The sequence below is a fragment of the Nothobranchius furzeri genome, chromosome 7 (assembly GCF_043380555.1).
Source record: "Nothobranchius furzeri strain GRZ-AD chromosome 7, NfurGRZ-RIMD1, whole genome shotgun sequence".
Lineage (NCBI taxonomy): Eukaryota > Metazoa > Chordata > Actinopteri > Cyprinodontiformes > Nothobranchiidae > Nothobranchius > Nothobranchius furzeri.
Genome location: NC_091747.1, coordinates 39,192,680 through 39,264,768, shown reverse-complemented (window position 1 = coordinate 39,264,768; position 72,089 = coordinate 39,192,680). Strand labels below are relative to the sequence as shown.

At 43.6% G+C, this 72,089-nt stretch overlaps 1 protein-coding gene across 1 annotated transcript; it reads right to left on the bottom strand.

The window, feature by feature from the left end:
• Nucleotides 1-47,461: 47,461 nt before the first annotated feature.
• On the bottom strand, nt 47,462-53,332 carry klf6a (Kruppel like factor 6a). Its single transcript, XM_015954887.3, has 4 exons — nt 52,955-53,332; nt 51,203-51,785; nt 50,319-50,442; nt 47,462-49,991 (listed from the first exon to the last, which is right to left on the bottom strand). Exons 1-4 carry the CDS (start codon nt 53,054-53,056, stop codon nt 49,940-49,942), a joined length of 861 nt encoding a protein of 286 aa, XP_015810373.1. The 5' UTR covers nt 53,057-53,332; the 3' UTR covers nt 47,462-49,939.
• Between the last annotated feature and the right edge of the window lie 18,757 nt (nt 53,333-72,089).

The following is a 72,089-nucleotide window of genomic DNA, read 5'->3' as shown; positions in this document are numbered from 1 at the left end:
CTGAAAACAACATAGGTTGCAAAACAAAAGCAACCACTGTAATTCTCCTACTACTCATCATAAGCATACCAAAAGTTATACTCCCAAACTAAACCAACTTTTCCCCGCATCACAACAAATAAACAACTATTCTTCACCCAGCTGAAAATTGAGGGCTAAATAGAGCATCAAACACACAACGAGATATTTTATCTAATAATAAACTGCCAACAAAAACAAGGAAATAAAACAGCGCACTGGTCCTTTCGCGACAGGTATTCATTATTAAAATTTCTATGCTATATAATCAGACTGTGGCTGTTGGAAGTCCAGGTATTACCTGAGAAGTTCTGAAGGTCCAAGCCAGATCACGGTGATGCACTATGTTCCCCCTCCATAGACCGAAAGAGGTTGGTTGACATGGAAATGGACCGCAACCACTGTCTCTCCCCATCCGGGATGGTGACACGCAGCTTTGCAGGGAGGAGAAGAGACGGGCGGAGTTCTTTGCTGTAGAGTTCAGCCATAACTTTCTTATACTCAGACCGCTTTTTCAGGACGTCAGCGCTGTAATCCTCATAGAAACGAAGCTTGTGCTCCCGGTAATCCACCGTGCCGTGCTTCCGTGCCTCCCTCAAAAGCAAGTCCTTAATTTGAAAATGATGAAAACGAATAATCACCGGGCGCGGACGCCCCGCTGGACAGGGTTTTGGGGCAAGGCTGTGGTGGGCTCTATCCAGCTCAGGCGGAGATGATAGGATCTGATCACCAAATACCTCCACAAGAAGCCTGGAAAAAACACTGTTGGCTGCGGACCTTCCAAGACTCGGGTAAGCCAACCACTCGTAGATTCAGCCTCCTGCTTCTCACCTCAAGGTCAGAAAGTTTAGACTTCAGCATTGCGTTGTCTTCCTGTAGAGTTGCACACGCCATTTCGAGTTGCTCTAAGGGTTGGCTAACTTCCTCGGCATTTGATCCAAGGTCCTTGATGCGTTCCCCGTGTCCCGAGACATCGGTTAGAATTTTGTCCAGTTTGATGTCCAAATTATGAAACGAGGATTTGAAGTCAGCACCAATCGTCATTCAGAGTTTATCAAGTATCTCTGAGACTTGTGCTGCTGTCAATGGCATGCTAGCTCCATTATCTGCATTAGCCCCTCCCGAGGAGCTTTCTGCTACTGAGTCCTTTTGGCTGCCTTTAGTCGATTTAGACATGACTTCCGAGCTTGTGATGTTATTATTGATGCTAACGCCCAAGTTCCAATGGGGTTATAGATTGAGGTGAGGTGAAGAGAGAAATAAAAACAGATATTCTTGAAGGGAGCCAGCAAACTGCACACCTACGCCATCGCTTGCCAACCGGAAGTCCTTGGTATTTGAATGACAATGACAATTTATGAGAAAATAATAAAGGTCATTAGTAAAAGAGCTTTGCTCTGGGTTGACATGATGAACAAGAAGCTGAGCTGGAAGGCAAAGTTCTTCATTTATTAATTCATCACCATTCCATTCCTCCTGAGATTTGGATTGAGACCAAAAGAAAGAGTTTCTGGATCCAAGTGGCTTAAATAAGCGCCCTCCATTGGTCCTCCTTGAATTGTAAAGGGTCATTTTAGGTAGTTCAAGGATCTGACAACGTTTCTGGTTGCAGGAGATGATAATGCCTCAAAGTGACTTTACCTTGGGAAAGCAGAATGGATGGATGGATGGATGGATGGATGGATGGATGGACAGATGAATGGATGGATGGATGCTGGTTGAGGAATACAAATACCTTGGAGTTCACCTGGACAACAGACTGGACTGGAGAAGAACAGCCAAGCTGTTTACAAGAAGGGACAAAGCAGACTGCACTTCTTGAGAATGCTTAGGTCCTTCAGTGTCTGTTGCAAGATGCTGCAGATCTTCTACAAGTCTGTTGTTGAGAGTGTAATCTCTTCAGCCATCGTCTGTTGGGGTAGTAGCATCAGAAGCAGGGAGCTGAAAAGGCTCAACAGCCTAATAAATAAAGCTGGTTCTGTTCTGGGGACGACTGTGGAACCACTGGAGGGGACAATGCAAAGAAGGGTTAGGGTTAGGTAACACATTAGTCCTCCTCACTATGAACGGTCCCACATAAAAAATAAGACAAACAACAAAATCTACTAGGAATTAGATGACTCTGTCAAAACCCAACCACTAAAGGCTTGTTTATACTTCTCCATCCGCATTGTTGTGGAGACACGCAACGCCACAATCTATTGTTCCAAGGGCTTCCAAAAGGCTCATAAGGATGGACGGAGTATAGCCCACTTTTCTAAACATCGGTTGAACGCGATGGAGACTGCAAGCCCGTGATTATTCAGGATGCTGTTTCCTTTAACTTCGTCAACAACACCACCATTCCACCTTGAAAAAATAAAACGAGAACCGAACATGTCTAGAGGCAGACATGAAGCAGATTGAGGAACGTCTCAAGGAAAAAGTTGGAAGGTTATAAACGTTTATACACTTGTGACTGAAGGAGTACAACCATCATGCAGCAAACTTCACACTCTTGTCAGGAAATGACAAGAAATGTGAGTTTAGAGGTGGTGACTGGGTGAAGAGGTGGAGGTAAATGTGTCCATGTTTAAAAGTCTCTAATTAGTAAACACACTAGAGATGTGACTACACTGATGGCAGGACACCCCAGAAAAGCGCTACGCCATCTGCTGTCCTGGAGGAGAATTGCTACAAAACACAGATGGAGAAAAATAAATGGAAAACATCTCTGACAATATGCGTGCATGTGAGTATAAACTAGCCTTAATCCATATCAAAACTAGGTGTACGGATCCACGTACTTTGATTATTAAAAATTCAGATAAAAGACCCAGTCCCTGCTGCCACCATGTTGGACGTCAGTCTGAAAGACCTACCTACTCACTTTCACATTATTGTGTGGTTTTTTTTACAAGTGAAATAGCTAACAAGGATATTTGACCCACATGAACCAACAATCAGCATCTAAAAACAAACATATAAAGTTTTCTTTATTAATATTTCTTTTTTTGGCTGTACTGCAGCCAGTCACTAGGAGGCGATCTAGCTTTCACTGGCGTCATCATCTGCATCACTTCTGGTTTTAATGGTGACAATGTTAAACAGAGGCCTTTTTGCAGATAACTAGGGATGTCCGATATTATCAGTCTACCATTAATGTTGGCCAATTTTGGCATTAAAATGGAGAATATCGTTATTGGTTTTCAGTCTTTTAAAGACCCAGTTTTTACATACCAAACACACAAATAATACATGAAACTCTTCTGCTACTTCTCCCCTCTCTGAAAATGAATTTGGCAGATCTGAGGTAAGGTTTTTGAGATATTTTAAATTTTTTGGCACAACTTTTGAAGTAGAGATTTGTCCTTACAGCACATAGCTACGCGCAGCTACACAGCTAACAGACGATTAAAACAAAATCAGTCTTCACGCAAGGTTTGTTTTTCTTATCAGACGATCTTTATAAATGTTTTATCACCGTAACTGCAATATATAGAATAAGAAAAAATACAAATACACGTGTCTTAGCTTAGGAAGAAGCTGCTCATTATGGCACTTTTCTTATGACTAACTTAAATTAAAGTTGTTGACGTCTTGCATAGAAAACAATCAAAATGTAAGAATGCATGATAGGGATGCTAGTAAAATTAATTGTTTAAATGCTTTATGAAAGGGGGACAGCATATATCGGATATTGGTACAAGAAAAGCCGAAATCGAAGTGGAAACTCTACGATCTGGGTCTATCCACCCATCCTTGTTCAGATTATTATCTGCATAGTTCACAAAAAAATGTCCCTTTTGAAATTTAGATACAAAAATGCTGCATGATCTTATCAGATCTTAAAACTATCAAAATATTGAAAAATTCCCCCGCGGCTGTTCAGGACTTCGTGTGCTGAGGTCTTTGTGGTCCAGAGGCAGAATCCCATCCCCAGGGTCCCTTCTGAGGCAGCAGCTTTTCATGGTATAGTTAATGTTTTAAAGCATGCACAGATTTTTTTTTTGCATGTTGCTGCAGTACTCAGTCAATACTCTAGTGAAAACCCTTCCTCCTCCTCCTCCTCCTCCGCATCCTCATCCTCCTCATCCTCCTTGCACTGCTTGTCCTCAGATAACTGCCTGCAGCAGACAATGTCCTGTCGGCACCTGGCACCCAGGGGAAAGAAGCTCTGCTATTCCCCATCTCACACACACACACACACACACACACGCGCGCGCGCGCGTGCGTGTGCGCGTGTGTGTGGCTAAAACATAGCTCCATGTAGCTACAAAATGTACCATACATGCATTCATGTGTATGCTTGATTTTTGCTGAATTATTATTGAGAGCCTGAGCTGGTGTTGTCTGTCAGTCTCCCCCGTGGTCCCAGTCTGGCTGCCTTTATTGAAGCAGCAGACAGTGTGGGTACACACACACACACAACCTCAGAGCAGCCGTGATCCCAGGCTGATAGAGACAGACACAGACTTGGTGAAGTTGAGAGAACAGCCCGAGGTTGTCTGCAGACCACGGGGAATACGCCCCCGAGTCACAAAAATACTGGAATAGAAGCCAAAATGCTGCACCCCCCTCATGCTAATGCTGCGTTCAGCTCAGCATATCTGTCTGTCTGACTCCTTCTGTCACTCATTCTTTCAACTGTTAATCTTTTATTGGCTCCAAACATTTAGGCTTTGCATTTCTTCGCCAGCCTGTTTTGTTTCTAGTGTTTTGTCACTCACACCCTTTTATTCAACTATTCCATCAGTCTCACATAAGGAAAACCTATGCATCAGCAGTGTAATTTTGTAATCAGCACAGTGAGGAATACAAATCAGATGGGAAGCAGGCCCGTAATGCATGTAATCCATCAGCAGCAGCACGTTACAGACAAATGATAAACATGCATTTTTGAGGTGATTAATTGTCTGATTAACAGATTGATCCTTTTGCGTGCTCACAGCTCTGGAGTTTCTTTCTCTTCTGCTAGAGCGCGTCGGTGGACAAACAGGCGGACGTTGAACTCATATTTCCTGTTTATTGTGTACAATCCTTTCAAATATGCTGGCGGCCTAAGAATATGTAAGGCAGGACTGATAGATTTTTGCGTTCACCACAGTGCTGTGGGCATTAAAACGTTTCATTTTGCTTAAAGAATTTCCTCCTTTTATTGCTCTGTGCTGAGAGTTTTAATGGGACCACAGAACTCCTTGTTTTCCTCCCTTCCGTAGCACACGATGTACAAGGCTGGTTGAATTGAGAAACATCTGGTAAAATTGATGATATATCATCTGCCTAATGCAGCAATAGTTAAGCAGCTTTGACGTTTGTGTTAATATAACTCTTCTATTTAAAAATCCCAGCAGAACGGGTGTGAGCACGCCGCTGTTTTCAGACCTTCTAACTTTAAAATCATTGATTCATAGGTATTGATTACCAATCCTATCACCTCCTGCAGATATATGATGGTCATTTTGTGCAGCGGGGCAGAGAGAATAATCATACTGATTGCTCCTTTGCTCTGAGAGGTGTTTATTCTTTCCTGTGCACAACCAGCAGCAGGGCCAACAGGAGCCAGAGCGATTGACATCGTTTTCCCAGCAGTGGAAGTATTGGTCTCGTGCTGCCTGGCCTGGCCGTGGCTATCGCGCTGAAAGATTGATGAGGCTCTTCAGGTAGATACAAAGCTAAGTGTCTTGTTTATTAATGTGCTGTGATTGGATCCATTAGCTGCCTGTGTAAACTAATCGCCTCATAATGTGTGTTGTCATTTCAGCCTAACTGTTCATAATGTATTCCTCCCCCGTCTTTGCAAATGCAGTTATTTTCTAATAGACTCATAGAAATAATGTTGTGTCAGGAGTTAAGGATTTTTCCTCTCATTCGCTCCATTGAACAGTAAGCATGTTTCGCATTCACATTGATTACAGAACTCACTGTTTGCTCCAGCCTGCTGTAACACGAAGCCCTAAATAGACAATGAGATCGGGCACATTTGAAGAAATCGAGTTGTGATATTTCCACCTGGTCCAGAGCCGATCTGCGTTTAACCTGAAAGTGATTTGGGTCAAATCTCAGCTGCATCAAGCTGCTTGACCGAAGACAACATTTCCCTTTCTGGGTGACTTTTAGACACATTAGCACAGCAGCAACAGCAGGGATGAAGATCGTCGGCTCATAGTGGAAGATCTAATAGTATTTCAAACGGGTGGGAGTATTAAAAAAAGAGCTCCTGAAAGAATCATATTAGCATCCTAACTACGCTGGCTGACATCGAGCTTGCTATCCTCTGGGATCAATTTCTTCAAAGCGTAATGTATCTCCTATATTCTGCATCAACAGATGCAAAGTTGGTGATCTCAAGGTGCGCTGCCAGACTTTGAAGTGCAAGTCAGAGATGGAAAACTCCCAGCCCGGGCTTCTCCCCGCTGAGATCCTCTGACCTCAAGTGAACAGAGTGAATTGAGCAGATTGAAAAGAACTGTAGTCGGGCACGCTGCGATTCAATGTGCACACAGGAAATACACCTGGTGGAACTACCTGGCAGAATCAATGTGTGAAGCACGAGTTTCGAAAAGAAACACGGTTGTGTGACTTGGTTTATCTTTCCCCCTTTCCTTCGTGCATTTACTACAAATACCTCCCATTTCATTATGCCTCTAATCTGCATGATGATTTCCCTGCACACTCCTCCTTCCCCACCTTTGTGGCACGTAGAAATCTGAATACACAAATTACAAAACTACAGTCAACCTATTTTCAGTCTTTCCTTGTTGATCCCCGTATCATGTAGGAAGTGACAGGTGTGCTTTGTTTTTCTGCAGCACATTCACCAGACAGTCAAGGCAGGCCTCTTCTATAAATAAAACCGTGGCCCAGTCTGTCTTGCAGCAGGCGGGTGCCAGACGCACGGTGACTCCACTTCACAACCAACAGCTCAACAAATAGAACACAACCAGCGAACAATAGAAAAGAATTGTGTCACTCTGCTTTTCTTTGCGACACCTGTCCAGCTCACTGCATGGCTGCATTGCTGCATAGCTGCAAAGCTGCATGGCTGCATAGCTGCATGGCTGCAAAGCTGCATGGCTGCATAGCTGCATAGCTGCAAAGCTGCATGGCTGCATGGCTGCATAGCTGCAAAGCTGCATGGCTGCATAGCTGCGCGGGAGTTGGATCCATGGACATGTTTGCACACTGGGTACCTCTGAGATTACTGTGTTCTTAAGGAAAAGGTAGGTGGTCGAGGTAACAACTGAACAGTAAACAAGCTGGTTGGAGCTAAAGCCACACATTAGGCCTGTTAATGAGGATGAAGACATCAGGTGTGTTGTCTCATTAGTGCGTTTGAAAGTGTGTGTCCACACAACAAAATGCTTTTAGGTGATGTAAAGGGCAGCAGATCTTAAAACACAAACAGCCCTAGCACCACACACATACACACGCACAAAGAAACACAGAGTGCATTTACACATTTCCTCTGCTCTTTCTATTGTCCCTATTCTAAACACACCTGCAGTTCCTTCCTTCCAGTTAGAAGGTTCCCACAAACCCAGTCGAACCGCCTGAAAGCCAGAACCACAAAGATGTGATTACTCACCCGCTTCCCAGGTTATACAGAAAAGAAATAAGGGTGGCTGGGGGCAGGACAGCATGGACAGTCTCTCAGCTTTTTAAAGGAGACTCCGGATTAACCTGATACATGAGCTAATGCTGCATTCAGCACTGGTCCGACCCACCACCACTCTCTTTACAAAGTGGGGGTGTTCAATCCGGAAAAAGAAAATCCAAGGTTTTGTTGTTAGGTTTGTGGTTTCTTTCATTCAACAGAATGGAGCAGGACAGTTTAATAAAGATTAAGTGAGATTTCTTTCTTTATTTGTAAAAGCTAAACAACACAAATGTATTTGTTCCCAATTTCTGAAATCTACAAGAAGAAAGACGCATTCACAACCCATCAATGGGATGGAACAGGAACATTCTGATCAAGATTCCTTGGCACTGACATCAGTATTTCAGATTAAACATCTGCAAACACCAAATCTTCCTCTGATACTTGCATTGTTTTCCTTGTATTTCATATTTACATGCATGAAGATGTTTTAGACAGATGCCAGAGGTTGTCTTGTTACTCTTGCTAACAGATGCTATCATAGCCCCTTTTTTAAACTTTGTTATAAACAGTGTTTTAACATTCTTTATTATTGTGAATATTTGTTTGACATGAAGGAAACAGCCTCAAACACGCAGGAGACGAGATTCTGCAAACTTTCTCCAGAGAGAACCGTCACAGCTCAGTCAGGCACCGTCTTCACACATTTAAAAAACACAAATGCAGGTCAATCTCATGTTTTACAACACCCAGATTATAAATGGGAGGTCAGAGCTTCTGGCTTCTCTATGTGAATATGTCCTTGATTTTTTAGAGGTGCTTGTCTCTATTTGCCTATTTGAGGTTGCCTGTGACTTCCCTATAAGATTGACTATGGGAGGAACCCTCACACACCCATCATGTGCTCCTTGCATTAACACAGAGGGCAGTGTGTGGCAAATCTAAACAGTGTGATTGATGGGGGGATTTTTTCCCCTATGCTAGAGAGAAAATGGGTAACATGTAGGTAAAACTCTACAGGAACAACTGTCACAATAAAAGTGTGCAGTAAAACCGAGATTCATGGGGAAACCTCATAAAAGCAGGAGACACATGTGAAAAATGCATGCAGCTCTGATAAACACGGGCCAAGAACAGTAGCATTCTCTTCAATGAGACTTCCAGGGATGAAGGCAAAATTCTGATGTGGAAAACTTGTATTAAAAAAAATCTAACAAGCATTTATTCTCTGGAAAAATACATCTGTCAGATCTATGAGCTACCTATCTATCCATCCATCCATCCATCCATCCATCCATCCATCCATTTTTCCATCCGTCCATCCATCCACCCACCCACCGATCCATCCATCTATTTTTTATCTATTTATCCACCCACCCACCCACCCATCCATCCATCCATCCATCCATCCATCCATCTACTTATTTATCTATCCACCCACCCATCCATCCATCTATTTTTTATCTATTTATCCACCCACCCACCCACGCACCCATGCACCCACCCATCCATCCATCCATCCATCCATCTATCCATCCATCTACTTATTTATCTATCCACCCACCAATCCATCCATCTATTTTTTATCTATTTATCCACCCACCCACCCACCCATCCATCCATCCATCCATCTACTTATTTATATATCCACCCACCCATCCATCCATCTATTTTTTATCTATTTATCCACCCACGCACCCACGCACCCATCCATCCATCCATCCATCCATCCATCTACTTATTAATCTCTCCATCCATCCATCCATCCATCCATCCATCCATCCATCCATCCATCCATCCATTTTTCTGCCCCAGATCCATGTTTGAGTTGAGGATGTATAAGATTCAGGAGAGAAACCCAGACGTTTTCTCCCCCCTGACCCTCTACAGCTCCTCCTCGAGTTTCCCAAGGTGTTCCCCGGCCAAAAAGGATTTATAATAACCTTCGGCAGCTTCGGGATTTTTCTCAGCATTTCTTGCCAAGAGGATTCTGCTCCTCCTAGGGGATAATACCAGGAGGCATACTGAACAGATGTCCCAACCATCTCTTTGGCTTGTTTTGAAGCTTCTCGCTCTATTTCCAAGGCTTAGCCTAGCCACTGTATGAAGGAAATCTATTTCTATGTGTTCTTCTTTCATCAGTCATGATCTAATCTTGTGAACAAATGTAAGTGTTAGAAACCTTGGTACATTGGTTTCTGTTTCACAGAGATACAAAAATGTTTCCACGTGAGGCAGATTCATGCCCAACATGGAAGGAGATCCATATCCACAGCCTTGAACTTAAAGGACTTGACTCTCTTTACAGCACCTTTATGCTGGGTTTTACATTCAGGCCTCGAGGACACAAATGGATCCAACCCATCCAAAAAAAGGCAGAAGTGAGACCCTAATGTTCCCAGATCAGAACCCATTAAAACACCAACATCCATGCATAGTGTACCCTCAACTCTGACCTAACCTTGATCAATAGCACTCACACACACACACACACACACACACACAGACAAATACACACACACACACACACACACACACACACATGTACAAATGCACACACACACGCACACACACATGTGAGGATCTGTCATTGACTTCCATTCATTTTTGTGACACCACTATGCCTAACCCTACCACAACCCAACCGTAATCAATGGTGTTCTATTCCTAACCCTTATCTAAATTATTTATATATATATATATATATATATATATATATATATATATATATATATATATATTAGATGCATTTGTTTCAGGAACTTGCAGAATGCCACAGTAGAGAAGAGCTGATCACGAAAGGATTCGTAGTGTTATGTCCTGATGTTTGGACATCTCTCCTCTGATTGGCTAACAGCAACTCAACTATAATGCTAACTCTGCTTCCTCTGCTATGTTGATGTTTGTCTCTGCAAATAACACAAGCCTGAAAGAGTTCTGCTGTGGGGTGGAGGTGCTGATGCTAACGGTTAGCTTCTACTAGCACAGATGTTCTCTGCTGTTTCCTGGATGCTAAATCAACAACAAACCTTCCTTGTCGCAGGCCAGTAGATGAGTCCATGAATGTTAAGTGACAGTCTGACGTCACGTTGTCAGGCTTTTCAAATCACAGTCTAGTTTCTACCAGAAGCTAATGCAGGAGACAAGTGTAGGAGACTATTTTCATGTTCAGCCTGCATGAAAAACTCACAGTGACCGATTATAATCAGACAAAATCATTGGAAAAGAAGTTTACATTGAACCACACCTTTAATTAAAACAACACAGTCAACTATTAATTATCCATCCACACATGCATGAGGAGATCATGCTAACTCAGCACAGGTGAGTTGACCTGGCAGCCTTTTTGCCTTAAAGCAACAGTGCTACCAACTGTATCACCATGCAGCCCTCCAATTAATAACCACATTCATAGAATCTACCTCTGTTGGTATGTTTCCTTCTAACGCTGCTCTGGTTCATGAAACGTGCGTGAAACCAACTCCACATCAGCATGTGACTCTTTGTAATCGTCCTTGAGGCCGCGATGCCACTTACGGTACTTGAAAAGAGAAAGCTTTCTCAAGAGGATGCAGATGAGGGAGAAACAGTTTCAATGCCTCTGAACTTAAGAGTTCCTACTTTTCAGAAATGACCTTCATTGACTTTATTTTCACCTCGCCTGAAGTGCCTTGGGATTTGATTGCAGAAGAAATAAAATGACTTTGTGCCGCCTGGTTGTCAATACATTTCAAACAAAAAAAGGAAAACAAAAACAAGAAAACAGAGTAGGGAGGAAAGTGGTGGTGATTAGTGATAATTTCCTGCAATAGGGTCAGGTTGGGGGGCTTTTAGGGAGTATTTACTGGTTGTGCACAGATGACTTTCTCCTGAAAAGATCTGAAGAGTACTTGTGAAGTCAAAGAGGCTGTTTGAGAGGTACCCAGCTTTTGGTGTTAACCAGATTGCCAGAGATTAACCACCTAAAGCACATATTAATAATTAATCAAAGACTATGAGTCACTCACACACACAACAACCGTCTCATGTAGCTCTTGTTTTCACACCTTCCTGTTTTTCTCTCTCTGCATTACCTCAAGTTACTGTGGCTGCGTGGCTCCAGAGCCTTTTTTCTTTGGTGGATTGGCGGTGGAGGATATGGAGGCAGTTGGGGGTGGGGGAGCTTTAAAAGTGTGGGTTTTTGACTCAGTGCCATATTCTCTGAAGCTGAAAAACAGCCCCATCAGTAACTCATGTCATATGGATGTGCTCTAATGTGGCTACTGCTGTAGTCTCTACTCGGTATGGTGCTTCGGGTTCATGTTCCCGTGTTACTGTTCTCCTCTCCACTTTACTCTGTGCCTCTGTCAGTGCGCCCCAGGGCAGCTGTGGCTACATCGTAGCTCATCACCACCAGTGTGTGAATGTGTGTGTGAATGGATGAATGATACACTGTAGTGTAAAGCGCTTTGGAGTCTTTACTCTGAGAGGCACTATACAAGTGCGGGTCATTTATCATCATTTATCAATTACGGTCGCAGCCAATCAGGAGAAGGGAAGTCACTGTTAATAGTTATTCTTCATCAATTCTTTCTCTTCTCTTAAAACAAGGAGTTTGGGTGAATGCTGGCATGAAACATCATCAAAGTGCAGCTGTTTCTTTTTGAGCACAGTCAAGTGCTTCTGTGTGTGTGTGTGTGTGGGGGGGGGGGGGTCTTCGGGGTGTATTCAAATGAAAATTCTCCAACAAAAGACACAAACAGGAATTAGGAAACAGAATGAGCAGTTGATCATATATTTACCTATCAGTGTGATTCCGCTCAACTAGAAGCCCCTCTGACTCACCTCTTTATGCTTTGAGAGCTCTTTGAGTGCCTTTTAGTGCTTAATTGAAAGAGTCCTGGGATAAGCTGTGGAAGAATGTGAGCCCTGTCCAAGCTGTGGCCCATCCCCAGACACGGAGGAGGAAGGGGGAGCAGAGACATCCATCTTCTCCCCCATCTCTTTTCTCCCTTTTACAGATTTTCATTATTATTTTTTGTCTATGAGAAAGGAACGTCCACCAGAGCTGCGTGTGTAATGTGAGTAAAGAACTGCTGTTGGTGTTTTTTTTTCTCCTCCTGTGCGGATCTCCTCCCAGCTCTGGTACGTCTTTTGTTCCATTCCCCTGACGGCTTGTTCACTCACTTTCCGTTTGACGTTCATTTGTAACAACTTCAAAACACGCTGGCACAGAATATACAGACAGATGTTAGCGATGAAATATTTATCCCATAAATTGTAACCTGGATTCCTCGCTTGCCTTGTGAGCTTAGCCAACCTGTCTATTATTAATGATGAATGGGCTTTTACTTTTATTTTTTGTCAGCTCTTTGTTGATTTGTAGAATAGCTGTACAGGAACTTTTTCACTTTTTTCTATTTGATTATTTGTTTCTGTGTAAGCGGGCAGCAGACGATGAGTGATGAGAGCTAAAAACAGCAAGCTCAGGTCTGTTTTCACCTGATGAATTTTCATCTGAAATCCATCTTTATCTGCCATCAGCCAGTGATGGCTGGCCATTTAAAGACACTCTGGCTATCTGCGGAGAGCCAGGAGCGTTTGAGCTTGAACCATGTTCTAGGTTCCTCCCACTGCTTTGACACATAAATAAAAGAGAGTAATAATGTTCAGCAGTGGCCTGAACAGCATGCTAATGTGGCTGAAAGTACCTTTTAACCAATGCGCCATATCAAAAGGTGGAAAACATGATCCTTAGAGGCATCTTACAGTCCGAGGAAAGCTGTAATCCTGCACAGCTTGGACTGCTGCCTCATTTTATCTGAAGCTAAATAAAACCATTACACTCTAATGTCCAGCATGCAGAGAACATCTGACTAAACCAGCCTGTCTTTAGCTATAAAATGGTCACATAAAGCCTGGAGTGCGGACATAAATGCTGTATGAGAGCCGACTTCTCTGCTGTGAGCGGTGAGTAAAAATTGGGACGGTGGGAAATTCGGAGGCACAGATTAATTGGCATGCAGGCAGAGTAACTGTCCACAGTCTGCCGATCACAGGCCAAGCCAAGCATGACAAGCACAGCCTATCTTCTACTTTTCATTAGGCCGTGGACAGGGGCCAGCCTCAAGCTTTATGCTAAATGGGGTTGATACGGCTGTCTCAGTCTCCCAAAGACCTTTACACCCTCAAAACAAAACAACAGGATATGTTTCGACAAAAGCAAACAATGTCGGGAGAGAAAGAAAGAACAGATTTTGCAGGAAGTTTGTCATGCAAAGAAAAGAAAATGAAAATCTGGCAGGAGAGTAAGTAGGAAGTGTCGTATCAGAAGTCGTCTTGATGTGGCGAATCAATGAATAAGCGCCTCTGTTCTGGAAGCACGCCGGCTCAATTTTCTAAATGTACATTTCATTTGTTAGGATCCATTAACTGGGCTGTGCTGGCAGAGTTATGACTTGTGTTTTCAACAGTAGCAAACCAATTAAAATATCAACTAGACCGTGTTTCTCTTGCCTGATTCATCTGTAACAAATAAACGGATTCAGGAAACCATACTCTTGGATTTCTTTGAATTTTTAAGATGTTCGGGGTTATAAACCTGACACACCACTCTATAGATGTAGAGACATGGGTTTAGTATTTGGTTTCACCAAGGACTCTTACTTTGAGGCCAGCTACATCGGTAACAGAGGCAAAACTCATCAGGAATTCAAATTTCTAGAATTATTGCTAATAATCACTAAGTGTTTTCTTAATGATACAATTATGTAACATTTGTTAGTTAAAGTTTATAAGTCATAGTTGATTTAGATCATTTCAAATAAATGTCAGCATTTTCAAATGTGCAATCTTTTAACCTCCATCCTTCTCCATCCATTTTCAGCTGCTTATCCGGATTCGGGTCGTGGGGGCAGCAGCCAAAGCCAAGAAGCCCAGACTTCCCTCTCCTCACCTACTTCTACTTGGGCCAGCTCTTCCGGGGGAATCCCAAGGCGTTCCCTGGCCAGCCGAGAGACATAGTCCCTCCATCGTGTCCTGGGTCTTCCCTTGGGTCTCCCCCCAGTTGAACATTCCCTGAAAACCTCACAAGGGAGGCGTCCAGGAGGCATCCTCACCAGATGCCCGAGCCACCTCAACTGGCTCCTCCTGATGTGGAGGAGCAGCAGATCTACTCAGAGCTCCTCCTGGATGACCGAGCTTCTCTCTCTATCTCTAACCCTGATTTTACACTGAAAGAATCGGTGGAGCAGAATGTCACTGCTTCAAATATAATCCTGCATTTCTGTTCTTTTTAAAACACAGAAAAGTTTTTCTTACCTTGCTAACAGTTTTGTTTACCAACTGCAAACTTCATCAGCAAGGTAAAAAAAAAACTTTTCCGTGTTTTAAAAAGAACCAAAAAATGCAGTAAGAAACCAGACACAGTAAGAACATACCAAAGATAATCCATTATAGTCAATGGAGTGTTTCAAACCGGCAGTGGCAATATCCAGGCGAGTCCCAGAAGCGCCATGCCACACCGCGAAAGATAGAATCAGGTTCTATTTTTGCTGCATTCCACTTCTGGGATGCGTCAATTTCTGCAATTAACATAGAACTACATGAAATCACACAGGGTTTCAGTGTAAATTTCTAAACAAAATTACTGCAGCGATGCTATTTCGTATACATGATGCGTACGTGTGACCCAACGGCTTATTTACTCACAGCATCGTTCCAGAAGTGCAGCAGAGTGGCAGTGGAGAAGAACCTAACCGGGAGCAATTCTGACACAAAACAAGAGCGAAAGCATTCCACACAGCTGTTCCCGTGATGTCACGTAATCACAGGAGAAGTGCAACACCACATGTGATTCCAGATGTCCACACACAATAATAAAGAAAAAACACAGCTGCATGCATGAAAAAAATATCTGTGGGTTATTATCTGTGGCGTACTGCGAGTGACATTTATTTAGAACATTTTTGGATGTTCTACGCTGCTTTTGTGTTTGACTCAATCTTAACTGCGGAGTTTGACATGTTTTAGAAGCATATCGTGTCAAAATAGATTCGGAGCGTAATGATAGCGTGCCCTCGCCTGCTCCTCTATGTGGCTAATTGTCGCGTAGTAGGTTTTGCGGCCATTTTGCGACGCTTTGACGTGCAGTGGAACAAGACCCCGAGATACTTAACCTCCTCCAGTTGGGGCAGGACCTGATCCCTGAACCGGAGAAGGCATTCTGACTTTTCCAACTCAAGATCACGGACTCGGATTTAGAGGAGCTGATTTTTTTTATCACAACCTGCTGTAAGAACTACATGAAGTATTTGGTACAGACATACATAATCCATGCTTTCTATGGCAATCCTACCACATCTATAATCTACACATCAAACTGTCTTGTTTTGAGGGATGAATCTAACCCAAGATGTGCAGAATCAACCACAAACACAGAATGATGGGAAAAAATTTGATTTATTCTTGGATAAACGATAACTTAAAGCGCACTGGGAATTCCAGTGGTCAGGAGCTAGGGATCACAGCATCTGGAGGTGGAGAGCAGAATCAGGTGAGTCCTGGGAGGTAAGTCACTACAGGATGTTGCAGTGCAGAGACTTACTGATCGGAAGGGCCTTAAAGGCTAAGGGGGAGGTATAGGTTATAGGTTTAGGGAACCAGGAACGGAGAGGGAGCGTGGCGCGAGAGTGGGTCAGTAAGGAGAGATGGAGGAACGTGGCAGGGATTCCTGAGTCCTATGGAGTAGTGAGTGGTGAATCCTAAAGTGCTGAGACCTGAGGCAGGTGAGCAAGGTACAAAAATCCTACGAGATACAAAACACACGAATACCGAAAACCTGAGATCGAGACGAAGTACTGGAAACTACCAAACAGTAGCAATCATCCGGCGTCGAGCCGTGTTCATCCACCTTAAGTAACAGACCCGCTGATTGCTAATCAGGTGCAGCTGGAGCCTCGCCTTCTCCCTCCCATGCAAAACGCACTCTCACAGATAGTTTAGTGAGAGGAGTACTCACCCTGGCTCATGACAGTACCTCCCCTTCAACGAACGCCCCTGGCATCCTAGCAGAGGCAGCGTCAAAGTCCTGGATGAGGGAAGAATCCTCAATGAAGGACCGGGACACCCAGGACCTCTCCTCCAGACCATAACCCTCCCAGTCTACGAGGTACTGGATGCCCCTACCATTGTCCTGCTGACAGTGTATACGAGACCTCCTTTCTAGAGGTGAGCTGGCGGAGGAGGTGCAGGACACAAAGGACTGGAAACCAAGGGTTTGACTAGAGACACATGAAACACAGGCTGGGCACAAAGGGAACGAGGACGATCCAGACAAACTGTGGAGGGAATGGGGACTGCAATGATCTTGAACGTGCCAATGAACCGTGGCGCCAGTTTTCGGGTCGTAGCCTTCAGAGGGATATCCTTGGAGGATAACCCGACCATCTGACCGGGAGTGTAAACAGGAGCCGGTCGCCGACGGCGATCGGCCAGAAGTTGGTTCCTCCGGGCAGTACAGTCCAGTGCTGCCTTGGTAGTTGACCAAGCGCACCTGGCACCAAGGAGGAATTGCGGGACGGTGGAGGTGACGGGAGGCTGAAGAGGGAAGAGTGAGGGTTGAAAACCAAGAGAGGACTCAAAACGGGACTGACCTGTGGCTGTGGAGATGTGACTATTGTGGGCATACTCCACCCAGGCTAGGTGAGTACTCCATTACGGCGGTGGACGGGTGTGTGGAACAAACACAGTGCAGGATGGCTCCAAGCTCTTGGTTCATGCGCTCACACTGGTTGTTGGTTTGAGGGTGAAATCCAGAGGTGAGGGTGACCTGAGCCCCCAAAGCTGCAGCAAACTTCTTCCACACCCTGGAGATGAATGGGGGGCCACGATCTGACAAGATCTCCTCGGGGATACCATGGAGATGAAAAACATGTTTTATGAGAAGTTGGGCTGTGACAGTAGAGGAGGGAAGAGACCTTAATGGGACCAGGTGACAAGCTTTTGAGAAACGGTCTACAATAGTGAGAATGGTATTGAATCCGCGAGATTCAGGTAAACTACACACAAAGTCTAAGGCAATATGAGACCAGGAGCGAGATGGAGTGGGTAAAGGAGACAACAGACCTGCTGGTGGACGATTGTCTCCCTTTTGTTGGGCGCTGGTATGACAACCTGATATGTAGTCCTTCACATCCTGGAATATGGATGGCCACCAGAAGGTACGTCTTATTCGGGCAATTGTGCGTCCCACTCCTGGATGGAGGGCGAACTTGCCCATGTGTGCACAATGAATGACCTTACTCTTCAGAGGCTGTGTGTAACAACATGAACTTCTGACCCCATTTCCGCCAATCCTTTTATTGTGGCGGGAATGAACCCTGTATAAGTTCCGGGTAAATCAGCTGCCTCTTCCCTGTTTACCTGGCTGCTGTTTTCCCTGTGGTTGGCGTACTTGTCAGATATTGACAGATTTTACACGGCATACTAGCTGACAGCGTGCAATAACCCGGCCGATTCATTCATTTATACACCACCTCACAATCGACTCAACGGTGAGTTTTTTGTTTGTTTTGTTTGGTCATAAATAATGAAGTGCGGAGCCGCGGTCGCACATTCAGAATGCTGGTAAGCTAACGCTAGGCTAGTAACAGTAACTAAACCTACTAGTTGTATTCATCAAACCTTGTTGTTTATGTTTATTACACTTTGGCCGAACGTTAAATCGATGTATCAAGAGTTGAACGAGTGATTTGATTTTGGTAGTTTTGGTAGTTTGGTCCGTTTTGGTTACGTTTCTGATTAAATGCCAAAACGGCCGATGCGACCTTTGCATTGAGTTAAACTCCGTTTAGATAACTGAACTTGTTGCGCAACACCTGTGATTATGTGAGAAGAATATGTTTGATTAACTTATTAGCTTTATTGCTGATGTACTTTGATGGGACCCATGATGATGTTATTTCGTAATGGTATTTTGAATGATAATCATTATAAGAGATGATGATATGATTTGTTTGGTTATTGGTTCATTGATTGTTGTATAACATATGGCATCAATTATTTAATTGTTATTTAATCTATTATTTGATTTCTTTGTCATAGTAGTAGAACGCTGTTTTATTTTCTTCTGTGAATGATCATTTATGTTTTTGACCTTGTTTAGGTCAGGTTTTTTTTTCCCCCGTGATCAGCCCTGATCAGTGCGGGATGGCGAGCCACCCGACCACCGCTGTATTGCGGTAGGATTTGCAAACCTTTGGACTAAAGATGGTTAACACATGACCTATCCCAGGCCCATGCACCTAAGTTGATCTCATACTGGACTAAACCTCATCCCACCTCCTTTTGGGATTTAATAAGCTGTTTTGTATGTCACCAAAATTCATTGTCTGTGTTGTATGTGGTTATAGTTTTTGTACATCTGTCTATATATTTTTCATACCATGCATAATATATATATTTTGAGCTCTATTTTGGGTTCCTGTGTTTTATTCACACACTCAGGCTCCACAGTCGAAACTACTTCTGATAGTTCACTGTCTGTGAAGTTGCAGTCAGGACACCTGGTCCTTTAACGTGTTACAAGTGGCGAGCCAGCCAGGAGCCTTTGCGTGTGAATATTTTGTGGTCATACATACAATTTTTCTGTTGTTATTTACTTTGTTTTTGCTGAAAATCAAAAATGGATTTAGTGGCCCTTTCCGGCATAGATGTATCACAGTCTGTGATGATCACCGGTGTGTCCAACACAAAAGCTGATAACGAAATTCTTGACCACTTACGTACATATGGTAATCTTAACCATCATTTTTACGTAAATGATCCCACGAGTACATTCTTTAAAAACCTGATCGCTGAGTTTGTAGATACCACCGCGTTTACAACTTTAGAGCCGTTACTGCCATACACCTACTGTTCTAAAACTGTTGCCGACCGTGTGTTCTGCGTCACCGCTTTGGCCTGTGAGTACGCCGCCACAGAGGACAGCAGCAGTTCCCCTCCCAACTACCTCAAGGAGCTCAAGCATATTGCTGATCGCAGTGGGCATCGGTTTGAAGATGTCTTGAAGACAGTAATGAGGCAGATTGGACAACATTTGCATGAAGCAGGAGCAGATGATGATGGAAAAAGTCAACATGAATATGATGAGGAAGATGGAGTAAACGAGGAAAATGAAGTAGAGGAAGAAGAAGAAAGGGAACTGGAGCAGCAGAAATTGTTTTCACCTTCTGCCAGACGGGTTTCTGCTGACCAGCAGGGGGCACAACCTCGGCAAAGCCAGACTGGACCAGCTCCACGAGTATCACTCACCGCCCATAGTCTCAACCCACCGGAAATACAAAGGGTTGTGGTTGAGCATGTGGTCCGAAACCAAGACATAAGTGCCACAACTTCACTACGTCTCCGTGCTTTTTCAGGAAGGGTTCCTAAGCCATGTAGTGAAGCAGATTTTGAATCATGGCGTTCCCAAATTGATCTACTGATTGCCGACCCCAGTTTGTCAGCTCTATACGTCACCAGACGTATTATAGAGAGCCTGTTGTCACCTGCTGCTGATTTGGTTAAAGGCCTAAGTTCCAACACATTGCCTTTCGTCGTACTAAGTGTACTTGACTCTGCTTTTGGAACAGTTCAAGATGGTGAGGAATTGTATGCTCAATACTTAAATATTCTTCAAAATCCAGGTGAACGACCATCCGCTTATCTCCAAAGACTGCAGCTAACCCTCAGCACTGTTGTAAAGCAAGGAGGACTTGCAGCTGCTGACATGGATAAACATCTGCTAAAGCAGTTTTGTCGTGGGTGTTGGGATAACACTATATTAACCAAATTACAATTAGAACAGCAAAAGAACAACCCACCACCTTTCTCTGACTTATTGCTGTGGTTACGGACAGAAGAAGACAGACAAACTGCCAAGGAGTCACTTATGAGAAAACACATTGGTCTATCAAAACAAAAAGCCAACATCCAATCCCAAAGCACTTGTTCTTGTGGGCACTCTACAGCCAATGAAGAGCTAAAAGAAATGAAAAAACAACTCCAAACCCTCCAACAGCAAATGTCCCAACTTTTGTCCCGAAAAAATTCATTAGAGTCAAAGCTTAAGCCACGACAAAACAAGCCCAGTCACTCGTCACCTCAGGCAAATACCAAACCCAAGCCATGGTATTGTTTTAACTGTGGAGAAGATGGCCACATTTCTTCCACCTGCAACAACAGAGCAAACCCCAGTCTTGTTGAACAGAAAAAGAAACAATTACGGAAAAAACAGCAAGAATGGGATGCCAAAACGACTTCATCTTTAAACTAGAAGGAGCTTCTGCGATGGGACACACAGGAGCTGCGTGCACTAACAGTCCCAGAAACCACAACACATTTTCAGTGCTGCCAAAAGGGCTTGTGGGGACCAAAAGCACAGGACACATTCAAATCAATGGCAACCATTTCAACTGCCTCCTGGATTCTGGGTCTCAGGTTACTACCATCCCTTATTCCTTCTATAATACTTATCTTTCAGACCATCCAATCAAACCATTAAATGATTTGTTGGAAGTAGAAGGAGCTAATGGACAAGCCGTACCTTACCTGGGATATATCGAGATTACCATGGCATTCCCAGCCGATTTTCTTGGTTCATCTATTATTGTTGATACACTTGCTCTTGTCGTGCCTGACGTCCAGCAATCACACCCAACGATACTTTTTGGTACCAACACTCTGGATGTTGCTTACAGAAAACATTGTGATACCCGCTCTGACCAGTCATTCCTGCCAACTGGTTCTGGTTACATTGCAGTTTATAAAATCCTCCGTTGTCGCCATGTCCAGAAGTCAAATGACCAGTATGCTCCTGTAATCTTGAAGTTAGACCAACCACATACCATTACTGCCGGGCAAACCACAGTCCTTACGGGATGCCTGGTCACAAGGCTATTCCACGGTGACAAAGCAGTTATTCTGGAACACCCCACCTCCACTTCTCTGCCTGGTGGTATTCTAGTAAAAACCTGCCTTGTGGACTTACCTCAAATTCGGCCATGCTCTCTGCCTGTTGTAGTGAGCAATGAGTCAAACCATGACATCCACATTCCAGCTCGAGCCATCATTGCAGAAATCAGCACCTTTCAGGAAGTCATTCCCAAAGAGAAACACATCGACTATTCAGACCAGTCCACAGAGTCGTTACCTCCATCTCAACCACAATACAACTTTGGTGATTCCCCTGTACCCCCAGACTGGAAAGAATGCATTGTTCAAAAGTTCAACAGTATTCCTGAAGTATTTGCCAAAGATGATCTGGATTTCGGCAGGACCGACAAAGTCAAACACCAAATCAAATTGTCCGATCAAACCCCTTTCAAGCAAAGACCACGACCAATTCACCCTCAAGATCTCGATGCTGTAAGGAAGCACCTGCAAGAACTTTTCGATTCCGGAGTTATCAGAGAATCAGACTCTCCATTTGCCTCTCCAATTGTGGTTGCGCGAAAAAAGAATGGCAGTGTACGTCTTTGTATTGATTACCGCAAACTTAATCTGCAAACAATCAAAGATGCCTATGCTCTGCCCAAGCTGGAAGACACCTTCTCGGCACTTGCAGGATCCAGGTGGTTCACGGTGCTAGACCTCAAGTCAGGATACTACCAAATTGAAATGGAGGAGAAAGACAAAGCAAAGACTGCCTTTGTCTGCCCTTTAGGATTCTGGGAGTTTAATCGGATGCCACAGGGGATCACCAATGCACCAAGCACATTCCAACGGCTGATGGAGAAATGCATGGGAGAATTAAATCTAAGAGAAGTCCTGGTTTTCATTGACGATCTCATTGTTTTTGCACCAACTCTTGAGGAACATGAAACTCGTCTGATGAAAGTTCTTACCAGACTCAAAGATTTTGGCTTGAAGCTTTCACTTGAGAAATGCATGTTCTTCCAGACATCTGTGAAATATCTGGGCCATGTAGTGTCCCAGGCTGGTGTTGAGACTGATCCTGACAAGATTTCTACACTCACTTCTTGGCCAGTGCCGAAAAACTTGAAGGAATTAAGATCGTTCCTTGGTTTTGCTGGGTACTACAGACGTTTTGTCCAGGGATATTCAGCAATTGTCAAGCCGTTGCATGATCTCACTGCTGGCTATCCACCTTCCCAGAGGAAACTGAGACGAACTGTACAGTCAGAGAATTACATCAACCCCAAAGAGCCATTTGGAGGACGGTTGTCGCAGATGTGTCAACAATCTTTTGAGTCCATAATTGCCAAACTTACTTCCGCCCCAGTTCTGGCATTTGCTGATCCCAGAAAACCATATACACTCCACACTGACGCCAGTGCCACAGGTCTTGGTGCGGTGCTGTATCAAGAGCAGGATGGGAAGAACCGAGTGGTAGCATATGCCAGCAGAGGTCTTTCCCGGAGTGAGTCAAAATATCCCGCCCACAAATTGGAGTTTCTTGCTTTGAAATGGGCGGTGACTGAAAAATTTCACGACTATCTTTATGGTGCTCAGTTCACAGTGGTGACAGATAGCAACCCATTAACATACCCCTTATCATCAGCAAAACTTGATGCTACCGGTTATAGATGGCTTTCAGCTTTGTCCACTTTCACCTTCAAATTAATCTACAGAGCAGGAAAGCACAACTCTGATGCTGATGGTTTGTCTCGCCGACCTCATGGTGAACTTTCTGATGATCCTCTGTCACAGAAAGAACGTGAGCGAATCTGGAGATTTGCATGGCAACATCTAAATGAACCAGAGCATGTTTCTATTGACCAGCCTACCATCAAAGCAGTTTGTGACCGTCACCTGGTGTACAGTTCAAGCACTGATCCTGATCTTGCTCTGGTGTTATCCATGTCTGTCAATGTCAACAGTCTGCCTGACAGTTTTACGGATGACACCCAGTTCGCCTCCATGGTACTTCCCCAACTCTCAACAGCTGACCTTGCAGCCAAACAACGCCTTGACCCTGTCATTCGGCATGTCATAGCTCAGGTTGAGCGAGGAGAGTCACCACCGCCATTGCTGAGGGACGAACTTCCTGATCTACCTCTATTACTGCGAGAAGTAGATAAACTGGAGCTCCATAACACCCTTCTCGTCAGAAAGAGACAAGTGGGAAGTGACTCCACATACCAGCTAGTGCTACCTGAGGAATATCGACCGGTTGTATTACACCACCTTCATGATCAAATGGGTCACATGGGAATTGACAGAACGCTGGACCTGGTCCGTTCCCGGTTTTATTGGCCTAAGATGACTAGTGATGTGGTCAGTAAAATAAGACACTGTGAAAGATGCGTGAGGCGCAAATCTCCGTCTGAACGATCTGCACCTCTGGTAAATATCAAAACCTCTCATCCCATGGAACTGGTGTGTATGGATTTTCTTTCAGTGGAAGCAGATCGTGGTGTCAAAGACATACTCGTCATAAGTGACCATTTCACGAAATATGCCGTTGCTGTGCCAACATCAAACCAGAAAGCCAGGACTGTTGCCAAATGTTTATGGGACAACTTTTTTGTGCATTATGGTATCCCAGAACGTTTGCACAGTGACCAAGGCCCTGACTTTGAATCCAGAATCATCCGAGAGCTTTGTGAGATGGCTGGGATCCACAAAGTAAGGACTACTCCATACCACCCAAGAAGCAATCCTGTTGAACGGTTTAACCGAACATTACTGGATATGCTAGGAACGCTGACAGCTCAACAGAAATCTCATTGGAAAGATTTTGTAAAACCTCTGGTGCATGCCTACAATTGCACCAAAAATCACGTTACAGGTTTCTCACCGTATGAGCTTATGTTTGGCCGCCAACCTCGCTTACCGGTGGACTTAGCCTTTGGACTACCACTTGTCAGAGAAGGAGCAACATCCCACACACAATATGTGGAAAAACTAAAATCCCACCTGGAAGAAAGTTACAAGCTGGCCATCGAAAACTCAGAAAAGGTGATGAAACGGAATAAAACCAGATTTGATAAAAACGTCACTGCATCACAGCTGAATGTTGGAGACAGAGTTCTTGTGAGGAACGTGCGGGTAAGAGGCAAACACAAGCTTGCAGACAAATGGGAGTCATCTGTGTACATTGTAGTGAAGAAAGCCGGCACTCTTCCTGTGTATACAGTTCGACCCGAAGGCCAAGACAAGCCCCTGAGAACTTTACATCGAGATCTCCTACTGCCCTGTGGGTATTTGCCACCTTCTCCTTCTGAAAAGGAAATGCTTAATAAGCGGAAGAGAGACATGCCTGTCTTGCCTGTGTCTCCTGTGCATGCTGATGATGATGACCCTGACGAGGAAGAACTCATCTCATACCTACTTGTTCCTTTCTCTGCTGAACCTGTCACCTTCACATCAACCATTGACTTATCCAATACTCCGCCACCTGTTCCAGTTACCAGCCAGACGGATGTCCCTGTAGCATTGGCTACAGAGGAAGAGATCTCTATTCTCTCAGAGGGACCTCTACCTGTACCTGTTGAAGAGGAACGAGTTATTGAAAATGAAACTATGGGGGCTGGCTTTGCGCCAGTTGCTCTTGCAGACACCTCTCACGATGACAGATGTCTATCTTCTGATCCGGTTGCACAAGACGCATCCAGCCTTGACTTGTCACAAGACTCACCAACTAAGTCAGACTCTCTGAGTCCTGAGGCGGAACCACCCTTGAAGCGCGAAAAGAATGGAGACCACCTGTATTGATGAAGGTTGAGTCTCTTGGCCTCCTTAAGATACACCAAGTTCTTGTGGTTGGTCCAGATGACAAAGGGTTGCTCAGCGCCCTCCAACCAATGTCTCTATTCCTCAATAGCCAGTTTTACGGCAATTAGTTATCTGTCTCCAACATCGTACCTGCTCTTGGCAGGTGCCAGGTGGCGTTAGAAGAAGGCACAAGGATGGAAGCGATGATCAGAAGGGGATACATGTGACAAAACAGCCCCAACCCCGGTTTCAGAGGTGTCTACCTCTAGGGTGAACTGCTGCCTGGTATCCGGTCTGTGAAGAACAGGAGCATTAGTGAACCTTCTCTTTAATGCCTGGAAGGCTGTGTCCGCTTCTGGAAACCAACTGAAAGGCTTGTTGATAGACGTTAGATTGGTCAATGGAGCTGCTGTCTGACTATAATTTCTGATGAATCGTCGATCAAATTTTGCAAACTCCTGCAATCTTTGTAACTGCTTTCGGGTGTAAGGTGTGGGCCACTCCGCGACTGTCCGTAACTTCTCTGGGACCACCTTCAACCGCCCGCTCTCTATCACGAATCCTAAGAACTTGACAGTTGGAAAATGGAACACACATTTCTCTGCTTTTATGTATAACCTGTTCTCTAACAGGCACGGTAAAACCGCTCGAACATGTTATATGTGTTGATTGATGGACTTAGAGAAAATCAAGATGTCATCCAGATATACTGTCACAAAGTTGTTTATATAGTCACCCAGAACGGAGTTTACCAAGGCTTGTAAAATGGCTGGTGCTTTGGTTAATCCAAAAGGCATAACAAGATACAAGAAAGTGGCCAAGGCGTGGTTTTAAACGACATTTTCCGCTCATCCCATTGCCAAATCCACACCAGGTGATAGGCATTCCTGAGGTCCAGACGAGTGAAAATGGTGGCGTCCTGAATAGGTTCAAAAGTAGAGGAAAGTAATGGAAGAGGATACTTGTTCTTTACTGTAATTTCATTTAATCATCTGTAATCAATACAGGGTCCTAGGGACCCCTCCTTCTTGGGAACGAAGAAAAACCCTGCTCCCAAGGGTGAAGAAGACGGTCTGATGGTACAGGCGGCCAAAGACTCCTGGATGTATTTCTCCATGCTTTCTCTCTCTGGTTTTGAGAGGTGATACAGGTGGCTAGAAGGGAGAGGTGCCCCTGGCAACAAGTCAATACCACAATCAAAAGGCCTGTGGGGTGGTAATGAAGATGCACAATCTTTACTGAATACTTGACACAGGTCATGGTATGCCGGTGGAACTTCAGAAAGATCAATGTTTTTGGCTGGTGGCGGTGTCGGCTCACAGGGGATATGAGATACGGAGCAAAGGCATCTTTGTGAGCACTCCGGGCTCCAACCTTCTACTCTGTTTGACCGCCAATCCAGGTGTGGGTTATGGAGAACTAACCATGAGTGTCCTAAGACCAATGGAGACTGTGGAGAGGGGAAAACATAGAAAACCAGAGATTCTGTGTGGTTACCTGATAGTCTTAATTGAAGGGGGACCGTTTGGTGGGTGATGGTGGAGAGGTCTCTGTCATCCAGAGAGGAAACGGAAAGAGGCATCATTAGCCGAGAGGTAGGAATTCTCCATTTTTCAACCAAACTTGGATCCAACAAGGACTGTTCACAGCCAGAGTCCAGCAAGGCCTCGAGCTGATAGTGCCTCTTATTAAAAAAACACAGAGCAAGGAAGCAAACACCGAGAACTACATGATCCTGTATTAGTGCCCACCAGTAGTCCCGGTTTTACCGGTGGGTTCTGCTTTTTAACAAAGATGGCCAGCTGTTTACAAAATGTCCAGAAAGACCACAGTACATGCATAATCCTGACCTGAGACGGTGTTGTCTTTCCTCTGGTGTGAGGCAACTCCGTCCCATCTGCATAGGTTCCTCTGTTGAGTCAGCCGAGGAGCGGTTTCCAACTCCTTGTAACTGATTTTGCGTCAGTGGTGATCGAGACCTGGGAGCCGATCATCTCAGTTCCTGATGTCTCTTGTCAATAGAGATTGCTAACCTGATTAGTTCTTCCAGGGACAGGGGTTCAGGACATAAGGTCAGCTGGTTACGAACTCGGTCGTTGAGGGCCTTTGTAAATGCTGCAATGAGTGCATCCTCATTCCAGGTGGTCCTTGCTACTAAAGTACGAAACTCCAGGGACATATCAGCAACCGAAACTTGTCTCTGCGACAGATGCTAGAGCTTCTTTCTAACATCAGAGGAGGATTCAAAGCTTCCAAAAGTCTATTTAAAATCGAGTAAAAAAATCATCATAAGTACCTGTTAAAAAGTCATCACAATGGCTTTTTACTTCAGCCCATCTTAAAACCTTACCCCTTAGTACGCCAACGACATGGGAAATCTTAGTCGAGTCTGAGACAAAAGCACCCGGTGAACGTTCAAAAGCTAATCTGCACAGAAGAAGGAAACTGTCGCAGTCATCAAACTCACCACTAAAAGTCACTGATGGTGGAGTACAGCCAACCGGAAGTGGGTGACTTCCGTAGGACCTGAGGTTTCCGGTCTGGGAGAAATTGGCGCTGCTGAACCTGTCGACAAAGGTTCCGCTTGTGCGGTCGGTTGTTGTGGCAACCGCACGTGTAGTTGCCGAACCAGTGCCTCCAATTGGTTGTAGCGGTTATTAGCAGCAGCTAGTTGTTCCATGAGTAAGTGGCAAGGTTTGTTCTTGTTGCGCCATCCTGTGGGTGAGATCTGTGATGGCTGTTTCTGCAGGGTTAGGAGTGTGGCCAGATGATTCTGTCATGTTTTGAGTGATGAATCCCGAAGTGCTGAGACCTGAGGCAGGTGAGCAAGGTACAAAAATCACACGAGATACAAAACACACGAAAACCAAAAACCTGAGATTGAGAAGAAGGGCTGGAAACTACCAAACAGTAGCAATCATCCGGCGTTGAGCTATGTTCTCCATCCACCTCAAGTAACAGACCCGCTGATTGCTGATCAGGTGCAGCTGGAGCCTCGCCTTCTCCCTCTCCTGCAAAACACACACTCGCAGATAGTTTAGTGCGAGGAGTACTCACCCTGGCTCATAACACAAACAGCTGTTATAGACCACATCAGGGTGTAGCTACCCAGTGGTGGGTCATATCATGCTAACTTAATGCTAATGTGAGACTGGGTTGTAGTGTAAGTCTGAAGTCATGTGTAACGTTTGGTAAGTGGTAACAATAAACTGTCAATAAAATATGAAAGGTTTCCAAAATAATGTTATGTAAAAATATCATTAATGTTGTTGAACCTTTAATATCTGATTGACTCTGGAAACAGGTACTTTGGGTAGCCAGGGAACCAACAATAGTTTATAAAATATATTTATTACTATATTTCTACAACTAATGATTGATTATACAGAATAACTGAATCTGAATCAACTGAGACAATAACCACAATAATGAAACATGACCTTTAATGTTGTTAAGAGTCTAATTAAGTGTCTTCGGAAAGATGTGAAGTCTGTGATTATAGGAATATTCTGGCGGAAATTAGTGATGTTTAATTAGTTATCGGTTATTCATAACCCATCCAACGCCGGTGTGCAGAGTCTACAGTACCAGTGGTGAGAGCTCCTGGGAGATCTAGCTGGCAAAACAGAGTCGGTTTTGACCAGACTGACGAGTGTTGGACTTCTGGGGTATTCACAGGTCAAAGGTGTAATGAATTAAATTACATGTTATTTAATAAGCCATAAGGCGTCGGATTCCATAGGAAATATGAAATCCACCTTATGGATCTGTAAGATTATTTTAAACCAGAAGATTGGAACTTTCTAATGCAGGGATTAGAAAACAGCTTCATATTCATTCAGAGACAACAGAAGAGAGAGAGTCAAGTTTAAAAGTTAAGAATTTTATTACTAACAAATTAAACTAGACTGACTTTAAACACTACATGTTTGGTGTAACTAAGGTGGATGAGACGGTGAATGGGATGACGTGTGATGTTGCTCAGAACCAGCAAATCCGAAGAAGCGATTACTTCTGATGGGAACTGAAGGTGATGTCTTTGCGTAAAGCTTTGGTTAGGACATTCATAAACACATTCAACGCCATTTGCCGGTCTACATACCCTGAGCGGAAGTCCCCGTCTAGATCAGGAGGTGTAAAGGTCCAGCTTGACCTTATGGAGCCGGAGCATGTAGAAGAAGCCACGGCAACCGACCACCTGTCTTGAGATACTTCTGGGTCACGACAATTTGTTGGCGTCTGGTGAGACCCGAGCCTGGGTCTGGATGGTTCAGCTTTTATTTTGAAAGGAACCGTTGCAGCAGTGGGAACAGCAACAAATTTTTCAGCTTGTCACTGGTTCTTTTGGTTGAAGAGGAGAGTTACGGATTGGCCACTCCATCAAATTCTCTAGAACGCTTTGAACTGGCGTTAGAGATGACGTGGCATAGTTTTATACTTTGGATGTTATGGTTTATGGTCGAATGAAAACTTGACAGAATTACCAAACACCATCAAAACCATGCCTCCGTCATAGCTGTCAGATTCTGATTGGATCAGTGAAAGTAATGTGTCATGTCTTTTAACGCTACGTGAAATCAGTCCTGTTGGAACATTTAAAGTCATAGTACCTTTATATTCTATAGGATTATAATAAAGTAATTAATATTTTGATTTCACAGATCGGTCACATCTTATTTATTGACTAACACTTGGTTGGATTAGCTTTATTAAAATAGAGTTCTTTGATTAATTAAAAGAAAAGAGTCCATTCTTCATTCTTCTGTTGAGCTGAAAATAAGCAGGTTAGAAGCAAATGCATGAGACCTTGAGACCATATCTCATGCAGACTAGTCCTGTGTCAGAGGAGGGGGAAAACAGTCATTTCATTCTGTTACAAAGGTCAGATTAATCCAGACCAGCTGGTTTATGAGAGACTCTCTGGTGTACTAGTTCACTTATGCTGGAGGCTGAAGGGATATTTAGCATCTGATGAAAGTGTTGCAGGTTAAAACAAATAATGGTTGTTTGGTTCTGAGAAAGGTTCTATTATGAGATCTGGCTTGATCTCAAAAGAGATGCTCATTTAGCCTTTTGCCTGGAACTCCTGGAGCAGAGTGTGTCTCTGTCTTTTAAGGTCCATGTTGGACCAATCAGAGGCCAGGGAAAATGTAGGAGGTGTTATCAAGGTTCTCTGACATCACATCCTTCCTGAGAGACCTGTAGGAGATATTTCATTTATTGTGTGGTCAAAATATGATATAACTGTCATTGTTAAAGTGACAGTGTGTATTTTTTATGATGATAGGGGCAGTACATACCTAAATGATTGCAAGCATGCATAACTTTTGTGTTCAAGTAAGACTGTACCAACGAATGGCCATTAGGGTCAAAAACCCCTGGGAGAGCAACCTCCAGCAAAATAACAAGAACATCAGACTCCCTTTCATCACTGGCAATGAGCAAAGAGGTAAATGTGTAAAACAACAATGTTTATTAATGGTGAGAGTTTTGTAACCGTTTGTTACAAATGAGTAAATGCATTTTGTACTCACTAGCTTCTGTAGAAGGAAACATGACGTCCAATATGGCGTCGCCCAGAGACTTATGAAACCGCCAATATTTTTCATCAACTGGGCATCTTTTAATTCATTTACAATATTTTGATGGATATTTCCAGAGATTAATGACAAAAACTACACATTGTCACTTTAATATACTGATTTTAATTAGTGACATGGCTGATATTAAAACCATCTTCAACTCATCATTTGGTGTATTCAGGATCTGAAATAATGCATTTCAACAATAAACCGTTATTTTTGATTCATTATTACTATCAAGCAATCAAGTCGTAACAACTTCACTTTAAATTAAACATTCATTGATTTATGATTGCAATTAATCCGTAAGGTGAGAAAAAAATGTATTGTATAAAAAGTGTAAGGAAGCAGGAGAGGAACTTTGTCATGGCGGTTCCCCGGATGGGAACCCTAACCCATAAACAAAGCATTTGTTTTGGTTTAGAAAACACACAGTTTCTCAGGTGAATGTCGATGGCGGGACAGTATTATGGCCAATGACCTTTGGCATTACATTGCTTTTCTTATGCTACACTTGGATGCACTATGACTATGCTCCATCTAGAACCTTAGATCTCCAGTACCTTGTTCATAAACCACCATGATCATGCTATGGTCGCTTCAGCATTCTCACCAACACGGTTGGACATCCATCCCACTCTTTCACTCCTCATGGCGAGCCAACTCACACCTGATGACCTAACCAAGACTTCCAAAGACCATCCACCTTCTGGCTGGTTTCCTACTTATGAATTTCTCCCAGTCCTTTTCTCTTGGTGCACATTTACAACCTAATGAAACAGTTAAGGTGAGGACAGAGGACTTACAAGAAGTCCTTCCTACATCCATCACATCTACATCAGCCTGACTAATGCACCTCTCCATCCATCAACAAGGACAAAACAATGGTATCCTCTCATGGTGAAGTGAATATGAGTGATCACCACCACTTTACATGACCTGTTTGATTTAAATCACTTTTTGTCTGAGCAGACGCCTCCAGCTCATCACCGGGGATTTTCCAGAGTGGCCAAGTGTAATCTAAGGACAAGAGCAAGAGGGGAAGGGAGCTGCTTTTCATCTGTTCAAAGATGCTACAGCTGTGAATTGAAAATGAGTTAACATCATTATTAACCCTCTGGAGGCAGGCATTGCAGATTTGCAACGTTAAAACCTACGTACCTGCTTACTCCACATACGTATTTCATGAGCATTTTCTTAACTCAGATGTACCCCTGAAGGACTTAGTTGTTCGTCCTTTTATCCAAACTTATTTTGAGCCTGAGAGATGCTTTTTTAAAGCAGTCCTGAGCCAGACAAAGAGAAGGGCATCCCTAAGGCATCAACATGCTTGTTCCTGGCCTGACTAAAGCTGGGCGGACACTGTGCGACTTTTTCACTCATAGCACTCAGCTTCAGCTCAAACTGTACGACTTCCTCGCAGGGCAGATCTCACAAGTCATGCGCTCACACTGTACGACCCAGTTCTCGGATGCGACCTGACTGCTCACACTGTACGTCTGGTAGCAACACGTCGGCCCTAAAAAATATGCTAAAAATAGCAGTTTTTACACAACATGTCTGACTTTTTTTGTCTTGTTTTGCCTGTTGTCCTTCGGGAGTGCTGCAGGAGGACACACAGGGATTTATGGGGGTTGGATGAGGAAAACGAAATAAAGAAAGTAAATCTGTGTTTTGTGATCAGTTTCATTTGACATGAACACGACAAACACACTTTCTTGACAATCTTTGTGAGTAAAAAAACGTGTAGAAATAAAAACGAACAACGTGTGTTATTAGGGAAATAGCGGGCGAGCGGTGTTGATGCATGATTGCGCATGCGCTGTGAGCGGTTCTGATACATTTTGGGTCGCAGCTGCTCGCAACGCCGCTTCAACAGTGCGATACCCTCACGAGGGACGAGCGAAATATCAAACACGCCAGAAGTTTGTGCGAGCTCACGATTGCTGGTCGGTAGCTGGTCACGTGGTGTTAATCGCCTCTCGTAACCCCCTGTACACTACAAGGCGCTCGGCGCAAAACTCGCCCCGATGTCAGACTCGAAGACTGGGTTCGGGAGTAAGAGCTTTATTTAGACTGCTGGTTGAAAGCGGTGCTGGAAAGGCTGGAGGTTGGATGAGGTCTGATTAGGAAAGGTGGAGGTTAAGCTGTATTAGCTTCTGAATACTCAGTGGAACAATGACTGAGTGAAGAGCCGGTGTGGCGTCTTCCATATATAGACATGGATTGACGCAGGTGCAATGTGGAGGGAATCCCCGCGAGGGGCATGCTGGGTAATGTGGTCCAAGACGGAAGCCGGTCAGCTGGGAAAGCCTGGCCTGGGGGCTTGGACTCTGACACCCGATCTCGTGGATTCTCACACGAGTGGAAAATTGGCTCAAAAAAGTGAAAAAGTCGCACAGTGTACGTCCAGCTTAACGTTGGGGATCTAATTCCTAGAACAGGATTTTGACAGTAGCCCCTCCCCCTTTTCCACATATGACAAAACAAGGCGTTGGTGTTCCCTGAACGTGTTTGAAATTGGCCCTCTTTTTTGATTATTTCAGTTTCCTGCTTTCATTGGTCTCTTTATCCCATGTGTTACCCATTTGTTTTCTACTTTAATGTTTTACCATTTTTGCACTATTTGAATTGCTTTTATTATCGATTTATTCATCGTGTTTCACATTTCTCATGTAACGTGTGCAGCGCCTTGGGCTTCCCGACAGGGTCGCTGAAGGCGCTTTATAAATAAAGCTTTGATTGATTGATTGAAAACCTCCCTATCCCGCTGGAGTGTACTCTTCACCCAACTGCGTGAAGCTTTGTTCACAGCCAGCGAGTGTTAATAGAGTGCCAAACAATTATGTCACAGTCTTTGGCCTCCCATGTGAGAGAGTCACCCCCCTCCCCCGCTGTGTTACAGTATGCAAATGGAAAAAAGGCTAAAGTCTGAGAACTGGATCTCATGGAGCAAAGCCAGACTACTCTTCTGGAGCAAAGTAAATGGGCTCTATAAGCTTTTATAGGAGGGGGTGTGAATTAGAACACTCCTCCATGGGAAATAAATGGGAAAGGGAAATAAAAGCAGTAGTTTTAGTTAGATTGTGTTTGTTGGAGTGTAATCCCTTCATGGATCTGAGTCTGTTGGCTCTTTAAACACCACAGAGCAAGTGAATAAAGAGCTGCAGTGATGTGTGTAAAAATCGTCACAACAACCTTTAATCACATGTTTATTGTGGGAAATAGACTCTTTAGTCATTTACTTTAGTGAGGATACTCATTAAAAACAAAGATTAATAAAAATGAGCCAAACTCTGAGAAACCTGTGAACCAATCAAACTGCCTGAAGTGGATTGATTTATTGTTTTCCTTCATAATCTCTCAACCCTCTGACACAATTCACCAGAATTATTTACATCAGCAAACAATGGTGAGAAAATGCAGAAGCTGTGATGGGGTCAGAGCGTCTTTGAGGCACTATAAATTGTGAGCCCCGTGCATGCTTAATTGCATGAAGCACAAGACTGGAGAACAAACCCTGGCCTGACCTTCTCATAATTAAAATGCAAAGTAACCTGTTGCCCGTGATGCGGTGCAGACAGTTGCTCTTGCTACTGCAGCCTTGAAAAACCATCATCACTCTGCTGCTTTAACCAAAGCTGCTACAAAAAGTATCACAATTGAGGTCTGACTTTGGAAACAGTCTCAGTTTATTTCTTCTCTTCAGCTTCAAAAAATTTTGTGGTGCAGCTTGTCAAAATAAGAGCATCAGGGCATGCCCGTGTTTACTTTAATCTCTAAATGTGTGGTTTACTCGTACACATTTGCAGTGTTCTCTAGTGTCTATGAATGCATTATTATTATTATTATTATTATTATTATTATCATTAAAGAAAAAGTCATGATTCTCCCGTTCTGAGATGCAGTTTGCTGGTGCAGAGGTGGGCATAACACAGCAGGATTACTCATTATTATTAATGATATGCAAACAATTTACTTCTGACTGGCTGATATAATGCGTTCAGCCATGTTGCAAAGTCACTTTCACCAAGACACTCTCTGCTCTCTCTCCTCACTGCGAAAACATTTGAAAAAAGCCTTCCTGTGGGCGGGCTCGAGGGAAGATGGGCGGGGCCATGAATGCAAATTTACAGTATGACATGAATCTGTGAGGATTTTCAAATTCTTGTGTTTCACATTCTATGTTCTATCAGAAGTTAATGCAGGAGATTGCAGTAGGAAAGCTTTCATGTGCAGCCTTTATGAAAAACTCATTGACCGACTATAATCAGAATTAGTCATCAAAAATGTTTTTTTCAGTCAACCACACCTTTAAAGGCATACGTTTAGAACAAATACTTAAAAATGTGCAATCTTGGGCTTTGTCTTGAAAGCACATGGTGTTTATTGTAGGGGCTTTCTAAGTAAGTAAAGTCAACAAGAAGCTCAAATTTTAATGAAGCGGCAAAGATTTACATAATCTTGGGGCAGGAAGGTTGTGTACTGGTGATTAAAGCTTATAAATTATTTTAATTCCCTTATTTTTGTGATTGTTTGGAGCCAGCAGCTCCAGAGTTATGGATCCTCTCAGCATTTTAAGCATTCTGCGTTGGCATGCGTGAGAGGCCATCTACTGTACAGCCAAAGCCTTTTATATTTTACTACACAAAACGTTGGCCGTCTGAATTAGCTGGCAAACACAGATGTTCTCTTCTACAGGGAGCAGCAACGTCTAGCTGAAATTCACCAGATAACGTGTCTCTGCTCTTTCCGTCAGATTTGATTCACTCTTGATTTCACTGTGAAGGTTTTTTACATGGTAAAGAAAGACTGTCCAGAATCCCACTCATATAGACGTAAAGCAGCAAGTGAAGAGTTCAAACCTTAAATAAACGTTTCACATATAAAGGCTGAACTCACTCGGTTCCCTCTTTAATCTCATCCTTTGTAAGATTCCTGTATCTCCTCACAGGCTATCAGTAGAAAATTAATTATGACCAGAAATGAATTAGGGTCTAGTGCATAGAATGTATGAAAAATCTTGAGATGTAGGTGGAGAGGAGAGGATTAATGAACAAGTGTGCCCTGGTTTGTTCCTATATGTAGGTTTCAAGTGGATATAGTGAAGGAAAAATGTAAATAACTAAGTAAAAACCCAATGACTGACTTAGTGTGGCCACATTTACACTTTAGTGAATAAATTAGTGGAAAACATGGATTTGTTTACATTTGGCACTGGTTGATAGACAGGGGTGTCCATCTTTGTGTTGACGGGTTTGTCAGAGTAGTGCTACAGGATATTTGATGGAGTTGAGATCATTAGGACAACCATTTATAAAGGAATGCATATGGATCAGTGTAAACAGTGTTGGTCACATTTTGATATGAACCCTTAAGTTAGGGATTGAGAGAGACTTTTTAACACATCTACCTTTAGTCCAATTTCTGCAAAGGAAACTGTAGCAGATTGGAGCCTTTCTTTTTTTTTTTCTCGCAAATATCAGACAATTTTGGCGGCCATATTTATTTGGGTTTGCTCCATAAGTCAATCAGTAATTGAACATGCAACAATTATTTTCTGAGAGTTTTTAATCAAACATGTCCAGTGGTTCATGGGATATTTTGCTGACAATGAAGACAAACACACACATGCACGTCTGCATGCACGCACATGCACACACAGTTTCCAGCTGTAAGTAATTCTATGATTAAACACTTACTTATTGAGTCACTGATCTCAAACAGTTTTCCTAGCACTGGTGTTCTATCTTGATAATTAGCATTGTGACAAAGATGAATTAATGCAAACATGAACCTATTTCTTCCTAAAAAGATTGGAGGCTATATTCTTATCATGAAAACTGTCATAATTTGTCTTTTTTTTTTTTGCCACAAAGCTGACCAAAAACAGATTAAAAAAGGTGTGAGGTATGCATGTAAAGTGTACACATTGGGTGGTCACTGCATGAGGACCAGGACAATGTTTGTAGCATGATGAATTGTCCATTTCTGACCTAAAAGGCCCTGCTCTGTTTTGCTCTGCTCAAAGCAAAACCAGAAGTTTCTGACACAAACCTAATCTGCATGAGATATTGCTCAAGGTCTTTGCTCTAAACTGTTTCTTCCTTTCCAGCTCAAGAGAAGAATGAAGACAGAGGACTCTTTCTTTTAATAAATCAGAAGAACTCTTTCTCTATTTTTAATTAGCTAATCAAACAAAATGTTAGTCCAATAACACACAAAATGTGAACCAATCTGTGAAATGACAACGTTTATGATCAGTAGTATTTTAATAAGTAATATAACTTTAAATATTTCCACTAGACATTCTCATCCACGTAATGTTAAGAATCACATGAGACATTTCCTTTTGCTGATCCAATCAGAGCCTTCCAGATCTGACGCGAGGCGTGGTTTTGTTGGTGCTTGGTAAATGAGTCCCCTTTTGATTCAACCATAAATCAAAGCATCCAAATTATAAAACTATGCCCACGTCATCTTAAGTTCAGTTCAAAGCTTTCTAGAGAAGTTTTTGGAGTGGCCAATCTGTAACTTTCCTCTTCAGCCGAAAGAACCTAACGACAAGCTGGATTAAATCTGTTGCATGTTCCACCTGCTGCAACGGTTCCTTTCAGAATAAAAGCTGAACCATCACGACCCTTTTTGGGTCTCACTAGATGCCAATAAAACTGTCACGACCTGGAAGTATCTCAAGACTGGTCTGGTCGGCATCCACTACTTTTCTACCGGCTTCGGTGCCAGAGGAGGTCAAGCTGGACCTCCACATTCCTGATCTAACGGGGACTTTCGCCAAGGGTACGTAGACCGACAGATGGCATTTCAATGTGTGTTATAAATCTCCAAACCAAGCTTAGCGTGAAACATCATCTTCACTCCCATCAGAACTAATCGTTTCTCCGGATTTGCTGGTTCTGAACATTTCACACTACACCACCCTCAGTCTTACTTCGCCTTAGTTACACCATACATTCAGTGTTTAAAGTTAGTCTAGTTTTACATTGTTTAATAATAAATCTTTAAACTTTTAAAACTTGACTCTCTTTCTTTTGTCTCTGAGTTAACACGAAGTTGTTACATAATCCCTGCAATAAAAAGTTCCAATCTTCTGGTTTAAATTATAAAGATCCATAAGATTGATTTCATTTTTCCTATGGAATCTCGCATTTTATGGTTCATTAAATAATATGAAAATTTAATCGTTACAAGTTTTTATTGTTGGTACCTCATGGGGTCATAGTTCAGTTTAGTGGTTAGACTTTGATTTTATTATCAAAAGGCTGCAGAAAAAAGGGGAGGTTTTCTTGAAATTTGCTCTAAAATAAGTCTGAAATAGTAAATGACAAACAAAACAAAAATATTTGCATATTCAAAAATGACTGTTCCCCTGTAGGTTTAAATGTTCAGAGCACACTGATAACTGGATTTCAGTAAGACTGTGCCTGATAAGGAACAACTAACCAATGAAAGGAATGTTTGTCTTTCTTCAAAGCATCTCAGCATGCTTATACCTCTAAAAATAAAAGAAGTCAGACCTGTTGAAGCTGAATGTTCAGGTGAAAAATAACAGCAGTTTGACACAAACTATGTGAAATCATCAGAAATTAACCAATTCTCTTTACGTAAACATCATTAAAATGTCAAAATCCCCTAAATAAACATGATCTCCAACAGGAAACTACTAAGAGATGCAGAATAAAAACAGTTCCAGCAGCTCTGAAGCACATTGTTCTGCTCTGATTGACCCATGGCTCCCCCATAGACAGTTGTCGTTGCTGCAGCCTCTTCCCTAACTAGTTCACCATTTGGACCAACTCTACAAACGCTGAACACAACGTGTGCCTATAGGCTCTACTAAGGAATCAGACTCATAACTGTGTGTGAGAACATGGTTCTCTGCTGCAGCAAGGGTCAGTTGCATGCTTTGAGATTGCTTTGTAGGGAAAATCATAGTGAGCTGCAGAGAAAGTGCAGCTAAATGTAGTCGTTTTAGTGGTGATGCTAACCCTTTTGTCAGTGGAGGCACGTAGAGCACTGAGCGCTGTCCGCGGTGCTGAAACATTTACACACAACTCACAATCTGTCTGTCTTCAGCTGCTGTTCTGAGCAGCTTGTTTCCTTACAGAATAAACTTTGACTTCCTGGTGTGTTTATTTGTCGCTGCTGAAAGGAAATGTTGTTTTTATTGTTTGTACTTTCACTTGTTTTAGCTTTATGCATCACATGTGTTAGTAGTAAGTAGATCTTGCAGTTTTGACTGAGTCTGTCCAAAATGTGTCCCGTCCTAAACCCTACCAGATTATATGCATTTCTCAAAGGAAATGTAGGCCTTTAATTTGAATTAGCCTATTGGCATCTTGGCTTTGCTTTCTCTACTCTGGTCAGTGTTTGTTCAGGTCCTTCCGTCACACTCACCATCGTGCATTTTGTGCAGTTGCACTTTGCTGTTTTTATTGTGACTTAAATTGTTTTACAATTTCCCAACATTTTCTTAACAAAGTCGTCACTGAGCTCTCCTAGAGTTGTTCCACATCAATTTCACAAATGTTCTCAATCACCCAAATTAACCTGGGATGAGTATCAGACAGATTATGATTAACTAGAAAGGAAAAATGTAGAAACAACAAAACAAACTCTTAGGATTCACTGATAATATTAACTTATTTATGAAGTTTAGAAAGTTCTAACAGAAGTTTTTCACAAAGTTGGAGTGCCCAGTTCTTTTTGGGAGTTGAAATCGTACTTTTCTCCATCTGAACCTGCACATATGTCTTTGAAAAATACTACAAGAGCTGATTTTCTGCATTTCTAAGACACTTGAAGTGGAGGGTTATGAAATGCCAGAGTAATCCAATTGATGTAATGTGACTTCATCTTTTCACCCAATAATTGCAATTTTAGCAAAGCAGAATGCATGCCGTGCATAAGCTGAAAGTAGAAATATTCACAAAGTGTGAAATTAAAATACATCTTGTCACAAGGCTATCGCAATCTCCGCTGCTTTCTTTCTTCTTTTTGCTTCTGCCAGACGTAGCGCACAGTCAGGAGGCAGTTGTCATGGTGATTAATGCAAATGCACCCCGTTAACCTGTACAAGGGAGGACTTTTCAAAGCATCTCAGTCCTTGGCTTCAACTAATAAGTGTCTACCTACAGTACACAATGGCAGGAGAAATTGAAAATCACACCAGCTTTTATGAAGCTTGACATCTCGTTTAGCTGCTGTAAATGAAATCCCCGCTGTTGAGATTGTGGATTGGTGGAAAGGTTTGACGAAAACACTCAGAAAGCAGTGTCAAAACTGGGCTGAAAAGCAGAGTTGCTCAGAGGCAGGATGTGACAAAGCGCTAATTCTGGTGAAGGAACTGAGGCTTACATGAAGAAACAACAGCGGGGTGTTAGGAATGTCAGCGAGTATAGTGACAGTACCGTAATGACAGGAGTCATTAGTGTATATGGTGAGGAATATGGTGTCCAGAGTTGTAAAAAACACCTGACGTACAGAGAGTGTCCTAATAAGAGAGGGAAAGGGTGAGACAACACCATCGTTACACCAGAGGCCATTATCGGGGAATGTGTGCTCGCCGGTCCTCAAGTCTTCTTGACCACTCCACCCCTGGCTCCAGTGGCTAACAGAGTGCTTTGCTGCATCCCCCTGAGTACACTGCTGCTGCTGTCTGCAGAACAGACACAAGCCAGAGACTTAGAGACCAAATCTAATTACAGACACAATTATGATTGTGACCCAGTTTGACCCGGATTTGTATTCAGATGGACTCATTTACCTTGTGTCCTGGAGATGCTTCTCCTGAGAGCTGGGTGTTGAACCAAGAGACTCTGTGTCTCAATTATAGAAGCCACACATGAGCTGGCACACTCCAGACTGAATGTTTATCTATCAGCTGATTGGTTCATGGTTTTTCTTTGTTCGCTGGTTCCCACTGATCCTCATAATCTACTTCTAAGGCCTCCATCAGACCTGAGTGATGTCTCGGGAGCTGCTGTGCGATTGTGCTTTTATCTTATTGGATACAAATCTTTGTAAAACATTTATTCTGCTAGGAGCTGCTATGAGTCTTTTGTTTTGTAAACCTGAACATGTAAATGTAAAAAATTCAAATTTTGAGTATTTTGCAACAGAACACTCACCTACTACTGAAGTGTCATTTTCTGATACCCCAAATGAAAGTGGTTTTTGCAGATGCTTTTAAAATGATGTCATATTGTTTATTCTTGCATAATAATAACAGAGTGGTAAACATTTAGAAAAAGCTTCTGCCTTTTTAGATTGTTTGATTGTACCTATTCATGAATTTTTAGATAAACACTTTAAATGTTCTGAGCACACTCTTCAGTCTGACTGCTAGGAGTGATATTTTAAAGCCACAAAAGCGTGGGAGCAAAGCCACAACAGTAAAAATGTCTGTATTATTAGAAATAGAGGATATGTTTAACTAAACTTTAAAATGTTTTGCATTTTCCTCTGGGGTTTTCTTTTTCTATTCACTAGTCACTATTTGGTGAGTTTCTTTAGCATGTAAATCACAATGCAAAATATGACACTGACAATTTTCTGTGAACCAAACCGCATCAGTAAGTTCTGCCATAGTCTGCAGGTAGGAGGCATGTTACATGCTAAAAGGCTCACAGCCTGTGATTTTGGTATATGCATGTATTTTGCAAACCCTGCAGCCCCTGCATTCTGTTCTGTGTTGTTCTGCATTTTGGCTGCAGACAAGCTTGCAGTGAAAGAGCTGAGGGCAACAGGTTTTGACAATAACTGGTAATAACTCCAGGCAGGTCAAGTCAGTAACACCACCTCTTGCTGGACGTGTTTATTATAGCAAACACAGATAAGAACCAAGAGCTGAAGTAAACCACGGGTATCAGTCATTCCCCACTTGCACTGTTGTAAGAAAGGCTAGTCACATGATTCAAAACTGTGCGTTGCCATTTACACATCTATAGCACGTACTGGTGACACACACACACACACACACACACACACACACACACACACACACACACACACACACACACAAGAGAACTGACATATTTTGGACAGAGGAACAGAATTATTCTCTAGAAACAAGAAACACCAATGCAGGTCTGGAAGGTCCTGAACTCATACAAGTAGTAAATGGTAAGAAATGGTTACATCACCCTTAAAAAAAACTATTATGTAAGAAATAAAGTAAATACTGCATTTTAACCGATGAGAGGAACCTAAAAATATACTTAAACCTTTGTGCTGTTTGTCAAGAGTTACTTCACAAGAAAAAAATATAAGACCTAACATAATGTAACAAAACGTAATGTAGCATAACATAATGTACTATAACATAGTGTTAAGTAACATAACGTAACTTAGCGTAACATAATGTAAGATAACACGATGTTAAATAACATTGCATAACGTAATGTAACATAATGTAACATTACTTTATTTAACACAGCGTAATGTTATGTAGCATATTGTAACATGGTGTAGTATAACATGGTGTAGAGTAACATCATTTTACATAGCGTAACGTATCATAGCGTAACATATCATAGCGTAACATTATAGCGTAACATATCATAGCGTAACATTATAGCGTAACATATCATAGCGTAACATATCATAGCGTAACATATTATAGCGTAACAGATGGCCACAAAAGATTACCGTCTTCATTTTTGTATCGCTCACATACAAACAAAATTGAATAATTAAATAAAGCACTAATCTGTGAACAGAATGTTTTTGAATGCTGCTTTTCTTTTGTTAATTCCAACATGCAAATTAGTTGTAGAATCTAATTTACTTTGGTGGTTAATTTAGTGGAATATGTATGATTTAGGAGGGAAGGGAGGGTTATCTGAAGGAAGGGGATTAAAATTAGAATGGCAGTGTGAAAAGGCCCTGTAATCTAGTCTTTGATGGCAGGAGTGACAGTGATGATCGTGTGTGAGTAAGGCATCAGTGATGAAGGGTCAGGTGATGATGATAACGGCACAGTGTTGACAAGTACTGTTGTGATTCTCCTGAGCCAAATACATGAAAGAAGGTCACTGACCTCGGATTTCAGTCCTATTCCCGTTACAAGCCAAATCCTAATAGACTCCATTAACAGAAGGAGAGAGGAAGAGAAAGGCCTGACGCTGGAGTAGTCTGCATATGTGATGACTTGCAGTCTGACAGGCTGAATGAACCAGGCCCAGAGCCTGATAACCTCCTCTTTCCTTATTATTTCCCCTCATTTAACTCACTGTGTGCCTCCATCACAGTCCATTTTCTCGCATGTGTGTGTGTACTTGTGTGTGTGCAAGATCCAGGCGAGGAAATCTCTCTCTCCTGCAAGCACGTCTGTTATTTCACAGCAATTTTGGATAATGATTTATTTTACAATCCACAATTGGAAAGCCTTCCGCTTGAAAGGCATGGATAAAATAGTAATCCCGTAGCAATTATGTTGTTAGAGATAGTCACATTCATTGGGATTCACTGATACAACTGGCATGGACCTATCAACACTTTAGAATTATTCGAACAAGCGCACACCGCACTTCTCATAGGAACTGCACACACTGTGAGATTTGTTGTGCTGCTAAATGAGTAGCATCTCTTGTGATTTCTACAATTAATATTGCCATGAAATACATTAATGTATATATTTATTCATCTTTTTTTACAATTAATATTTGTTCGATGGAAGATCCGAAGTTTTCATTAGGAATGTGCAAACTCAAATGCTTCACATTATGATGAGTATCAGCTGAAGAAATGGGTTTTGAATGATTATTTGCATTAAATTAAAAACAGGGCTACTTCCTGGAACATTAGACAAATTATTAAAACCAGTATTATACATACATTTTCAGTGGACAGCTGTGGGTGGAAAGGTTGATGAGAAGGCAATGTAAGACAAGGTTTCACATCAACATCTGCTTTAGCGTTGGTCTTAGGAAGTTAGTTTTATCCAAATTCCAATATTTCCACATGTGTCATCAACTTTGCTTTGCTTCAGCAACTAGCCTTCTGTTTAGCTAACATAGTGAAAATGTGTCATTTAAAATAAAATTGTCCCTGTCTGATGACTGAAACGCATCTTTGTTTATGGAGCAACTTTCACAACCTTTTCGGATGCCTAAAGTGCTTAACACATGTGATAAAAGACATGAGCTCAGAAATGTCCGGGTCAGAAAAGCCAACTCACACTGTAAATCAGCATTCATCCATTAATCCTTCTAGGCTCGGGACGAGGAAAGCTGTTGTTGGTTTAGCATCCAGGAGAGAGCAGAGCCTGTTTTAGCTAGTAGAAGCTAACTGTTAGCATTAGCAACTCCACAACATGTCAAAACTCTCTTCGGCTTATGTTAATTGTGGAGATAAAACATCTACATTTTTTAACCTACGAAAGACGAGTGAATGAAGGCAGCAAAAGAGTTGCATTGCTGTTAGCCAATCAGATTTAAGATATTTGGATATCAATAATAAAAATGAGTAAGACTCCAAATCCTGCTATTTTCTGCCCCCTCACTCCACCGACATATTTTTACTACCTGAAACAGGAGCGCCAGAGCTCGTTTTCCCCACAGAAAACGACCCACAAGCCATTCATTTATACCAGAGACCACTGAAATTCATTGAAATAGTGTGTGTGTGTGTGTGTGTGTGTGTGTGTGTGTGTGTGTGTGTGTGTGTGTGTGTGTGTGTGTGTGTGTGTGTGTGTGTGTGTGTGTGTGTGTGTGTGTGTGTGTGTGTGTGTGTGTGTGTGTGTGTGAGACCTTCAAATAGCAGAATTTTATTTAATTTTTTTCTGGATCAATCTGTTGTTTGTGGATGTTTGTTTTAAGCGTTGGTTGTTTGCAACACAAACATGATCAGTTATGAGTTAAACATGGTGAAAGCATTAAAAACCTGCTCTTAGGTGAAAGGAGATGTTGGGTCTCATGCAAAACACCTTCACCTTTAAAATTCCTGGTTCAAATCTCACAAGTGCTTCTTGTCTTTGAACAAAAATGAACCAATTCAATTTAAATAGTCTAATTTCTACCCTCAGCTCAGGCAACAATAGTCAAAGCAATAACCTTATTGCCACAGCTAGTCACAGACGTCAATATTTTATTAGTCTATTCTTAGAATGTCAACCTCACTGATTTGACTTGTTGCTAGGCAGTTGTTTAGTTTTAGCCGGTATTTTCTGGGAAGACCTTTCACATTCATTTTCTTCTAATCATCCAGGGAAAATCAGCACTTTAAGTCACAAGCTTTTGAATTTCTGATTGATGAGACAAATACTTTGATATTTAGTAAATGAAGCCTTTTGTTTGTTTCTGATGGTGGTAGAAACATCAGGGGTGATTTAGATTATGAAACGCTTGATTCAACCCGCCCCCCCAGTTTTCTTTTCCGCTCTTTTATGTCCCAAGTTTAGGACGTTCCTCTACAGAGTCGTGTCCCTTGTGACTAATGGGTGCACCTTTACATGCAATTTACATAGAAAACATGTAAACCGAAACGTCGGGTGGGAAAAATCATAAATTGCTCTTACTTTCCTCTGCTGTTTAACCACCGTGGTTTCTTAAAAGAAAAATTTGCATTTTCAAACCTTTGCAGTATGAAACAGATCTTCAGCCCCTGGAGACATTAAGATGAGGTGTGCGACAATTCAAAACAATCGACTGTGTTAGGTCTGTTACAGTGTTAGTGCCAGGAAAGCTTATGTTAGTACTGAACACATCAAAGGAAAAAATATCATCTTGGTACCAGATTTATGAAAAACTTTATCCATAATGGCCCCCGTCACAGGAGGAGATTCCTCTTGAATCATAAGGATGTGATTCGTAGGGATGGAAAACTACAGAAACGAGTCAAAAGCAAGAATAAAGTTACCCCACTATGCCTGTTGGCTGTTGCTCCTTAACAATGTTTTATGCACATTTTGAAGACATAATGTTGACTAAATCAAGTGGGGCAGCAGTTTTGGGAGATCAAGGAGCTGCTGCATTTCAGGAAAAAGCAACTCTTTAACGCTGTGAAGCTGGGAGGCTTAATTAGCAAGTGAGGGGGAAGCTTAGTTTGGAAACCACAAGGCTTTTACTGGAAATCGGAAGTGCTAATAGGTTCCCTGCCCATCGGAGGTCATCACCATAACTCAGAGGAGCAGAGGACGTTTTGTTTTCCCTCTTCTGACTTATTTTGGTGTTGTACCTTAAACCAGCCTCTGGTTTACCCACTGCTGTTCCCCATCATTATCTTTGTTGAATAATTATCCAACAAATGTTTAAAAGCAGCTCTAAATTGAAATGCCATGGGCTGTAAGAGATAGAGATAAATTATTTATGCCTTTTTGATGAGAACTAGCTGGCACCAAGAAGCGAGCACTCAGACATTTTAAAATGCAGCAGCAGGATCTCAGAGAGAGCAAACTTTCTGGAATGTTTGAGGAAAAGTGCCAAAGGACCTGAAGCTCCACGGGCTCACTCATCCCAGGGAACAAAACACATTTTCATGCTAGTATTTAAAAGCCAGAGCAGCAGGTGGACCAGAAACATTCTCTGACTGGCCGGTTTATTGGGAACACCTAGCGGGACCAGGTTGTTTTGCCTCCAGATCCATCTTAATTCTTCAGGTCTTCAGATTCAACCAGGTGTGGGAAACCCTCCTCAGAGGTTCTGATCCATCCTGACACGACAGCATCAGCTCCATCCATGAGAACCATTTGTTCCTCTATACCCCAACATTTCTGGACTGGACTGAGATCTGGTGACTGTGGAGGCCGTCAGAGTCCAGAACTCACGGTCATGTTCCAGAAACCAGTTGGCAATGATGTAAGCTTTGCAACACGGCGCATGATCCTGCTGGAAGTAGCCATCAGAAGATGGGTCCATGTGGTCATAACGGGATGGACATGGTAGGCTGTGACGTTTAAATCAGACTCCAGCAAAACTATGGGGTTCTCAGAGGGGACAGGAACCTCCCACTCTACCATCACACCACCAGAAGCATTGATACAATGATAAATGACCCGCACTTGTATAGCACCTTTCTGAGTATGACTCCAAAGCACTACAGCGTATCATTCATCCATTCACAACCTGAAACAAGGCAGGATGGATCCATGCGTTCTTGTTGGCGACATCAAAATCTGAGCTGACCACCTGAATGTTGCAGCTAAAATCCTTCAGGTGCTGTTCTGTAGACCCCAGCAGGAACCAGCTACTTTGCCATCTTCTGCTCCATCGAGAACCAGTATGCCTACTCTCCTCTGACCTCTGGCATTAAGACATGTTCATCCTCACAACTGCTTCGCTTTTTCAGACTCATCTCTTGAGATGGTTGTGGGTACTCAGACCAGCCCATAATACCACCTTAAATCACCTCTCTCATTCCGAGGCTCCGTTTGAACTACACTATGTTCTCTTGACATCTACAGCAGATGTCGGAGTTAAGGATTGCAGATGATTTGTTTGTTAGGTGTACCAGTGAGTGGATTTAAAATGATTAAGATTAATATTCTGAGGGGCGATGAGCTCCAACTAGGAACTTCAGCTCTAAAAGGCACACATGAACTAAAGAGACAGAAGGATGCAAATCCACATCAGATAAGAATTTCTTATTATTCCAATAAAAAATACATTCATACAGAAATATAACAATTTAGCAAAACAATCTCAAATAAAAATTTCATAAAGCATAAACATAACAATTTTACAAAAGTTTTTTTTTTCCTTTTGTACAAAGATTGAGTTGAGAACAAAGAGCTGTGAGAGACTGAACATCTGGGTGGTGGGATGAGAGCGATGATGGGAAGTGTAAAAGATGTGAGCAAATAAAAATAAAAACCCAACATGAGGCTGAATCAAGGCTCAATTATGTCTGGAGCAGACCCGACTGCTGCTGTTACCGAGAGGAGGAGGAGGAGGAAGATGCTCGCATGCACTCCCCAATCTCCTGCAATACGCGGTTTTAAGTTTGTACTCATCGTGCCTCCTTGCCCTTTCTGATCTGAAATCCAAGCATGGGAGCGAGCGTGCCACAACGCGACTTGCTGCAAAGTTGGACTCTTACAGCCCGGTTGTTGACCTGCAGCGGGAGGCCCTGATCGCCCCACCCTCAAGTGTTAATGAGGAGCTCTGCCACATCCATCCTCCAACTTCAGATCATGGGGATACTTTTTATTTTCATGTGCATCATCAGTGCTGATGTGCACCCCCCCACTGACACACACACACACACACCCTCGCTTCTGTGGTCTCCATAATACTGTTGCAGCTTGGCTAAAACAACGCGCTCCAGACAGGTCAATAACCAACCTACACAGTCAGCAGTCTGTGACAGATTCCATGCCAACAAAGCCTTTAGCAATTCATTACGGAGAGGCAGTACAAGGCGAGGCCTGTCCGACTGCAGCCTGTTAATTACAATAAATCTTTAGCTTTTTCTTCAGTCCCACTTGCAGGGATGGAGGGGTGAGTGGTGATGGTGGGGAAGGTGTTTTGTTTGTTTAAGCTGGTCTTTTCTGTGTCTTTGTGCATACTACACAGTAGTCTAAATGAATTTAAGTGCTCTTAGCATACAGCATTTGTCTTTTTACACATGTTCAGACTTAATTTAACTCTGATCAACTAAACTCCAACTTAAAAATGTAAAAAAATTAAATTAAAAGGCAGTTAACTGAAAATAGGTACATTTCTAAACTTTCCTAGAATCAAAAATGAAACGTTCCTGTCGCTAAGAGGCACGAGTTAATCTTGTAATTGAGCCGTGATCCAGCTTGTCACATCACCCAGACAATCAACGTGACATCCTGGGGGCGGCTGCCCGCCGCCACCACAGGGCCCAGTCACTTGCATAAGGCACCATTCAGGTCAACAGTGCATTATTAGATAGAAAGAAAGTACACTCACACACTCGCTCACACACAATGCAAAAATGAGTCCTTGAGGCATCAAATGAATGTAAATTAGTAACCCGCGGTTAAATCTCCAAGCAGATGACAGAAAAGCAGAAGGGAGATGGATGAGATGTGGAGAAATCATGGAAGCTTTATGTACAACATCGTAACATTTAACCGTTCGCTTCTTAGCTGCACTTTTATTGAAACTATTTGCAGTTCTGATTACAGTGGAAACTGGAAATGAACAAACCCTAGAACCATGCAACACCTGTCTATGATACTGAAGTTATAGTATGGTCGTGTTATACCTCTAAGCACACAGCTTATACAGTTGGACTACAAAGGAGCTTTGCAGCTTGTAAAAAAATAATAAACCAGGCTACATAACACATTGCACATTTAGTAGCTACACCAAAAAACACCAAACAAAGCTCCTGTCAGACGGCGGCCCGCTGGAGGGAGGGGGGTGGTTTTCACACCAGAACGCGTCTCTCTCTCTGGTCCAACCCCAAATGGTCTCAGAGAAGCCCCCCTCTCCCTCTTCAGAGTCTGGGTGCCACACAGACGGGGCAGGTGCAACCTTCCTCCTCACACCGCCACCTGGGAACGTTCCCCCGCAAACCCACTCAGTCCACATCAGCCCCGCTTTAATCCTCCTCTTGGGGGGGGGCAGTCAGCCAATTGCAGACATTCACAGTGCACACATGCTTGCCTCAGACGGGTTTGTAAAGTACCAGTGTATCAGCTGTCCTGCAGATGTCCCAGAACATCATGCACCATACATACAAGTCACTCACTCTTTATGCTCGTGTCTCTCGTTTTTTTTGTTATTTTTGTCCTTTTTGTCTGTGTGTGTGTGTGTGTGTGTGCGTGCGTGCTTAAAGTCCTCAATCAAAAACACCCCCCACCCCCAACATCCATGATTCTGTCCTCTTGTTGCGACAGTCAACCTTCAGAGCGCCCTTCTCCAAAGAGAGGTCCCGGAGGCACTGGGTATGGTGCAAAACAGCATGCTTTGGCTGGAACTCACTCCCTCCCCTCTGCTCTGGGACAGTTCAACCATGAGACTGGTCGGGAGACGGCGTTTGTTTTGTTTTTTTTCCTCTCTCCACTTTAAGAAAAAACAAAAAGAACAGGATTCCCCCTTTGCTGTGGTGCTTGGTTGGTGCTGGCCCTGCTTTAGATGTGTCTCTTCATGTGAAGGGCCAGGTGGTCTGACCTGGAGAAGCATCTGGGGACAGGAAAAGGGAAGCAGGTCATCCACGACGCAGGGGGAGGAAGTCATTTCAATTTTACATTAACTAACAAATACAGACAGGAAATAGAGCTCGTTTAGAATAAACCACTTCCTCTTTAGCTACCGTAGGCTGATGTTAACATCTGAATGCTCAAAGGATCTAATAAAGATGTTAGATGTGTAACGTTCTGAGCAATGACAGATTCAGAGACGATCTTGGCACCAGCTATGTGCCAGACCACATTTTTGGCTGCCTGAGTGAAATGCAGAATTTGCGTCGCCGTTTTGGGCGACACAGTAAACGATGCAGCTGACGCTTACCTGTCACAGTGATTGCATTTAAATGGCTTGGCGCCGGTGTGCTTCCTGAAATGTCTGGTCAACTCGTCGCTCCGTGCAAAGCGCCACTCGCAGCCCTCCCACGAACACCTGTATGGTTTCTCACCTGCAGAGCAGACCCAGAACACCGTGAGGGGAGCTCAAACGCTTGCGGCAACAACAGAAGGCGTTGCAGGCTTCCCGCTCAGTCTGTGGCTGATACTTAAACACATTCAAATCACTCAGCCAGAGGGCCGGGCGGGATGACAACATAGTTGCTGACAAGCAACTCGACTCTCAAATTCCACAAAACCTGTTGGCTCAGCTCGGATTTGATGCAACCTGAAGCGTGCCAAGAATGCTAGCAGGGCGGTGTGCGGTAGGCGTGTTGGAGGAATGAATAAAAATGAAAAATAAAGTCAAACAAAGCCACTTTTCTAATGTCTCGCTGCTTTATGAAAACAAAAAACATTCAAATGAGCATTCAAAGCCCTGGTAACTCAGCCCCCCCCCCCCCCCCCCCCCCCCAGCTCCCGGACCATTCACCCTTTCCCATGATGAAACTCAATCTGTTATGAAGTCCTTTTATCTCCCATGTGCAACCCCCTCCCTCCCTCAGTCAGTCACATTCCACATAGATTAGGTCACAGTTTAGGTATCCAGCCATGCAGAGCTAATGCTCGCAGCGCTCCAGCTGAGGACATCATGGGACGTGGACCTTTAATTACATTACACAATGAGTGGACAATGACATTAGGGTGGACGACTGAATTACCAGCACTTCTGACGTTCACTCAATAAAACCTGATTTTATTTTTGAATAGCTTCCCCGCTCCTCCTCCCATCTTTACACACACGAGGCCCGCTCACGTCCGACTGAGACTCACCTGTATGAGTGCGCTGGTGTGCTTTTAGGTGCGAGCTCTTCGTGTAAACCTTGCGACACCCGTTGAAGTGGCATTTGTGTACCCGCCTCCGGCCGTCCGGAGACGCCTCCCCGCAGGTGAGTCCCGTCTTGTCTGAGCCCTTTGCTGCTCCGCCGCTCCTGATTTTGACGGGCGAGTGCAGCTCGCTGTGCGTGGCCACCCAGCCGTTCACGATGGCGCTGGGCTCCGGGGTGGCCTCTGGAGAGGACGGGGGAGTGCTGATGACAGAGGGGCTAAAAGGTCCAGAGCCAACCAAGACAGAACCCAGAGGGTTGGAGGTAAAGCTGTGCGTGGGCGAGAGCTCTTCAGAACTGTCTGAAGCCTCGCTGCTGGCGTCTGAATTTACACTGTTGCTGTCCAAGATCTGGCTGTCCTGATTGTCCTCTTCGTGGGCCAAAGGCAGCCTTGGGTCAGACTCGGCCTTGGTCTTGTCCCCGCAGGCCAAGATCAGCTTGCTCCAGAGGTCCTCCTGACTGTCAAACTTCAGGTCAGATGAGGAGACATATGGCTCACTCTGTAGGTAGCGCTCCAACTCCAAGCACGTCTGCACAAAAGCAAATACATAACAGAAAACCATGAGGAAAAAGAACAGTTGTGGAAACAGCCATGCTGGAGAGAGGTTTGCTCACACCAGCAAAAAGCTTCTGTGAGGAAAATCCTCTTAAATCATGCATGTGCACATCCCCAATATGCTTCTGGTGGTGTAATATGTGTTAAACGCTTACAGCAGGAAGCGCAAACCAGGAAATCCCAGCTAGTCCCGCACTAATGATCAAGCTTCAATCTCCAGGAACTTATTAAGAAATGAGCATAAATATTAAATATTAGGTGAATTATTTTGTTTAGATCTGCTTTAAAAAAACGAGACAAAGTCTCAAAGTTGATTGAGTAGATGTTTAAAGAGACTGTGTTTTAGGCTGGTGCTGCAGATTTAAATGATGCACAGTGAAACTGAAACAGATCAGCACTCAGGAGGAAAGCCATGCTCAACCTCAGCTCTCCAGAGCACTCCACCATGACTCACTGAACAAATTTTAGAGTCCTTTTAAGGAAGCTGCTCCACTTCCCGTTCCAACCTCAGAGGGCCATTCGGCTGCCTTTCCTCCAGCCCCGCTAACACGCAATCACATCCTCCCTCAGCAGCTCCAGCTCACCTACATGCAGCCCTTAAAGTGTTCATTAGAGGACAGCAGCTGGGCCGAGGCACGTGCAGAGTAAATGTTTTCCTCCAGGCTCACTCTACATGTTCCAGCTGCGCTGGGGTCTACTCATGCGAGGAGGGACTGGGCAAGGCTGACATTTCATTGTATCATGAAGTGGAGCTCATTTAGGTCCACGGATGCTGCAGATGGGTGCGTTGCAAAGAAAAAAAGTAAACGTTATGGAGCAGGTATGTGTGAGGTGAGAAAGCAAGCCAGCTTCGCTGCACTTCCTTCCCTAAGCGTGGTGAGAGCAGCGGGCTAACGCTGGAGATGCCTCATCCAAGCCGCCAGCTGTCAGACTGACACACTGATCCACTTCAGCGTGCCAAAAAACTTCAGAATGAAACTGATAATAAAATGAGTCGGGGCGAGCGGAGTTTACTACCGCTATACCAGGCTGCTTGGCTAATAAAACGGCGGTGCTGATCTATGACAGCAGCATGAAATCGGCTCAGTTCCGCTCAGAGAACAAACAGCTATCGGATCAAACAAGGCGTGTGTATTTATTTACCTGCTGCCAGTACTCCTCCAGTGACGGTAAGGCTGAGAAATAGCCCGTGTCGTGAACTATTTGAAGTTCTTGAAAAATACTACACATGGGTAAAACATCCATTTTCCACAGAACTTGTGTGTTTTAGAGAAAATCAAACTATCGACGCACTTAAATATCGGATAGGACAAGAAGAAGAGAAAAATAAACACCCAGTGAATGAAGAAAGCGCGATTCCCTGCGGTGTAAGCGGAGTCTTGTTTCTAGCAGCAGTAAACAGAGGTCCGTCCGTCCGTCAGCGCTCCACTTCCTTCTTCTCCTCTCGCTACGGCTCAAGATTAGCAAACACAACACCGGACTGGAGGGAGAACAACTGCGCTCTGAAAACTTCCCTATTCAAACCTCGACGCCCACCGCCCCCCTCCCCGCGACTGCGCCGAGCCTCGAGCGCCTCAGCCAATCAGCATCGAGTAGCGTAAGCCGCGTACAGGTCAATGAGCTCACGAGCGACCAATCACATTTCTCCATTCGGAATCTTCTCGGGTTCTAATTGGTCAGTGGAACTTCTCAGTGGTTGGCTGGTTATTTTTAGGCGTGTATATAAGACAGGGCGGCTCGCGCTTCCTCTGTAGCGCTCTAGCTTCACGTTTGGCCACAAACAGCGTATGTGAGCCGGAGAAGCCCGTCCTCATGTGGAAAACATAACAGCAACTCCTGTCACAGGTATCAGCTGCGAGTCTGCGACAGCGCTGCTTTGGGAGGGCTGAGCTCCAGCTGGGAGAGACTTGTCTCGGGACGCCATGACTAATAGATGGCAGGGTATTATTATTTTATCAGTCCGCACGTGGACAGACAGGGAACATTTGTTGTCTTGTCAGCTGACGCATAGCATGTGTTTTTATCAAAAGGCTCAAAAAGGTCAACGCTGCCCCCCCAGCAAAAAAAAAAAAAAATACAAATAAAGAAAATAATATTTAATTTACTTTTCTAACCTAATTTGCACTTAAAAGAGCACAAGACAAACTGGTTATTCAGTAGAAGTTCCCCAAAGTTAGTTTGTTTTAACCTATTTTAGATATTATGATACACACAAGAAAAAAAATACTCCTGTTTAAGTTAATACAAAACTATTCCCAAGATCATTTTAGTGTAGAGAAACTGATCTAGTGATTTCACTTAGTGCATGAAAAAAGTTTCCTACTGAGGAAGCCGTCTTTTACCACAAGAACACAGAAATAGAGTGGAGATCAGATGACAAAGACTTGTGTAAATTTGATGAAGATGTACAAAATTAGACCTATATATATATATTCAAGAATTATGTTCACTTTCTTTGGCTTTATTTATTTCAAGGACTAAAATGTTTCTGTTGCTGAACTACAAAATACTAATGGCAGACTTTGAACCCCAAATATTACTTGTTGAATCACAGACATTTATGAATAAACACATATATAATAAAAACATACACATTATATGTGCATTCATGGTGATTAGTTGTAGATTTTTACCAATTAAGCAACTTTTTTCTTAATTCTGCAGGTCTGAAATGCTACTGGGGTTCCAACTGTTATGCAGGTAACCACTTGTTTAACGTGACTTGTTATTTAGAAAATGAAATACATTTTTTTAAAAGTTTTATTAAAACCATTGCTTAAGTTTGAAGAGAAACTATCAATAAATTAAATAAACACACACACACACACCCTGCTTAAACCTTCCCCCTTTGATGTTAATCAAAATAAAGGTAGGACCATTTGCATCACCAGATTGCAACACTCGGAATTCCTCTGTTGTCTAGTGATACTCCTCTGCATTCTCTCACAGGAGACATTTCATTCCAGTAACATTCCAACACATACTTGGACTTTAGCTACGTCATCCTGACTCATTCTTATCATTTCCTGTTTGGAGAAACGCTTGTTTGCTATAGTGGCATCTCTTCCGGCAGCTGTTCATGAGCACAGAGTCGCTGCGCAACCTGGCACGCCATCGCCTGATGGGATAAACATCGTTTCAACACAGGAGGCGCGTTGTTTTCTGAGTGCCAGTGTTTTTCTGAGTAGACAACTGAACCCCCTTTGTGCTGATCCCAGTTGTGAGGTCTTATTGGTCATCCACAACATCTGATTCAGTCATATGGCAGTGGGATGTCTTTTGAAGCCTGGAGCTGACCACATTACACCCTGCAAAGGAATTTCAATCTATTTTTTAGATACAAAGAGGATTCATCCTTCATGTTCAGCCAGAAGTGGACACTTGAACTCTAGGAGTCTTCCATCTGGTTACAACTTCTTTTGACACTGAAACACAAGAGATCCAGTGTCATCTCATTACTCTTGCTTTGCTGAAGCTTCTTATTGTAGAACAGAGTGAATATCTGGTCCTGTTAGAGCACCACTTCCTGCAGAAGATATTGTTGATGAAGCTTTTTTGAAAGTGCATGTGTGTCCTGAATGGTGGCTTCTGTCTTCCAAGGCCAGATCCACAGCTTTGTCATAATTATGTAATTCTAGCTTGGCCAGTAGCCACAGGAAAGAACAATTACAGGATGACCCATTTGAATGCATCACTGTCAGACCAATCAGTGAGCTGTTCCGAGAATCTTTCCGAGTAACCTGGAAATGTGGGTTTGTGATTTCTAACTTGCCCTCCAAGACCTGTCAACATATGGACACAGAAACTATTTCTCTGTTGCAAATGTAATATGTTCATAAACTAACATGAAAACTGAATTTAAAGTAGCCTTATTTAAAAGTGTAATCGATTCTAAAAAGAAATGTGGTCCACAACTGAATTTGTTTTTGTTCTCTTTAAAGAGACACTGTGCAACATTTTCATAATTTTAAATAATTTCTTTGAGCCAGTATGATTTAGCCAGCCATACAAAAAAGTGCAGGTAGAATATCGCGCGCGTGGGGGGAGGGGGGGGGGGGGTGGGGGGGTCAGGTCTGGATGTGCTAAGAATTTTTCAGGCATCACCCACCAAATCCCTAAAGTGCATAGAAAATAGGGCTGCACGATATTAGGAAAACCTGTGATATTCGATAGCAGTGCTTAATATTGCGATATCAATATTACTCACGATAAATGAACAAATACTAAAGTATGCAGTGTTGATGTCATCTGGCGTGTGACGTCTGCTCTGGGTTCAAAGCAAACAAAAACTAATGCATAAATTCCATTACAACATAACATTTTTATTGCAAAAATATGCAGCTGCACCTGCTACTGTATTAGCAGCAAAACAACAAACTGCATGCATGCAGTTTCTCAGTGACTTTAAAACATCACCACCACCATAAAACTTTTTCTCATGCTCCAAATACAGAAAAACATCCCTTACCAGGGTTTTTTGAATAAATAAAAAAAAATCAGAAAATAAATTTAAATGTTAAATAATAGTTAACATCACTTACATGCAACAGCAAATTCTCTCATAGCTACTAAACATTTTCTCCACTTATGTGGTTATGATATAAGGCTGTTGCTGCAATTGGGAAGTGAACTGTGCTGGGCCAAACTAGGAGAATATTAAGATTTTCTGAGGGAAAGAGCAAAACAATTGTCCACCTTTCAGAAGAGGAACTGGCAAAAAAAAAACTACATGGAAAATATGTGAAAACGTTTGTTTTTATCCCCAAATTGAACAAGTTTACCTAGGTCTTAAAAAGCAGCTCAGATGATGAAACTGCAACTATGATTCTGATAACAAGCTAACAAATTGAACTAGCTCCTCTTAAGATAACCGGCTAGCAGAGCTTCTGACTGACAGTTTATGTGCAGCAGCAAATCAACTATCCTGATAAACAAGGTTATAAAGCTCATAAGTGAAAAATCACTTTGATGTGTGGGGGAACTTTTCCAGGCACTCTTTAGCAGGGTGGGACTGGGAGGAGAGTGCTGTAGCCTTTTAGCTGGAAGCTAACCGGAGCCTGGGGCTAACATCACCACCTGGTGGAACACTAGCGACATGAAGGTGGGTTGGTTCACCGGCACGTCGGAGTCAGCCCGGTTATTATCAGCTGCTTAACGACACAGAGCGAACTCACGTTCACGTTTGAAAGCAGCGCTGATTCCAGAAACCTCAGCACAAAGTGCGTTCGTTAATCTGAGCCAGCATGACGAACAAGGGAAGCGAACGACAGCAGAAAGCGGGGGCGGAGTGGAGATAGTGGAATTTTGGGGTAAGGGTCTACGTAGGGGGTGGGCGTATTATGTGAATTGACCCATCTGATTGGCCGCATATCAGAGGGGCTACATTTGATTGGTCAAATAATACTTCCGCGTAAAAAACAGAGCTGGTTTACAAAAAGGTGATGTATGACACGGATGGAAACTTTTGAACCAAACATTTATCGCCGTTTTTGACGTGCTTTGCGATGGGCCTATCGCACGTCTTATTATCGCAATGACGATAATTTTTCTATATATTGTGCAGCCCTAATAGAAAACTACGCTATCATGATTACAGTTCTTCTATCCATTTATCTATCTTTTCGTTTGATCCATTCCTGACACCACCCTCTGCATTATCTATCAGTCAGTCAGTCAGTCAGTCAGTCAGTCCGTCAGTCCGTCAGTCCGTCAGTCCGTCAGTCCGTCAGTCAGTCAGTCAGTCAGTCAGTCAGTCAGTCAGTCAGTCAGTCCGTCAGTCCGTCCGTCCGTCCGTCCGTCTATCTGTATATCTATCTATCTGCTGGTGACTGGGGGTGTGAAGTGCGACGACAGAGAGCGAATTGAAGCGACCCCCCCCCCCTCCCATGCGTCTACCAATCAGCAGCTACTTTGAATGAGGGCGAAAGAGCAGAGTACTCTGACCCTTTTCATCAAATATTTTCAAATTGGGGATTTCTACCTATCATCGCATTTTTGTGTGTGTGTGTGTGTGTGGGGGGGGGGGGGGCAGTCACTATATTTAGGCGGGCATTGCCCCTCCTTGCCAACATGGGCCTGGCCGGTGTGTGCTAAAATGGCCCTTTACCTGTGGCCAGAATTTTCTACTTGCAACTTCAGAGTGTTGGTCCAGTCTGTCGGACTTAGAGAAATGAGCTAACATACCTGGTGCTGCAGTCTGCTTCCAGCCCAGTTCCTGTATGTTTTAGATCATGAACACAGCTGACTTGTTTAATTTAGTGATGAATCACTCTTGTGGACACTAATGAAGGCTGGGGAGACATTTCAGCTGTCAGATTAAGGTGTTAAAAAATCAAACGCACAGCGAGGAGATACGTTTTGCTTTCAGTTCTACGAAAGAAACACTGGGGGGTGATAAAAGCAAGCCAAAACTGCCTAGTCTTCCTTTAATGTTAGAGTCAAAGGACAGGTGCTGGTACAAGCCCCAAGCGTTTAAGTAGAGAAGAGCAACTCTGAAATGAATTCATTATTTGCCTTCTTACTATCAGAAGACGAGTTGGTAATGAGGTACAGAGCTTTTGATAGAGATGCATTGCTCTCCACTGGGGCCACTGAAAATTTGTCCAAGCTTAAATAAAATGAGAATAAAAATAATTGATTGAAAATCAATACACATATATCATTCACTCTTTTGTTAAAAGGAGAAATGGAAGGAAGGAACGTGAGAGAGAAGGGTGGGCTATCCTGGAAAATCAATGTTCATTCGAATCATAAATCAGAATTGAGTCAGCACTTGTGGGGAGGGGAGATAATCATTGGTCTGGTTTTGGATTACATATTGTACGTGGTTGGAGGACTGTCTGGCCTGCTGATGCCCAGCCTCCTTCTACCCCCCTTCACCTCCATCTCCACCTTTGTGCACAAACATGATGGTAAGATCCTCTCATTGAAATGCATTGATGGTTTAGTGCGGCAGTGGCCTTACACGTGGCTGTCAGGCCATGTCTGGGGACAGATCAACATGTTTGTATAATGGGTGGTGTGGTGTCAGCCCCATCAGGCCGCCGGCCGCCTCCTCCCAGTTCCTGACCTTGAGGATGAAGAGTGGGCACCCGGAGCATGTGTTTGTGTGTGTTTTGGCTTGACATGCATTGGATTCAGCACTCAGTCAGGACACTCTTGATGATAGAGGGCTGTGAATTGGTTTGTGCACTCGCATTCAGAGAAGAGTCAGAAGACCTATATATCAGTTTGCTGATATACCGTGGTGAAAATCAATACCGTCCACCTTTGGTATGATGAAGGTTCTTCACTGATCACACTTGCACTCAGACACACTGAAACAGATTCCTCTTTGTTTGGGCTCTTCCTGAGATTTAGAGTGTTTCTAACTCATCTGCTGTTTGTTTGGCATTCAAAGAAGGGGGGCGGTTTAATTTAATTCCATGTAAATCACAGCTGACCTTTGAAAATGGCTGAGATTTACTCTGTGGCAAATTTGCATTAATAGCCCTAACATCATTAAAAACAACTATTTTGCATTACCTTTAATGGAGTCCAGAAGAGATGTTATTGATCTAAAATCTTTGTTCTTTATGCAAGATTAAATCTGTAGTTCTTAAAAAAAAGCTTCGAATTTAATAGATGGATGCATGTGACAGACCTTCTTCTCTCCAGATCATTAGAGACTTTTCCAGTCCTACTGTGAGATCTACCCTGAGGTCTCCTGAGCATGTCCAAAACACGGTCACAGGAAGACGAAGACACCCGGTGCTCATCGTTGCCAGATGTCTTCAGATGTGCAAAAAGTGAACCGTCTGCTGTGCTAGTTGGAGCTTATGTAGGAACCTTCTACTGGGTTTCTATTTCAAACATTACACGTCATGTTTTACCTTTATAAAGCTAGCTTCTGCTCTGGTAATGCATAATGGTGCATTCACGCAAGAAAAAAAATCTCCATTGAGATTTAAACATTAGATGTAGTTTAATCAGTCCAGTTCTTTCTATAGTCTACTTTGACTAATGATGGGAACGTTGACGTTAATACCGAATCAAACGCCAAGAGCGAGAAAGTCATTTTTTATTCTGAGGTACAATAGATGAGATGATGCTGAAATGATGCGGAGATAAAGATGAAAAAAGCTGGAATTATTTTAATCTGATCTGAAATTTGGTGATTCCTCCTTCGTTACAAGTCCCAGCCACACCAACAGCAGCTTTCTGAAAGTGCTGCATGTTAATGTGCTGTGTGTGTGTGTGTGTGTGTGTGTGTGTGTGTGTGTGTGTGTGTGTGTGTGTGTGTGTGTGTGTGTGTGTGTGTGTGTGTGTGTGTGTGTGCGTGTGTGTGTGTGTGTGTGTGTGTGTGCGAGCCTGTAGCTCTGTGTGTGTTGGTGGTGTTTTGACAACAGCTGATTATCGGTGACCATGGAGGCTGTGTCACATAGCCTTGAGCTTATCACTCCAATGAATAACTACAGTTTGTGTGATTCTGAGACGCTCTCGCTGTGCCCTGGGGAGTCTCTCCTCTCAAATGAAACAAATAGTCTCCAGCAACATTTGTTGGAAAACAACCCCCCCAACATACTGAGCTGCATTCACATCCACTGATGGACTTTTTGCCAGCTAAAGATTTCAAGTGGTGCTTTGTTTGAACGTCGCTGCCAAGCAGGGAGAATTTTCAGTAGTAGATCTTAAAAGTGCTGGAAAATCAGCAGGACAGTTCAATGGTCATTGTTTCACACGGGGTGGTGTGACGAGGGGCTGCAAATTGTTTTTCCCTCTGGTTGATGCCAGCTTTGCACTAAAGGCTACTACTATTATAGAGGGTGGAGGAATGTGAAGCATTTTATTATTTTCTGCCAGCCTCTGTGGGAACCAGAGCTCTCTGGCTGTTTCGGGGGTGGCATTTATTGAGGCCGCGCTCTAAACACAGGCCTGACCCGCTGATTAGGGAGCTAGGATGCATTCATTGTGCACTTTCGGGTGTGGGAGAGTAAACGGAGGGAGGGAACGGGGAGGAAGGGAGGGGGTTACGATCAGGTTACCATGACCGTGTACACACTGAGCTGAATGTGGTATTCTCTGACTCGCTCCCAGTATCACCTATCACCCAGTTCTGGACGCCACATAAATAGATTCCTTGTGCATGAATATTAGTTACGGTGAGTCATAGTTTCATAGCCAGTGTTACAACAAAACTCAGATGTGAGCTGTTTGTTGTTCCTAAACAGGGAAGTGATTGTTGTCTCTCCTGGCTCGAGTTCAATTACAGTACGTGTTTTTAAACTTCACAGAAAATCTGAATAAATCGTACAAATGTGGAAGCTTAGTTTTCTTGCACGTAGAAATGCAAAAACTCCAAGTTATTCACACGAGCAGCTGTCCAGTCAGTGTAAGATTTTTAACCCTTTGTTGCACAATGGTCACTACAGTGGACAGGTATTCAAAATTGTTATTTATTTATTTTTTGCTATTAAGCACAGTTGTTGAAGACTTTATTGCATTTGAGCTCCTTCATTTGGACTTCAGTAAGTCAAGCCAACATATTTCATGTTCAGAATGCACGCTGTCCACTGAGATGGACATGTAATAAATTATTTGTAAATTAACAAAATATTGCAAACAATATTTGCTGAAATTTGTTTCATTCACACCTAAATATGAATGAAAAAAAGTTTTACAAAATCTTGGTTGAAGATTTCATAATTCATGCATCTAAGGGTTAATGATCTTTAGTTTTGGAGGAAGTTGCATGCCACACATCTTTAAGAAGATTTTGTCCTAGGTGCAGCAAATGAGCCAAGCTGCTATTGTAACAGTAAATTCAAAGGAAAATTCTCTCAAAAGTAAATCATTAGCAGAGCCGATTGTTTGAGACCCGGCAGCCTATCTGAAGATTAAAAAGCTGTTTATTTTGACTAAAGTAGGAGATGAAGCTGACTTCGATCTCCAGAGTATAATTCTGTTTGTTGTTTTACTCTTGCTACACCGTCACTATTTGCTTTGTACTCATTAACGTTAACAACTGTGTGCCCCTATTTAAATCCAATCTTGACTCTGTGGTGTGTAAACCCACAACATCCTGACACTTCAACTGGGGGAAAAGACACTTTGCCTTGTTTTTGAATTTTATTTTGTTGTATTCCACTCTGAGTTTTACCTAGTCTTTAATCAAAGTGGCTTATTGGTTTGGATCCCAATCTGTCCGACTGGTTGGCTGGATACGGGAGTTGAGCTTGTAGAGAGCGTGGTCTCCCAGATGCGGAAGTGATAGCGTCGGTGAAACGCCAGCTCACGGTTTAATCTAGGATTCCCTGAGCGTTTGAGCGTCAATGAAGTGACACGGAAATGCTGGGTTTTCCAGAAGTAAGTAAGAACACTTACTGTGAGCTGAGAGTTCGTAAGATGGATCGGTTGCTTGGAAACTCTGATCATAGATCCGAAGAAACGATGACTGAGTGGTGAGCTGGGGAGGCGACTTCCGTATATAGTCGCGGTTCGTGACGTAGGTGCGACGTGGAGGGAATCCCCGCGAGGGCCATGCTGGGAGTTGTGGTCCATGGTGGAGGTCGGCTAGCTGGGAGAGGCTGGTTTGGGGACTTGGGTTCTGACAGGACCCCCCCGTCCAGGGACGGCTCCTAAAGTCCCAGGGCGGCCCCGGCGGTCCCAGAAGTCAAAGATAAGGGTAGGGTCCAGGATGGAGCGGGCCGGTTCCCAGGAGCGTTCCTCGGGGCCGTAGTCCGCCCAGTCCACGAGGTACTGCCATCCCCGACCCCTGCGACGGGCGTCCAGGATGCGTTGGACGGTGTAGATGGGCTCACCGTCGAGGAAGCGGGCAGGCGGAGGTGCCGGAGCTGGAGGTGGAAGCAGGGAGGATTCTACAAAGGGCTTGAGTCAGGAGATGTGGAAGGTGGGATGAACGCGGAGAGTCGCTGGCAACCGCAGCCAGTATGAGACTGGGTTGATGACCTTCTGTATTGTGTAAGGCCCGAGGAACCGGGGAGTGAGCTTCTTGGATCCAGCACGGAAGCGGAGGTCCGCGGTGGACACCCAGACCTTATCCCCAGGGACATAGGAGGGACCAGGACAGTGTCGGCGGAGATGTTGGCGAGCGTAATGGGCGTTAGCTCGGATGATGGAAGCTCGTGCTTTGATCCAGGCGTTCTTGTAGCGCCTCACTAGGGATTGCGCGGCAGGTACAGCAACTTCGGGCTCCTGGTGGGCGAAGACCGGGGGCTGGTAGCCGTAGCAGCCCTCGAAAGGGGACATATGAGTTGTTGAAGAGGTGTGAAGATTGTGGGACAGCTCTGCCCAGAGGAGGTATTTAGGCCATTGTGACCGAGACAAAGCACCATCTGGACCATCTGGAGTGAATGGGTTCGGTCTTGGACAGGATAGGGCTGGAGAGGTCTGCCATCCACCGAGGTCACCGGAACAACACGTTCCAGGGGAGTCAGGGGGATCCGTAGGCATTTAGCCAGATCCACGTCCATGAAGTTGTCGGCGGCCCCCGAGTCCACCAGAGCATGTACCTGATGTGAGGTCTCGTTGTGAAAGAGGGTGACAGGAAGGATGAGTTGGTGGGAAGAGATAGGGGCAGAGGGTGACCCGGGCTGAGCTACCCCAGTCCTCAGTGGGTTCCTCTGTTTCCCGGCCGTAATGGGCAGTCCAGGTGCCGGTGGTCGGGAGAGCCAAAATAGGCACAGAGACCCTCACGCCACCGTCGCTGTCTCTCCTCCGGGGGAAGGTGGCCTAGCTGCATAGTCTCCTCAGTCGAAGTGTGTCCGGAAGCTGGCGTTGGTGAACGAGAAAGAGGTCCGGGAGCTCTGAGTGGGCGAGTGGAGGGCCTGGGTCGAACCGGAACCTGCTGGTCGATGCGCAGCGCCAGGTCGGCAACCTCATCCAGGGTCTGGGGCAGTTCTTTTCCCGCCATCTCGTCTCGGATGTAGGGCGCCAACCCCTCCAAGAAGACAGCTCGAAGAGCAGAGTCATCCCACTGTAGTTTGGCCGCGATGGCGCATAACTCTGACGCATAGGCGCACACCGAGCGTTCCCGTTGGCGGAGCTTTAAGAGACGTGCTTCAGCCCCCACTTCGCTACTGGGTGGAACGAAGGTCTTCCTGAGGGCGGCCACAAAAGCAGCATAGTCATTGCAGGCAGGCGATTTAGAATTATAAAGAGCAGCGGCCCACTCCTGAGCGCGTCCAGAAAGCAGGGAGGTGAGGTGCGCAACCAGAGAGCGGGCAGTGGGGAAGCGTCCTGGTTGGCACTCGAATTGCATATCGAGGGAGGCGAGCAGACCATCTGGGCTCCCAACCTCTCCATTCCACCTCTCCGGTAGGCTGAACTGCGGCTCCTCCTTAGGTGAAGCGAGGGCTTGCTGCTGGAGAGCATTGAGGGATGTGGTCAATTCAAGGGTGAGGTTGGTCAGGGAGTTCACCTTGGTGTTGAGCCGATCGACCAAGGCGTAGAGCTGAACAATCTCATTCTTCATTTGCTCAAACTCCGCTGGGTTAACGGTCTCAGTCATCCTGTCAGACTGGTCGGCTGGATACAGGATTTGAGCTTGAAGAGAGCGTGGTCTCACAGACGCGGAAGTGATAGCGTCGGTGAAACGCCGGCTCACGGTTTAATCTAGGAATACCCGAGTGTTCGAGCGTCAATGAAGTGACACGGAAATGCTGGGTTTTCCAGAAGTAAGTAAGAACACTTACTGTGAGCTGAGAGTTTGTAAGATGGATCGGCTGCTTGGAAACTCTGATCATAGATCCGAAGAAACGATGACTGAGTGGTGAGCTGGGGAGGCGACTTCCGTATATAGTTGCGGTTCGTGACGTAGTTGCGATGTGGAGGGAATCCCCGCGAGGGGCATGCTGGGAGTTGTGGTCCATGGTGGAGGTCGGCTAGCTGGGAGAGGCAGGTTTGGGGACTTGGGTTCTGACACAATCACAGTCCAGTAAGATACGGGCTTTACTGGTTAGGGTGCAGGCAATGGATGCTTAAATATGAGAATATGGGAAATGCGCCCCCTCCCTAAAGATACATTTTTGCCCTTTTGCTGTAAAAGTTATAAATAATTAATAATAATAATAATAATAATAATAATAATAATAATAATAATAATAATAATAATAATGATAATAATAATAATAATAATAATAATAATAATAATAATAATGGATTTTATTTATAAAGTTGTTCTAGGCACTCAAGAAATTCACACGTTCGCACACTGCTGGTGATGGTCTAACCCCTTCTTTCCACCGGAGCCGTCAGCAGCACGTTACTGCAGCAGCACATCATAGCTGCTGATAGGAACCGCTGTGGTCAACAGAACCTTTTCCACCGGAGCTGTCAGCAGCGCGAGTCAGCCGCGTCTCAGGAGCAGCATGTTGCGGCCCTTACGCGCCGGTTTTATTTTCTACGAGCAACGCCTCTGAAACGGGTCAAGTTCGACATTTTTGGGGAAGGAAAGACAGGAAATCGGACGAGGAAACGGAGCGAAGCTCCCGAGATTTTCAGAATAAAGAAACGTACTGCCTTCCGGTTGCTTTACTTAAAAAAAAAAGTTACTAACTGTGCAGCCCTGTGAGAAGTTATCGCCTAGCTAGTGGTCTCCTTTGTTTTTCAGGTCCGTATTGGCAATTATAAAACGGACAGAACATAAAACACAAACCATGTTGTAGTTTTCTCCTGCTTGTTGTTGTGTTTACTGACGAAGTCACTCGTGTGACTTCATGCTCTGTCGGTGACAGCTGCTCCCCTGCTGCTTCGCGTCTCGTGGGAAGGGCCAAGCAGCAACTTACGCGAGCAAGACGTGCTGCTGCAGTAACGTGCTGCCGACGGCTCTGGTGGAAAGAAGGGGTAATCCCTGCTGCGCGAACACATTCTCACACCCGAAGCGTCAAAAACTTAAGATGGGTGGCCAAGCACTGGCTACTGCTGCAGTCGGAAACCGACACTCTGGCACAGAGTGTCGTCTCCCGACGCATTGGGGCTCTCTACACCCATCATCAGTTTTCGACGCTTAGGGTGTGAGAATGTGTTGACTGCACACTGGAAGCACGAGCAGCGTGGAACAGCACCGAAAGTCTAGGGAGTGGCAATTTTCATTTGCGTCCCAGAAGCAGCATGCCGTGCCGCTAAAGATTGGATCGGGTTCTATTTTTTCCGCGAGCCGCTTCTGGGATGCGTCACTTGCCACAGTTAGCATAGGGATAGACAGGAAATCACACACAGTTTCAGTGTAAAATCTCTGGTAATTTTCTAAATAAAAGTATTGCAGCAATGCAGTTTCATATATACGAAACTTATGTGTGACCTAACAACTTCTTTACTCATAGCATCATTCCAGAAGTGCAGCGGTGTGTTTTTCATGGCTTTATTCCTGGCGGTGGAGAGGAACAACGTCATATGACATCAAACAGCAATGTCAAACGTGATTTCCTTCTTTTTGGTTTATTGACGAATTGTATAAAAAAATAGTAACGTTTGAAGTTTTGAGTTATCGTGTGATCTCACCAGCCGAGTGAGGAGCATGGCAGAGAAGTCACTTCGCTTCCAGACTCTCCCTGTGTGCACTTGAGTGCTGTGACTGTCGCTAGTAAACCTTTCCATTGCCGTTCCGCACCGCCGTTGCTACCAGTGTGCAGTAGGTGTAAGCTGCTTCATAGTCACAGCCACCCTAAGGTGATCTGACAGACGCACTCATTTGAGCTCCTCTGACCACAACCAACACTGGCAAGTACGGTTAAGTGTCTTGCCCAAGGACACAACAGCAGCATTCTCTGACAGAAGCTGAGATTGATCCTACAACCCTCAGATTACTGGGCTATCTGCTCTACCTTCTTAGGTGCCGCTGCCGCCGTATCTTTTATTAGGACTTTCTTCCAGGATCTGATGACTGGAATCACTAGATATTCCACATTTTTCCACTACTGGTAATTTCCATGCTAAGAACGGAACATAGAAATTATTTAAATAACTGAAATTACCAGCTGTGTGACATTTAAAAAAAAACAATGCATGGACCCTTATGAAATAAGTTACTTACACAGAAACACTTCAAAAAGGCTAAACCACTAAGTGGCATTTCTAATGAGAATCAATCAGATGTGAGATAGTTTTCCTTTTGAAAGCCTGACGTCAGTGCTGCAGGATGAGCAAACCTTTGGTCATCACATTATCAGCTTCCTTGTTCAAACCCACATACGTGTCGTGGCAAAGTTTACGGCCTTCTAAAAAGGTGTGGACTTTGAAGAATCTTTTCTTGTCAGGTGCTACTTTATCATAATTGTACTTTAGTCAGGAAAGCTGATCAGCAGCAGCTAATGCAGAGTGTGAACTTTAGTTGTTTGTGTTGTATAGGAAACACATCAGCTCTGCTGCACCTTTAGCTAAGGTCGTGACTTTTAAAGGTTGACTCCAAACACCGGCTTTGTTGACTCAGCGCCTGTCTGTACATTAGGACACAGATAGTGGGCAAGCTAACTGCCTGTTGTTGCCAAAGTAACAAATCCAGCCCACTATGACCTCACTTACTGGTGTATGCTGGTGAACTTTGAACAGCTATGTCATTTATTTGATCTGTGTGTCATCGGCATTTCCTTTCACAAGTTCCTCCCCTTGGCCAGCCCCCCTCTGTCTCTCAACTTCACGTGTTTTCTTTCCCTATCAAAAGGAAATCCTATCCCAAATGCCCTTGTTTCCTTTCATAACCTTTTTGCTTTTGTTGGGAACCATTGTGAGTTTCCTTAGCGTAATCACTACCATGTCAGTCTGTTTCTAAGTCTTAGTTTCCTGAGCTTACTTAACAGAGTGAACACTTTGACCTTTATTGACCCTGGCTGCGTAGGATCCAGGAACTGATCCAATAATAGAATTATCTGTGGACATGACTGAGTCAATAAATAGACATTAAGATCGCCATAAAATAAACAACAAGTGTTTGTACATCATCATCTGGTTGCTGCAGCAATCGAATGATAATCATCAATGCTGGAGAAGCATTCTGGCTTACACCCTCCTTCCGCTCAGCAGATACCGTTGCCCAGCTGAAAGTGACTCATTCATACCTCATGACCGCTTTCCAATGAAACTTGTTGTTCTGAGCGGCAGTTTCCGGGAAGGAGGCTGAGTGGTGAATTATACCATCACACCACAGCAGGCTCCAGGGAGTAGGGCTGACATAAACAAATATACAGAGGACAAACTGTACATACTAATGGCCTTAATTGCTTGTCAAACAGACACTGATACAGTGTGGCTACCAGCTCGCTTTGCTCTAAACCTGCAAGCAGTAAATCTTCCTTTAAAGATAGAGAAGACGGATAATTCTGCTGATGCTTTTGCTCCTGACACTGTAAGAAGTATGGCAGTAGTGCTATCCTATCCCCGGCCCGGTCCACGCATGGAAGTGACCTTGGATAAACTGCTGAAGTTCACATTGCTCCTAATGTGTCTGGATAAAAGCATCAGCTCAATAGACCAGTAACACCAGATTTATAATTTATCTCTTTCTTTTTGTTTCTTTTATTCTGCAGAAAGTGTTTGTCTACGGTTGATAGCAGTAGTCCGTAACCCTTAGTTGCGGTTCATGAAGAAGCCAGCGGAAAAGCGTAGCTAACATGTCAGCGGGGCTAATCTCACAGCAGAATGTGAACACAATTCTCCGTTGAGACTTTATGCTAACTTCTGTGCTGAACAGCAGCAAATGACTGTTGGGGAGAGAACTGGCTGTCATTTTGATGAAGTGTGCAGCTTACTGCAATCAGCTTGTGGTCGTAAAATTCACATGCCATGCTAGTATAGCATGCACAATGCACTCCATGTGCAAATGGGCTCTGGAACTCCTTCGTCTTTATCAGCAGAGTTTTGTCTTTGTTAAAGCACACAGAACGTTAGCCCGTAATTGGCCGCAATAAGTCTTATTATTTGTCTTTTGAATGGGCATTTTGTTTGTTTCATGTCTCTTCCACACTGATGAACTTAATGTTGCATAGGAATAAAATTATATCCATACATAGACTCATTGTCCATGACTTATCCCAGGTCAGTTTGTTTATCCCCTCTGCTAGCACCTTCATTGGGATCCCTGATATTCTGAGACCACTGGTCTGTTCCATGAACTCCTGCTTCAGTTTTACTAAAATTGGTTGAAGCAAAAAATGAAAACACTCCGCAACAAAACTACTACATCTATTATTTTGTATGACCACCATGATTTTCAAGGACAGCACCAAGTCTTCTAGGCATGGAATGAACAAGTTGGCGACATATTACAACATCTATCTGTTTCCATTCTTCAAGAAGACCTCTTTTAGAGCCTGGATGCTGGATGGAGAGTGATGCTCAACTTGCTGCTTCAGAACACCCCACAGGTGTTGGATTGGGTTCCAATCAGGAGACATACTTGGCCTTTGAATGACCTTCACCCTGTTCTTCTTCAGAAATGCAGCAGTAGATTTAGATGTGTGTTTTGAATTGTTGTTGTGTGCACGACAACAAAATGCACAGAGTGATGGTAGCATCTTCTCCTTCAGTGTAGAGCAGTACGTTGTTGAGTTCATGATACCATCAATGAAATGCAGCTCCCTAACACCAGCAGCACTCATGCAGCCCACATAAGGACACTGCCACCACCGTGTTTCACTGTAGGCACCATGAATTTCTCTTTGAGATCCTCACATTTATGACAACATACAGTTTTCAAACCATTAGTTCCAAAAACAGTGATCTTTGTCTCCTCACTCCAGAGTCTAGAGTCCCAGTAGTCTTCATCTATTTCAGCATGGACCCTAGCCAAGCCTAGGTGTGCTTTTTAGTGCATGGGCTTTAGAAGAGGCTTCCTTCATACCCATGCATGCCATTCCTCTGCAGTGTGTGCCGTACGGTGTCACGAGAAACGGTCACTCTCATTTGGCTTTCTTGGACGGCATGGGCATCTCTGTAAGATGGTTGCACTTCCGTTTTTCTTAAATGTTTGGATCACTTCTGATACAATATTTGACTGGTATGTGAAGCTCTGATGATCTTTTTGCAGCCCTCACCTTTTTTGTGTAGAGAAATGATTTTTCTTTCTCAGATTTTGTGACATTTCTCTTCCATGTGAAGCCATTGCTGACAGCATGAAACAGGAAGGACTTTTCTTTGTTATGTAATGCCCTTTTACAGTCACCTGTCTGCTGAACACCTCTTAAATGAACCATTAGACTCATCTGTGGTTGAATAACTGTTCATTTGAATTTTATAGTCTTAAGTGGGGCTTTTCTCTTAAGACTATAAATGGGGTGTACTCATTTTTGCAACATACGCTTGAATGGAATCATTAGTAAAATTAATTTTTTTAGTTTTGAAAATGAACAAATCTTGATTGCAATCAATGCCCCACATTTGTGGGGTATTTTGTAGTCTGGTACCTGATAGGAAATGTCGATTCTGAAAGGAAACTAAAAGTTTTCTGAAAAATGTAGTGGGGTGTTGTCATTTATGCTGAGCACTGTAGACATTTCCAGAAATCCTCCAGAAGGATGAGACCAGGAGGCATTCTAATCAGGTGCATAAACCAGATGTCTCTGAAGTGGAGAGGCAGTCCCACTCCATGCTCCACCTGAATGATGAAACATAATACAGAGCTACCTACAAGCGTATTTAAGTTTGTGAGAACTGGTTCTTTCAGTCACCATCCAAGTCAAACGTGGTGTGGGTCGGACTGTAGCTTTGTGCTTTGTCTCAGCTCCTGCAATTTACTTTACTTTATTTATTAAGATCCTTTCATGACCTCATCGGATGCCCAAGGTGCTGAACACATTTGTCAACATAAATTAATTAAAGAATGTTCAGAATTTACTAAAAAATTGAAACAAAATGCCAACTTAAAAAAAAAACTGTAAAGCAATAAAACATAGGACAATGATGCCAAGCTACCTTATTTAGTGGTAGAAAGCTAAGACGTATAAATGTGTCTTCTGACGGGACTTTAAAAAGCAGCAGCGACGGTGACTGGTGCACAGCCAGAGACAGCTCATTCCAAGTCTTGGACTCATCACACAGAATGCACAACCTCCCCACCCCCCTACCCCCACCTTTTGAACGGGGAGCCACCAGCAGTTCTCTAGAAGCCGAGTGAAGAACCCGTGTTGGAGCATGTCTCTGCAGGAGACCAGAAGGGCATGGTTGTGCAGCTCCCTGGAGTGCTTTGTACACCAATGTCAACAACTTGAGTTTGGCCCTGAAATGCATCAGGAGCCAATGTGAAGAATTCAGAATGAGGGTGATGTGCCCGTCAAGAGCCTAGCTGCCGCGATTTGCACCAACTGCAGTCGTCCAACTGCGTCCTGACTCCAGTGGCGGATTTAGCAATTTGGGGGCCGAAGGCGAACACAGACATGGGGCTCCCTCACACAAAATTTTCGACAATCTTACCTTTAACTGGATTTGTGAAACTCTCCCCTCTTCTGACATGAGTTATTTTCACTTTTTATTAGTCCTCCTCATTTTTCCTGTCTTTCTCTCCCGTTGAGTGCTTTCAATATTTGCTCTGCTTTCTTCTTCCTGTCAGTGCTCCTGTGCTTTAGCCTTTCTTTTTTTTTCTATTTTCCATTTTGGTCTATGTTTTCCTCCCTTTAAACATTTTCCATTGTCTTTCCTTTCTGCTTCCTTGTGATGTTTACATTGAAAAACAACGTCACTTTGGAAGTGAAGATAAAAGCTTTTTTAAAGCAGGCTGCTTCTTTCTCTTATTGGAGCCACTCCAATACGTGCTTTATGTTTGGACTACTGCTTTGAGTTTGTTACGAATGCTCCTGTCTCTCTTCTTCTTCTTCTTCTTCTTCTTCTTCTTCTTCTTCTTCTTCTTCTTCTTCTTCTTCTTCTTCTTCTTCTTCTTCTTATTTGTGGTCTTATGCAATAATACCTAGCTGCAGACGCAGCCCCGTCCAAACACACCCCCGTCCAAACACGCCCCAACAAAACACGCCCCCATGTGCCTGTTGAGCTACACCCGAGCTCAATAACGGCGGCCCTCCCAGCGGGCGGGGAGCATCCCACTGTCAGCTCCAGCAGCTCCACACAATTGAAAGAATACGTTTATACAGAAATAGTAATAATGCGATTAAACAGACAGGACGCTACAGCCTCTTCAAAAATTCAGATGAGTCCAGAGCTTTTCTGAATTTCTCCGAGTATATGAGCAGTTCCATGGCATAGGACATCAGCTGCCTCTCACTAATGAGACAAAGATAAATAGCAATTAGTAAAAATGACATTTACACATAGAGGCTGACATAAACAATGTGAAAAC

Coding starts and splice junctions, on each gene's coding strand:
- klf6a (XM_015954887.3), bottom strand. CDS start 53,056: ATGGATGTTTTACCCATGTGTAGTATTTTTCAAGAACTTCAAATAGTT. Junction 51,786..52,954: donor TGGAGGAGTACTGGCAGCAG/GTAAATAAATAC, acceptor GCTTTTGTGCAG/ACGTGCTTGGAGTTGGAGCG. Junction 50,443..51,202: donor ACACCAGCGCACTCATACAG/GTGAGTCTCAGT, acceptor TCTGCTCTGCAG/GTGAGAAACCATACAGGTGT.